This window comes from Hyaena hyaena, unplaced genomic scaffold (genome assembly GCF_003009895.1).
Source record: "Hyaena hyaena isolate Hyena2069 unplaced genomic scaffold, ASM300989v1 scaffold_169, whole genome shotgun sequence".
Taxonomy (NCBI): Eukaryota; Metazoa; Chordata; class Mammalia; order Carnivora; family Hyaenidae; genus Hyaena; species Hyaena hyaena.
Genome location: NW_024080801.1, coordinates 1,568,458 through 1,640,546, shown reverse-complemented (window position 1 = coordinate 1,640,546; position 72,089 = coordinate 1,568,458).

Here is a 72,089-nt window from a genome sequence, read left to right as displayed (position 1 = left end):
TGGGCCGATGTCGGACGCCCAACCAACTGAGCCACCCAGGCGCCCCAAGTATGTTTTAGAACTCAGTGGTCACTGAGGGGCACTTTCAATATGGGAGACAGTAGATTTAAGAGGAGCTCTAGAGAGGAGAACCTATCGACCACGCAGTGGCTGGCTGTCTTTCACTGACATTCTCAGCCTCAAAATGAAATCCTGGCTCTCAAGCAGCTTCTCTTAAAGACTTATAACAAAGGAAAAAAACATAATTACTTGCAGCAGAACTTCCTGAAACTCTCTCCCATCCCTTTTTTGCCTTCTTCTCCTTCCTCTGATCCAATCAGCCAACCCCCTTCTCAGGTAAAGGAGAAGTACACTGTACAATATATACCCTTCAAACTGCTGCCTCATAAGGTCTAGAGACCAGTGAGCACTTCTGATGGGGGATTTTCCCAAGATTCTGGAAAATGGACAGACGTCTGCTACAGAGGGGAGACGGCGTCAAGGTTGCCAGAGAGGAAAGACGTCGTGAGGATCTGCATGGCCCGGCTGTGCCTGATCACAAAACCAAACAAATAAAAGCCATCAGAAGGCACGAGATACATACAGGAAATCTTCTTCTCCCAGAAAGCTGTTTGGATGAAGATTCAAAATCATAAAGAAAATAAAAATGAATCAAGGGAAACTTTAAAAGTAGACCCTGTGACATTTTAAAACAATATTCTTTTCATTTAGTGTTTTATTTATTTTTGAGAGAGAGAGGGAGATACAGAATCTGAAACAGGCTCCAGGCTTTGAGCTAGCTGTCAGCACAGAGCCTGACGCAGGGCCTGAACCCACGAACTGTGAAATCATGAGCTGAGCCGAAGTCGGACGCTTAACCGACTGAGCCACCCAGGCGCCCCTTGAAACAATATTCTAAGTTGATCCAACAACCTAGCTCAAGAGAGCCTTGTCTCTCTGTAAATGGCCTCAGATGGGAGGTAGGAGATGTGGAGAGAAGCAGACACAGTTGACTCCAGAGCAGTGATTCACACTCCGCTCCAGTCACAGCACCTCTATGCCGCCTCCACCTGATCGGCCACCCGTCAGAGCAATCAGCCCCACGGTGGGCGGCCCTCGAGGTGAGACAGTGTTTCAGGACCTGGGAGAGTATAGGTGTGGCAGGTGCCCAGGGACAGAGCTGGGGATGCTGAGGCCAGAGACGGACGGTGTGCGGGCTGGTCGGATTGTGTTCCATCGTTGGCGCGCCTGCTCTGTTTGCATGTGCAGAGCCCCCATGCGGTGTACGTGGGTCAGTCATCCTAGACTCTGCAGAGCTCTGTGTATTTGAAGGGGAAACGAGAGGGAGGGAGGGAGGAGGGAAGGAAGGCCACACACGACTAAACCAAAGCAGGCTTGGTTCAAACAGCCTGAAAAGTTAAATCTACATTTGGAAGATTGAAATGTCAGTGGAAGAACAAGGTGACCTAGAAAAATGCCCTGAAAGAAAAGAAGAAAGCTCAAGTGAATTAAGCCCCTTCTTTGCAGATGGGTTTGTCTCTGCGAGGGTAGAAAGAGGCTTGGTTGGGGGAGGGGGTGCCGGACAGAGACTGCTGCCCCTTCTTCCTGTTGCGGACAGGTGTCTTCTGGTTGTTGGAGCCGCGGTGGTGCAATTCTGCACTGACAGCTCCTCTCAGGATGCGTCCTGAGCCATCTCCTGCCCTGAGACTTTGTGCCTTCAGAATCAGCCCTCCCCGCCCCGCCCCGCTATGCTCTGCCCTTGACCGCACTCACCCAGCTGGCATGGAGAACGGGAGCCAGCCACTTGCATCAGAAAGGAGAATTTCGCCCGCGAGACCTAATGAGGGGCCAGGTTGGGGCGGCAGCATATCTCCCTGTCCGAGGCCGCACCTGTCCTGCTGTGCAGGTAGCTCTTCCAGGGCCAGACCATGAAGGTCTCTCTGCGTAAGTGTCTCTTGGGGTGCTCCTGCCTGCCTGGGTGCTGTACCGTGGAGCCGCCCCCTTCGGCCAGGCAGTAGGCCCGGCACGGGGAGTTTAGGGATGGGTTTTCAGTTGCCAGGGTGGAATTCTAAAGCCAGTGTGTGCGACGTCTTGAAGCACATGCTTATTTTTTTTAGCAACTCATGGGAAGGCGACGTGTTCGAGGGGTTGAAAGCACGAGCTGTGGAGTCAGACGGTCTCATCGCCCAGTAGCTGCACGACTCAGGGCAGCTTAGCTCAGCTTTCAAGCCTCGTTGCCCCTTTTGTAAAATGGGAAGAGAGTAGTGTCCACGTGCAAGGCTGTTGGGGAGCCCGATGGGCCAATGCTGGTCATGTCCCTAGCACGGTGCCCGCACGTACAAAGCATGTGTATGCACAGGACTCCAGAGCTGTGGGTTCTACCTGTTAACTGTGGATGGTGAGCCGTCTCGCTCTATAGGAGCCGCTCACCGACAGCGCCGGGGCACCTTCTCACCTGACACAGCGAGGTCTATGCAGACGGCACTGCAGAGTCATGCAAGAGCTCACTGGTTCCTGTCTGCCCCCAGCCCCTCTGGGCCAGTTGGGTATGCCTTGGGGGGCACGCTTGGGAGTCCCGTGCTGTCCCCACAAGCAGCCGGGGGTTTGCAAATCTTCATCTTCAAGGTCTTAGCCCTGGCCCCATTCTCTGCCACCCCCTTGGCCATGTTTGCTCTGCTACCTATGCTGGACACTTAATTGGGAAGTAGCTGGGACTCAGCCTCTGGAATTGGGGGCCAAAGCAAAAAAAGGGAAAACGGTCAGTTAGAAGAACTCAATGAATATTAAGGAAAATCTTCTCTGATTCAGTGGCAAAAGTGGCATTTATGTGATACTGTGGTCCAACCAATTAAATGGCATATTGGAGCCCCTGAGTGTCAAAGCGGACGGTCCCCTTCGGTGTTGTGTTCCTTCTGGGGAATGCAGAGTCTTCTCTCTGAAGATGCTTTCTTGCAATGGCCTGTACACAAGCCACAGGCATGAAGTCGGAAGCCGCTTCACTGGCAGGACATCAGACACCGCGCTGGAGATTGTGTTGAGGATGGGATCATTAGGTAGTCATGTTTCCATCTGTTCTATCAGACCCGGAGAAACTGGGGTCTGGGGCTCCCAGGACGCTGGATTCCCTACAGAGGTCACTGTCTCTGTGCTGTGCTTTAGTCTGATGCCACCAACACATGAGGTTTGGGAGATGAGGACCAGACAGAGGTCGCTTGTCCTCGGTTCCACTAGAAGCGTGTGCTGAACATACTGGTGACCACCATGCTGGCACTCTGAGGATGGGGGGGGGGGGGCACACCTCTTCGTCTTAGTGCTATGTGTGACTGTGCTTCATCTGCTCTTACTTCATCACATGCTTTCTGGGGGGCAGTAATGGACCAGGAACAAGGTTAGGTCATGTGGGTACAGAAGTAAGAATGGACAGTCTTTGTCCTCCACGAATCTTCCGGTCGATGGGGACTACAGACTCTAACTGGTTAATTACAGATATCAGAGCAGCCAAAAAATATCACATTTTGATTTGGTTTCCAGAAGGCTCGGATCTAAATCTGTGGCAAGTGTGTAAGTCATTAGTGACTGCCTATTCAGCCATATTCACGGCTCCATTTCATATCCCACCCCATTTTTCCTTTCTCTTTCATTTTCATGTTTAAATTAAGCTATCTTGTAAGCTGTCTTAAATCTTGCCTGGAACAAAGAAAGCTATATATTTAAAAGTAAATACATAGAAACTCAGTGAAAGCCCCTCGATGAGAGTGGCTCTAATTTTGCCTGGCTTTTGTCCCGTTGGATGGATAAATGGGGATAGGATGCAATGTTTCCTCGGCTGAAAGACAGATGGTGTGATTCTTATGTTCCAGCCAGCGCTGTTGGGTAGTGGCTAGATACCAATCCGGGAGAGAGAACGTGGCTGTCCTGTTCATTACTGATTCCTCAGCACGGAGTACACGCCTGGTGTATAATAGCTGCTCCGTTGATAGCTGTTGCATATTTAGTGCAGCAAGTGTTGTTCGGGGCATTATAATTTATAAATCCCTTTGTCATCCTTCTCTCCTTTGATCCTCATAGTCACTCCTGTGAGGCCTGTATGAGGGTCGTGCTCGCTGCTGTAACATTGACCCCTGGAGCCTACAGTGGCTCAGGTAACAATGGAAGTTTGTTTCCTTTTCGTGCAAGGAGCGGTACAATGTGGATGCTCCTGCTTGGTGGTCGGTTTGACGTCGTGTGGTTGCTCTTCAGCCCCCAGCACCTCCCTGTCATCTGCGGCAAGCCCGCAGGAAGGGACACGGGTGGAGACATGGCCACTGCAAAGCTTTGGCCTGAGCATGATCACATTGCTTCTGCTCTCACTGCCCCGATGAGAATTAGTTTCATGGCTACATGTTAGCACAGGAGAGGCTGGACAAGGTGGGGCCAGAATGGGCAACCGTTTTCCAGTGAAGTCTTCGTATTTCAGAAGACGGGTGCATTTTAGGGTGGAGCCGGCCATCTCTGCCACAGGTTTCAGGGCCTGATGTTTACTAGAAAAATAACCGAATATGCTTGTAGATCTCTAAGGAGAAAGATGGGTTCCTGCACTTCAAAGCAGGATCGGCAAGGCTTTGACACCAAACAGGACAAATCAAGGCCAGGTTACATGGAATCGTCTTATATCTGGCCACGGGGAGATCGTGCCCTATTGCTTATACAAAAAAAAAAAAAAGAAAAAAAAATAGGTATCACTTGTGCTCTGTGAACACAGGTTTAAGTCATTTCTCTGTTAAGGGCAGGCTCCTCGATGCTTCCATCCTCTTTGCCTTGCTCTTGAAGCTGGAACTCCTGATTTACCTTCGAGCTGCTACGATCTAGCCCCAAACACCATTCAGGCTTTAACTCTCATTATGTTCATTCGCGCATCTGAACACATTGGGCACTGTTTTTGCTCTTCTACCTCATGGATCCCCTCTGCTCTCCTGGCATCTGCCTCCCCTTCTCCACCTGTTGAAATCCTGCTCATTTGTCACTGTGTACTGAAAATGCTACCATCTCCAAGGAGGCTTCTCTGATTTTCCAAGTCAGCATAAATGACGTCCACTCCTTCCTGTTACTCATCTGGTAGTTGGACTTCATGTTCTACTCCTCTGTTGCCCCTAATGGGCTGTAAACTTCATAGGGACAGGGCTGTCCAATTGAAAATATTTTTGGATGGCCTATCACATATGCCATCTGCTTCCCATTTGGGCAGATTGCATTGGGCATTGTTCCATTTGAGCTGGTCAGTTCTCCTCTTTCCTTGTCGGGGCATAAATTGATCAGGTGTGACTGAATGGATCAGCTGCCTGGCTAGAGGGACCCTTCCTCTCCATTCATTCGAGGCTTTGATGAGGTTGTGGACAAGTGCAGACTCCATGTCCTAGCTCAGCGCCCCTCAGACTAGTGTGCTTACAGATCACGTGGGGATCTTGTTAACATGCGGGCTCTGACTTCTCAGGCTCTGGGGTGGGGCTCAGCTGAGATTGTGCATTTCTAAAGAGTTCTCAGGTGATGCAGACCACACGTTGCATTGCAAGAACTTTTGTTTGGTGCAGGATTTGCTTCAAAATAATTTACAAGATAGTCTTTGAATGTGACCCAATGTTTTACTTTCCTGATGGGTTTTTAATCCCAGCTGCTTTTACTAGGGATGTGCAGGTCTGGTTAAAAAGGAAGATTCAGCCCAATTCGGTGTTGGCTTCAGCCTTCTGCAGGGCTCACACAATAGACTGGCAGTCGTAACAACTTTCCGACAGTGGACAAGATTTATTAATGACTTAGTCTGCAGCCCGCATATTACAAACAGTAACTCACTTTAACGCACACACTGCTGTCTGCACCACCCTGGTCCTACTCCCATTTTCCACATAAGGAAACCAAAACTTAACGAAAGTTGGGAGGAACACCAAGTGTCAGAGCCGGGAATTGAACACACTTGTGTTTGATTGTGGAGCCTTGAGTTCTTACAAGGACTCTCCTGCCTTTGCCATCTCATCCCCTTCTGCAGATGTTTGTTTGATTTATTCCATTGCGTTCTCTCTCTCATGTGCACGTGTGTGTGCGCGCGCACACACACACACACACACACACACACACACACACACACACCATCCCCACAACAAACAGCCTCAGACAGATGCTTGGATGCTCCGTCCAGATGCCTGGTGTCGAGGTGGAATAAATACCTGGATAAAGAATCCTTCTCCGCCAGATGCCCTGTGTCTCTCCCGCCCTCCCTGGATATTTTGATTACAAACTGCAATCCTCCTGGAGGGCTCCCTGCAGACTTTATGGACTATTCTCACCTTTGCTTCTCAAGGTTCAGAAACCAGTTGGTCACTTTATCCAGAGTTAATTGCCACACAGAGTGATTCTCTGCTACTTGAGCATCTTCAAGCACTAAATCACCCCTGGGGTTCCTGTTCCATCAGGGATGTTTCCTACCTGGGTTGGCGTCATTCAACATTAAATCACCCCTCTCCTTGGGAGTAGTTTTCTCACATTTAATGCAGAGACCCAAGTAGGAAAGAAAAAAGCATCGTGAGTGGTTTCATCATTTGTCCTGCTAATAATTCTTCAGCATCTTATGATTTAAATTTTTTTAATGTTTATTTTTAAGAGACAGAGAGAGAGAGAGCGCACACAAGCAGGGGATGGGCAGAGAGAGAGGGAGACACAGAATCTGAAGGAGGCTCTAGGCCCTGGACTGTCAGCACAGAGCCTGATGCAGGGCCCAAACCCACGAATCATGAGATCGTGACCTGAGCCAAAGCCGGACACTTAACCAATTGAGCCACCCAGGCGCCCCAGCCCAACATCTTATGATTTTAAATCAAGAAGATGGTGGCAACAATAAGGAAAATAATGGGAGCTCTAATAATCAAAGCAGCATCTTGTTATTTATAATCACCAACAGTGTACTTCCATGTTGTTGGATGTTGCTTATTATTATCTTGCAGTGAACCCAGAGAAGTTATGTGGGCAGGGGTCAGTTAGGCAGCCACCCTGATGCAGGTCCTGGGGAGCTCCAGCCTTTGGGTCATCCTGTCCCCATCTCATACCTATTAAAGCGCCACACTTGGCATGAAGAAGCCGGGTCTGAATTCCAGCTCTCCCACATACTGGTTGTGAGAGCTTAAGGTGCAACATCGAACCTCTCTACACTCAACTTCCTCATCTGGAAAATGGGGAAAGCACATACGATTATTTGCCTGGATGAAATAGATATAAGAAAGAGATGTAAAACGTATGGAACATAGTAGCAAAAAAAAAAAAAAAAAGGCAGCCAGCCTGACTAGCAGGTGGCCGTCTGTCAGGCACGCCATCCTCAGATGAAGTAGGGAGTCACACTTATTGCTGGAACTTGGACACCCACCCGTGAATGGAACTTCAGCCTCCCCATCTGTAGGCTCCATCCTGAAGATGATCTGTTTGGGTAGCAAAATGAATATCTGTCCTTCCAAACCACAGGCTTTTAAGTGAGATTTTTGACTCCCGCACACCTGTTGTCAGTGATCTTTGCAGGGTGGGGGAAGGGTGGACACCCTCATCTGACACCCTCATGTCCCTCCTTCAGTGACTTTTGTCTCCGTCCTGAGCCCCTTCCCCGGGTGGCACTTCCGCTCACACTCCCCACTCCCACCAGGCTGCTCGGCTCGCTCTCTCCTCCGTGCGCCTGGCCCCCCGGTGCCCTATGCTCTGCCCACGCATGACCTGCTATCCTCTCTTGCCGACCCTCTCTGCCATCTGAAAATCTCCTCAGCTCCTGACGCTCAGATCAGATGTCTTGTCCACCAGGGCCTCTTTGCATCTCTCTTCAGAAATGATCCTGTTTTGTTTTGTTTTTTTAATTTTTCCTTTTCATTTCCTTTGCTCTGGGAGGTGACAGCTTGGTTACCATCACAGGACCTGGATGTTATGCGTATGCTGGAATTAAGGCAGCACAAGCCGGATGGGCTCCCGAGGGACGCACAGCAGGAGGGGAGGGGACTTTCTGAGATTCGAGGGCATTGTTCTGTGATTCCGGACTTGATGTCCTGCCGAGGCCATCTTAGAGCTGGTCCTAATCTGCCGGGATGGCTCCCTGACTTGGAAATGATGATGGTGTAATGAGATGGAGGTGTCAGGGCGACCTTTGCAGAGAAATGAGGGGGAGGTCAGAGGGCTCGGAGAGATGGGGATAATAGACTGGATTTATTGTGAGAGACCGGGCGCTCTCTCCATGGCTGTGCTCCCTGGGAGCACAAAGGGCATGTTTTTCATGTAACAATGAAGAGTATTCTGCTGAGGGGGTCACAGAGCCTGAAAAGCTTAGGGTCATTTACGGGCTACGGTTGACAGTAATGAATGATGCCCTGGAACTTGGCTTGATAGGTTCTAGACTAGCAGGAGCCAGATGTCAACCCTGGACTATGAAATTCAGAGGGACATAATTACTCTAAGGGGACAGGCAGGTGAGAAGGGGAACCAGCGTGCAGGGTGCCTTGGACTTAAGGGGTAGCAGTGGCTACTCGACCGCGGTGATCTGAGGGGAGCAGGGATGAGCAGATAGCTTCCAACAGCGTAGCTTGACTTGTATAACTGGAAAAAGAAATCAAGAGCTGATGAAAAGAGGGCTGAAGCTAGCCATCACCACGGACAAACTGATGTGTCCCCCAGTTTCTAGATCTGAGGCAGGTCTCAGACCCAGAGTGCATCGTTGGAGGGGGAGATGGAGTCCCCTCACGAAGAGAAGACACCTGAAAACGGTAGCAAGCCAGTGCAGTACAGTCCCTCCAGTGGACCGCCAAGGGACTTGTGGCCATTTACTAGAGGAGGCAGATGCTGTAGGAAGGGATCGGCCGGTTCTCTTCACCTCTTACAGTCAGCGGCTGGCGGAGGACTAATGCCTGGGCCTGGTTACTAGACGGGTCAGCGTGAAAGATGGCGGTGTGAGCCACAGCGCGCTGCTGCCTTTCCCCAGCCCACTCACAGGGCCCCCACGTGACCACGAACGGGAGTCCCTCCATTAGGCAGGGCTGTGGCAGCCAGTGCACTTGGTCGTGTAAGTTGGGTGGAGGAGAGGACAGGTGACATAAGAAATATACCCACACTCCGGACCAGCGGCCAAGAGCTGGATGGGAACCTGGGGGAGAGAGGCTCAGCGAGAGATATTCTGAACACGAGGATCTCTGCACCTCTTTTTTCTTTTTTAATAGTTTGTTGTCCAGTTGGTTTCCATATAACACCCAGTGCTCGTTTCCACAAGTGCCCTCCTCCATGCCCACCACCCTCCTTCCCCTCCCCACCACACCCATCAGTCCTCAGTTCTCAATATTCAAGAGTCTCTCATGGTTTGCCTCCCTCCCTCTCCCCCACTGTTTCCCCCCTTCTTCTCCCCCATGGTCCTCCGTTAAGTTCCTCCTGATCCTCCTATATGTGCAAACATATGATATTTGTCCTTCTCTGCCTGACTTATTTCACTCAGCATAACACCCTCAAGGTCCATCCACGTTGCTACACATGGCCAGATTTCATTCTTTCTCATTGCCATGTAGGATTCCATGGTATAGATAAACCACGTCTTCTTGATCCATTTGTCCGTTGATGGACACTTAGGCTCTTCCCATGTTTTGGCTGTTGCTGAGAGTGCTGCTATGAACATTGGGGTTCATGTGCTCCTATGCATCGGCACTCCTGTATCCCTTGGGTAAGTTCCTAGCAGTGCTATTGCTGGGTCATAGGGGAGTCCTATGGTTAATTTTTTTGAGGAACCTCCACACTGTTTTCCAGAGGGGCTGCACCAGTTTACACCAACAGTGTAGGAGGGTGCCCATTTCTCCACATCCTCGCCGGCATCTAGAGTTCTCTGATTTGCTCATTTTAGCCACTCTGACTGGTGTGAGGTAGTATCTCAGTGTGGTTTTCATTTGTATTTCCCTGATGAGGAGGGACACTGAGCATTGTTTCATGTGTCTGTTGGCCATCTGGATGTCCTCTTTGGAGAAGTGTCTGTTCATATCTTCTGCCCATTTCTTCACTGGATTGTTTGTTTTTCGGGTGTGGAGTTTGGTGAGTTCCGTATAGATTTTGGATACTAAACCTTTATCTGATATGTCATTTGCAACTATCTTTTCCCATTCCATCAAGGGCATCCACATCAAGGGAGGAATTCTACAAATCGGAGGGCTTTCTAGGGATGCCAGTGGCTCTCATCAGCCGCTCCAGCACATTTTATTTATGGCTATCTAGGATGTAGGCTATAGAATGTCAAAGAGACTTCCGTCTGTTTTGTTCTACACTAAAATGCTTTTCAAACAAAATAGACCTGGGTACATAGTAGATAGTCAATTATTTCTTGTCCAATGGATGACTACAGTATGCGTGAATCACGTTCTTGCCACGTCTGAATTTTTCTCCTAGGATAGCTTCCTGGAAGAATGTTGTAGTTAAGGATCTATTTTAAAGTTTACCGTTTTATTTTAGTAAATTTGTTTCAAAATATTGATACATGTTTACCTGGCTATGGAGATGTTTCCAGAACTTGTTACATACTGTACAGCCGTGCCTGTGTGGCCTGGTACCGAGTTCCTAAGTCCTCGCTTTCCTCAGCAGCCCTGGTAAATATTTCCCAGCCGGATAGGTGGGAAAATGCCCCCTATGCTTTGTTATTTACTTAGAAAACTGAACATTCATTAGCTCTTTGATTTTCTTCTGCCTCTTAATATTATTTATTCATTTTCCAATTAAGGATTCATCCATTTTTAATGAACTCTAAACAAAAATATCAAACACTGGTGTGAAGAATTTATTAGAGACATTTGGTTCAGTTTTATTGCTGTTCTTTACATTTTGCTGGCATTTCTGTTCTGTAGATGCTTTTTTATATTGTAAGATAGCACAGCCTTCAGTGCTCTGATTTGTGTCTTCTGTTGCTTTTATGCTGAGAAAGTTCTACCCTCTTCTATAGAGCAATAAATACTCTTGTGTTTGCACCTAGTTTCTTCATACATACAAATCATTAAAAGGATTTATTTTGCTGTCTAATGGTGAGAATCTAAATGTGATGTATTTTTTTTTAGCAAAAGCCATTTTTTACGCTGTCTTCAATAATCTATTCCTCCCTATTTATTTGCTATTCTTTCTTTATCATATATTCTTATTTATATGAGGTTCTGCTTCTGATCTATGTGCTCTGTGTCACTGATATTGTTGTCTAAACCGGAGTCAGTTATATGCTAATCGACTTAAAAATAACGGCTTTATTGAGATGTAATTCACGTATCATAAAATCCATCCTTTAAAAATGCACAATAGTGTTTTTTGTTATTCATCTGTCACCGCTATCTAATTTTAGAACATGTTCATCATCTGTAAAAGAAACCCTGTACCCATTAACAGCTACCTCCTATTTTCCTCTCCCACCCGACTCTGGAAACACTAATGCACTTTCCATCCCCCTGGATTTGCTGTTCTAGACCTTTTCTATAAATTAAGTCATGTAAGAGGTAACTTTTTGTGTCTGGCTTCTTTCACTTAAATATAATGTTTCAAGGCCCATTCATACTGTCGCATATTATCAGCAATACATTCCTTGTTATTGCCAAATAAGAATCCATTGTGTTTGTTTATCCATTCACCGGTTAATGGAATTTGGTTCCTTTCCACCTTTTGACTATTATGAAGAATGCTGCTAGAACATTAGTGTACAAGTTTTTGCGTGTATATATTTATATGAGTTGTCACGCCTTTTTCCCAAGTGGCTGAACCATTGTAATTCCCAACAATGATGTATGTTTCCCGTGGGTGCCTGGCGGGCTCAGTCGTCAGAGCGTGTGACTTTTGACCTTGGGGTTGTGAATTTGAACCCCGCATTGGGTAGAGATTACAGAGCAATATAAACTCTTTAAAACAATAATTTAGAATATTTGCATATCTATTGAGCACCTTTTAAAAATCTTAAATTTTCTCTGAAGTTAATTTCTGAACTCTTTTATGTTCTAATTCTTTAAAGTATTTCGATATGTTCTTCTGCTCCTGCTATTTTTAACTGTGTTTACTTCGCTTATTATTGAAAATGATGTATTCAAACCTGTGGTTTTTCCTGCATGTGATTTTAGCCACACCTTTCTCATTTTTAAGATTTAAAAATTTGTAATTATCTTGCATTTTCTGTGTGTCTCAAATAATTTAGGAGAGCATTTTTCCTTTCAAGTGGGGGTGGCATATGAGGTTGTTTAAAAATACATTTTAAAAAAATGACCAAGTGGAAAAAAGTACTTAAAGCATTTAGCACAGTGCCAGGCACACAGCCGGGTCACCATTAGTAGCTGAGTCCCTCGTTGTCTCTTCCTTCCATAGCTCCATTCTTGGCAACCTTGTCTTCTCTTCTAGGCCAGCACAGTTGTCCACACAACAAACTATTTGGGCCATCCTGAAATTTGTGGGCTTTATTCATATAATTTGTAAACGTCAGGGATCCATTTCTCTGTGTTTCTATTTCTCTGTGTTGCTTGCATTCGTGTTCTCTACGGTTGTGGGCCTTACCGATCTGAAGACTTAGGAAGCTTTTCTTTCCTTCTCCTCCCTCCCCCCTCTCCTCCCCCCTCCCTGCCACTTTTTTAAAATTCTGTGGTTGTCTATTTTTTCTTTTGGATGTAACACTGCTCATGATCTAGGATTTTGTCATCCATCTCAAACGTTCACCGATTTCTCTCATTCATTTCTCTATCTATTCTGAGATTATATCTGTTGCCTATTGTTTATGCTACTTAATTTATTGCACTCTTATTTCTGGTGTACTATCTGCAGGATTCATTTTAATTGTTGTCGTATTTTTAGTCTCATTGCAGTTTTTCCTTGCTGGAGTCTGGTCTTTTCATCTTTTCTAAGTGTTTTTTGTTTCTTTGTTTTGGTTTTATGTCTCCTTGAATTTCTTTTCCAAATTTGTTGTCTTTTGAATATTATTGATGAAAACAAGTAAATATGTAAGAGTTAGCTATTGCTGGATTTAAAATAAAGAAAGAAAACAAGCACCACGAAACTTAGTGACTTGTAACAATGTGTTGATTGTTCCTTCCTCTCCTGTAGGCTAGTTGGCTGGTTCTTCTGCTCCTGGCTTGGCCGGGTGTGGATGGTCTGGGACGGCCTCACACTTTGTGTGCCGGGTGGGGAACGTGCCAATGGGCCTCGGACACATAATCTTCCAGCCCCCAGTTAAGCTAACCCAGCCTTCTGCATATGGCGGCCCCATGGTTTCACAGGGCAGCAAGAGAGGACAAGCACAGTTGCCCACAGAAACCTCGGCTTGCACCACATTGGCCATGGTCTCATTGGTCAAAGTTGAGTCCAAGGCCAGCCCAGAGTTTCATATGAAAAAGCACTACCAAAGGGCAATGTGGAAGGGTGTGGAATAAATATGGCCATGTCGGGGCACTTGGGTGGCTCAGTTGATTAAGCATCCAACTCTTGGTTTTGGCTCAGGTCATGATCTCATGGTTCATGGGATCAAGCCCCACATCAGGCTCTGTACTGACATTGCAGAGCCTGCTTGGGATTCATTCTCTCTCTCTCTCTCTCTCTCTCTCTCTCTCTTTCTCTCTTCCTCCCCCACTCATGCTCTCTCTCTTTCTGTCTCTAAATAAATAAACAAACATTAAACGTTTTAAAAAATACATGGCCATGTTTACAAACTCTTTGTGCTTAATATTTTATTTCTTATAACAAGTCACTTTGAGAGATATGCTCCTCTCCCAGTTTACTGGATTAATACTTCCATGATCATCTCTTTGAGTGTTCTTTTCATGGTGGTTTTAGGAGGTTTGATGATTTTTTTTTAAGGAAGAAAGTCTTTATAAGTGAAGTATTTATCCCATTATAACCTCCCCTATTTGCCTTACCTTCAGGCGATAGAGAACAGGCGTGTGGTCTTCTCTTCTTGCTCCCTAACTGCCAGTGGCTTCACTGCTTTGCTGCTTATAGAGACATGTGCTTTGCTGCCATTTGTGATATCAGCTGAGCTTTACTTGATGTTAGTAAAAGTCCTGTAAGTCCTCTTTATTTAAAACTTTTTAAAAATGTTTTATTTCTGAGAGAGAGAGAGAGACTGTGAACAGGGGAGGGTCAGAGAGAGAGGGAGACACAGAATCCAAAACAGGCTCCAGGCTCAGAGCTATCAGCACAGAGCCCGACACGGGGCTCAGACCCACAAACCTTGAGATCGTGATCCGAGCCAAAGTCGGACGCTTAACCAACTAAGCCACCCAGGTGCCCCAGTCCTCTTTATTTTTTTAAAAAAAATTATTATTATTATTTTAAATGTTTATTTATTTTTGAGGGGGGGAGGGGCAGAGGGAGAGGGAGACAGAATCCTAAGCAGGCTCCAGGCTCTGAGTCTTAGCACAGAGCCCGATGCGGGGCTCGAACCCATCAACAGTGAGATCATGACCTGAGCCAAAGTCAGATGCTTAACTGACGGAGCTATCCAGGCACGACCTGTAAATCTTCTTTAAATAGTTGTTTCTTTCTTTGGTTTTCAAAGGTGGTTTGGAATTTTGTCCTTTTCTTCGTCTTCAGGGGGCATTGCATGTTAACTGATACATTGTTAAACTGAGAGTCTAGGAAAGCAGTACCAGGTATGAAATCTACCGTAACTAACGAACACTTACAAACACTTCTTGCAGGTTATGTGGGGATTAAAGGGGTTGATGTACATAAAGCAGGAAGCGCAGCCCTTGGCTCACAGCTGTGTCACCCGTGCTCATTCTCATCAGATGTCTAGGTGACAAGATACCCAGGCGATGGATCATCACGGGCAAAGTGCAGACTTGGGGTGGAGTGGGAGCCCTGGCATGTGGCGGGCACCCCACTTCTGGCAGTGTTGCCGAAGAAGGAATGGCGAGGGCTCAAAGATCAGGGCGTTGGATAGACGGCTTTGCAGGTTTTGCTCACCTTACAACTTTCTTCTTCTAAAGGAAAACATTTGGCAGATGTCCAGTATTTTAGCAATGATCTATCAAAAAATAGATTAAAAAATCTATCTAGCAATGATTTTTTATTAACTTTTTCTGCTCCTGAGACATCATTCTTATTCAGTAAGGAAGGCCAAGGACATATTACAGATCTCCTGGATGAACCTGCTGCAAGCGGGCTTGTAGAGAGAGGTGTGAGAGATGCTAGTGCAGAGAAAAGGTCGGCCTCACTGGAATCAGGCGGCAGTGGTCTGATCTGGGCTTTACCACCTACGAGTTGTGTTAATCTTTTATCTAATAAACCTCTGACATCTAATATGTGCTCAAGAAATATTCATTGAGTCGACGAGCTTACCTGTTGCCTTACCTGTAATATTAAGATTTTGAAAAACACCTGCTATTGGTACCGCGAGTGTTAAATGGAGTAGGGAATAAATGCACCTTGACATGGGGGCGCCTGGGTGGCTTAGTCTGTTAAGCGTCCAACTTTCGCTTAGGTCATGATCTCGCGGTTCGTGGGTTTGAGCCCCGTTTCGGGCTCTGTGCTGACTGCCAGCTCAGAGCCTGGAGCCTGTTTCGGAGTCTGTGACTCCTTCTCTCTCTGACCCTCTCCTGCTCACGCTGTCTCTCTCTCTCTCTCTCCTAGAAATAAATAAAACTTTAAAAAAATTTTTTTAATAAAAATGCACCTTGACATGTATTTATGTGTGGCTCAAAAAAGCGTAACGCCTCTGTTTGCTGCAAGTTGATTTTGTAGGTGTGTTATTGATCAGAGCAGTAAATAAGAGAGGATTTCTGGCATTAATCAGAGTCAGATTAGCCCTTTGCCTCTTGAGACGGCCACAGATGATCTTTGTTTCACGGGCACATTGATAATGTTTATTATAGCCTTGATCCAAAGAGAGACATCCTCATTAGGCCCCAGATACCATAGTCCCAACAGCAAGTTGTTCAGTGTGAAGATGATTGCGGGTAGATTTGGGCGTAGGAATTACATCATTGCCCCCACTGTATTTACTGCTTTTAGGCCAAGGTTTTATTTCTCGGTAAAAATGTCATTTATTCAACAAATAGGATTTATAGAAGAACTGATTAGGCGATAAAACTACTTCCACTATTAACCGTAACACATCCTGGAAATGTGAGCAAGGGCCTGTTGGCTATGGTTTAAGATTAAGATAAAAATTTTTACAACTGGCAATTGGAAAATATACAAAAATATAAGTAAACTATATTACCTTGAGCTTCTCAGAGTGAGGAGAGTCTGCAAATGCGAAGTATAAATATTTGAAAATGTCGTTACTATACAAAAATCCTCTGGTGGAGGTTCTTGGGTGCCGTGGAAAGCTGATTGCTGTGCACAAAACTGCTCTCTTCGTGAATCTCCATTCCTCCTTTACTCGTGTTCCAGACATTTCTGTTTAGACGTAATCTGGCAGGAGATTTGGAAGGGAATTTACAGGTCATTCAACGCGATGGTGATAGTTGTCAAGTGTCAAATGCACACGCCTCTTTTCCCCAGTCTCTGCTCCTGGCCGGCATCACTGACCCAGCTCATGGCTCTTTCCAGTGGCGTCTGTCTGGTCACGGTGCTCTGGAACACGGGGCTCCTGGAAGTCATTAGGGAGGAGGTAAAGTTGGAAATGTTTGGCCCCTACGTGGGGTGTGGTAGGTCACACAGGGGTTAGTGGCGGAACTGGATTTCAGCTCTAGGTCTTCGCCTTCCCGATGTGGGCAGGTTTTCTAACATGTGGGCGTTGGGAGGCCCTGGGTAGTAGCCCGTCTTCTGCATCGTGGCGATGGCTCTTGATCCGCTCTGCGGCGTGGCTTCAAACAAATCACTTCACATTTCTGGGCCTATAAAGTTTCATGCCTATGAAGTTAGGGATAATTATCTATCTCCTAGGGCTCTTAAGAGCATCAAAGGAGAGAGGGGATGTGAATGTGTCACTCATATTTTGAATGTAGGTGAACTTATGCTGTTACAATAAAATGTAACTTCCTAGAATCTCTGGGCAGCCTTTTTTCCCAGGCAGCTGAGCCTTTTAAGGGCCGAATATTTTATGTTAAGCATTTTAGATGAAGTTTTTCTATAATAGGTTACACAATTTACTGATCTTTTAAGTAGTGTACAGTAAACAGAATTTGATCTTTTGGATGACTCACTGGTATTAAGAAAATTAACTTTCGTAAGACAGTTCCCAAGGACTTAACTGAGGCATGCCAGAACGCCGGGCCCCCACTGACTGGCTCTGAGTGCTGGTGCCTTCTGTGACTTCTCATGTCCCCTTCTTAATGAATTTGTTCAGCCTTCTCTTCTCAACCGGCGTTTTTCTTCCTTCCAATCCCTTGTCTCCTAGAAAGGAGCATCTCTCTCTCCTTAATTGCTTTTCTCCCTTGCTGTGATGAGCTAGAGAGATAATCAGGTCTTGTGATAAATCACATCATGACCATAATGCCAACATTGACGTTTTCTGGGCGCCCACACGCGCCAGGTCTCCTCCTGGAAATAGCCAGGTACACAAGGCGATCTAGAAGCCATCGTGACTCCACTCTCCCTTCCCCCACGTGACTGATCCTGTCGGGCCTCCTCTCAAAATGTAGCTGGAGTCCAGTCGCTTCTTACCACCCCCTCAGCCACTGCCTGGTCCAAGCCGTCGCTGCCACCCACCTGGCCGCCCACCTGGCCTCTCGGAGTCGGGACTCGCCTCCTTCCTCTGTTCTGAACACAGCAGCCAGAACAGCCATAGAAGACGTAAATCAGTTCCTGTTACTTCCTAGGTCCAACGTGGGTCACGTTCCCCACTGTGCACCCAGAGCGCAAGTTCAAGTCCTCCATGTTATTTCTGAGCTTGGACAGTTGGCCTTCATTACGTCTGTCTCCTCCTGTCCCATGACTCAATCAACAGCACCCACATTTGCTTCTCTTTCGTCCTTCAGACTCACCCACCTCATTCAGGTCTCAGGGCACACTCGCCATGTGCTCTGCTTGGGGCGCTGTCCCCCAGGCTTCCACATGGCTGCCTCACTCCCCTTCTTCAAGTCTCTGTTCAGAGGCCTCCCAGTTCTAATTTTAGTTCTCTCCCTCCCTTCCTTCCACACAGTGTCTTTCTCCATGGTGTCCACTATCTAACATGCCTTATGCATTTCTGTTGCTCATTGCCCTCTAGAATGATAAAGTGTTGCCTGTCTTTTCCCTGCTGTTTCCTTGTGCACCCAGAGTAGTGCTTGGCACACGTTAGGTACCCGAGAAGTGTTTGTTGAGTTCTCGAATGGATGAACGTTATGAATACCACACAGAAGAGGGATGTGAGGCTTTGGAAGTAAACTGAAGAGGCGGAGCCGGGATTTGGAGCTACGTTTAGGATGTTATCCAGAGGAATAATACACGGGCTGTGGCTCCAGTTCTCAGGAGTAAAATGAATGGGTGGTGAGGAGAGGATTTGGTTAGTTCCGCAGTTTTTGGTGCAAAGCCCAATTTTGTTTCTCTTCTGATTTTTAGCATTTCAGATAAGTCAGATACAATAATTTGTTCACCCATCAATCTATCTGACCAGTCATTTCTCAGTAAATAGTCACTGATGTGCCAGGCAATGCGATGTCCGTGGCCTCAGCAAGAGATTGTGAGGGTGCCTTGAGGGCATGTGCAGTGGCAGCCAGCCTGGCCTCGGAGGCTCGTGGGAGGCTCTGAGTGGGGGAAGCTTTGCTTGGTTCTGAAGAATTCCAGCAAAGCCTGACCCTGAAAGTTGCTTCTGGACAATGAGGCAGCATTGCTGGTGCTGGGGAGCCTCAGGTAGGTGAGCAGAACTGAGCGCTGGAGGCCAGGGGCTGTGGTGGAGCGAGGAGACAAGGAGACAGCCTCGGCCAGGTCCGGGAGCGGAGTGCCTTGCTTATGGTTATGATGATGATAATTATTTTAATTGCTGAATATCAGCAAGAACCTTTTGAAAAATATAAAGATAATTCTATTTTTTTTTTCAAGCCTTTGTTTTTGCTTTACAAAGGCCTCTGACATAGGAAGCATGGGGCTCAAGTCCTATGTGAGAGTCTCCAAGAAGCTCTGCCTTAGACTAAGGGACATTCCTGTCCTCCAGGCTCCTTGGTACCTTCTGCTCAGAACCCACAGAGAACTGTGCGTATCTGCTGTGTCGCAGGCCCTGGGGGCTGCTGGAGAGGCTTACACATTGTGAGGCTCCAATACAGTGTCCCAGTGACCTAACTCTGCTTTGAAAGAAATGGTCTAAGATCATGTAGCAAAGTTCCAGTTGCTTTGCATTTCATATGCGTTCTGATTTGACAGTCCGAGCAACGTGAGGGACACTCGTGTGTCCGATCAAACCAAGTGTGTCGGTGTGATCCCCATTTCAGATTAGCTGCCTAAGAGATGTGACAGGACTTCTTAAGGGGCCACATGTGCTGCCTAAGTACGTCTTCTCCGGCTGCTTCCCAGTGGGAGCCCAAATGCCAGGCATCTTCAAGGCGCCAATTTGTGCCACCGTGGGGCTCAGTGTTTTCTTTAAAGTCGCACTTCTCTCCCTGCAGGTGCTCGTTGGGATTCCCCAGGACTCCAGGCAATCGGATGCTGTTTGCAGCTGAGTGGAACAGCAAAAATGCTCCTCTCCACACTTTTTTGTGGGGAGGCAGGAATTTCAGTGTGGCATCTAAGATGGGAAGGGGGGTCTTGGGGGTAGGGAGACCATTGGCTGAAGATCTTCCCGTATGTTTGGGCTTTGAGTCCCATAGGACAATCTTTATTTTTTTAAAATTTATTTCTAAGAGAGAGAGAGAGAGACAGCGTGAGCAGGGAAGGGTCAGAGAGAGAGAGAGAGGGAGACACAGAATCTGAAGCAGGCTCCAGGCTCTGAGCTGTCAGCACAGAGCCTGACGCGGAGCTCAGACCCATGAACCATGAGATCATGACCTGAGCCGGTCAGACGCTTGATGACTGAGCCACCCAAGTGCCCCTAGGATAGTCTTTGTAGTTGGGATGAAGACTCAATGCCACACAAAGTATTTGTGTGCTGAGTTTCTGAGAGAAGGGACAGGCCACATCACCACTCCTGGAAATGGCAACCCCCTTGGGGCAACTTGTTCATTTGTTCATCCATGGGTTGATTGATTGATTGATTGGTTAATGCAACTAGTACTCATTAAATACTTGGTAAGTGCTGAATCTTTCCTAGCCAGCATTGTGGCTGTTGCAGTAAGTAGGGTACACTGTTCATGCTCCAAGGAGTTTGCTCCTTCCTTCCTTCCTTCCTTCCTTCCTTCCTTCCTTCCTTCCTTCCTTCCTTCCTTCCTTCATGCAGTGGCTAAGGGCATGGTCTTCAGAGCCAGACTGCCTACGCTTGAATCTCAGCTCGGTCACATTTTATGTGGATGACCTCGCCAAGTCATTTAACTTTGTGCATTTCACATGATCCCCATAAGCGGGGATCATGAGAGTACCCAGTTCTCATGAGGTCTGCCTGCCACAGAGTAAGTTCCGTTTCATTCAGAGTATTTAATAAAATCTGTCTTGTGCCAGTTCTGTACTCAACAGGGGACACAGTGACGAATGCTACTGTTTGGGGCCCTGTTCTCATGAAGCTTCTAGTCTGGTGAGGGAGACAGACATCATTCCAATGATCACAGATCGCATATGGAGATACCTGATCATGTGTGCTACAGGGATGATCAGTACGGGGCTCTGTGGGGGGAGAAGAAACATTCTTCCCCGGAGCATCATCGTCACAGCTGTCCATGGGGCGTAGAAGAGAACAGGCGTCAGTAGGCACTTGGGAAACCCCCTTGAATGCACACACAGTCCTGTAAGCTGAGGGCTCAAGAAGAGTCAGAATTAAGGACACATGGAGTAAGGAGAGGGCGAGACTTCTGGGGAAGAGCAGTGGCTTGTGCAGGCAGGGCATGTGGCGCCCTCCAGATTTGACAAAGGGCGCAGTGACTGGACTGTAGAGAAGGCAGAATAGGACCAAGTGATGCTGGAGAGGGAAGCTGGGCCAGGGCTTCGCCAGCCATGGCCAAGCCTTTGAGGCTTATTCTAGAAGCCAGGGGAAACCACTGGAAGCTTTCAAGCAGGAAAATAACAGAATCAGATCTTTAAAAGATCAGGGCACCTGAGTGGCTCAGTTGGTTAAGTGTCCTACTCTTGATTTCGGCTCAGGTCATGATCTCACAGTTTGTGAGATCGAACCCCATGTCAGGCTCTGCACCGACAAAATGGAGCCTGCTTGGAATCCTCTCTCTCCTTCTCTCTCCCCCTCTGTGCTCGCTCGCTCTGTCTCTTTGTCTCTCTCTCCCCCTCCCTCCCTCTCTCTCCTTCCCTCCGAAAAAATAAGTAAACTTAAAAAAAATAAATAAAAATAGAAGACCACCCAGTGGGAGAGTGGAGGGGCCCAAAATGTATGGGGTCGGACTGTTTAGAGGTATCAGTAGCTGTCTTCACTAGTTTATGCTGAAGAAACATTTACCTGAACGTCTCAGTGGCTTCCATCAACGAGAATTTATTTCTTGCTCGTGCTATGTATTAGTCATGGGTCGCTGTGGCTCTTTTCTAAGTGTCTTCTTTAGCCTGGGACCTTGAGTGATGGGGAAGATTATGGGTGGGGTATATGGTTCTCATGGCAGAGGGAGAACAAGAGCCACACCTGCCCGCAGGAAAGCTCTTTGAGCTTGTGCTCAGAAGCGACGTATTTGCTTGGTCAGTGAAAGTCACATGGCTGAGTCTAATGTCAAGGGAGTGGAGATTCCATACCTTCCATTGGAAGAACAGCAAGTCACAATTTTAAGCCTCTTCTGGGCAAAGGGAGTGGATGGTGATGGCAGGAGTCCATGCAAGTGGTGATGGGATGGAATAAAGGTCCAAGCAAGAGAGGTTCAGGAGACAAAGGTAACAGTGCTGGATATGGGGACCGGGGGCCGGGGGAGGAAGAAGTGTTAGAAATATGTCCCAGATGTTCTGGATAAATCATTTACCCCACACCCCTTGGGCCTGATTATTTCAGAATGCTCCAACCAGCTCCCCCAACAGTGTGTCCGTCCTGCACAGGAGGCTGCATTGGCCACGTGAGGATGGCAGACTGGAAGTCCTGGGGAATTTACCCCTCAAGGACCTGCCCTCAATGGCTTTTGGGAGTTGGTGCATAAATACTCACAATCCCTTGACCTGCGAGTGGGATAATTCTGAGGTTATGTGTTTGTGTTTTCCATGGGGTTAAACTCCACTCATTCACTGTCAGGGCTGACTTAATAACCTGTCCTTTTTGTAGTTGACTTTCTTTCCTATATAATTGTCCTACTCTCCTACTGGTGTTTCCCAAATCACTGGAATAAGCTGCTTGTACTTGAACCCCTGTCCTGGGGTTTGCTTCTGGGGATGCCCAAATGCAGATATCATGGACTGAGCCAGAGAACACCAGGGAAAACGAGGCTTGGGGGAAGGGTCACGAGTTCCCTGGAAATGTAGAGAACTTCAAGTAGCTGTGCAACATTTTTGTGGTGACATCAAGTAGGTTGATATAAACACATGTCTGGAGTGAAGGGGATGCTTCTCTGTAGGAGACTGGATTATGGGGCTCATTGGCATTTAGAATGTAATTAGTTCACTGCCTAATGGAGGAGAGATATCGTTACAGTTGCAAAGAAGTGGGAAATGTGGCTTTGAAGGTAAGGACCAAGGACAGCGGGAACACAGAGGAGATATATAGACTCAGGCAAGGCTGGGTGGAGGATGGGATCAGGGATGGCTCCCTAGTGGAGGTGCTGGAAGGTGTGCTGATGCTTTGACGCCCTGTGAGGTGGGCTGTGCAGCTCATACATGGACACATACATGGCTGGCTTGTTCTGCCGGTGAAGATTTGGTACAGGAGGCCAGAGATGACAACGGACACATATGCTAAAGGCTTTGTGTGGGCCAGTCTCTCTTTTAGGGGCTTTATGTACATGGCCTCATTCTCACTACAGTCTGATGGGGTCACTATTGTTATTGTTCCCATTTTACAGCTAGGGAAACGGAGACACAGACTAAAGGAACGTGGCCAAGGTCACACAGCTTGCTGGTGGTAGGGGAAGCTGCTGCCCGATTCTTAATCCCAGTTGCTAAATACACTGATTGGCTCCTCTGAGGCCGCCTGTTGCAGTAGAAGGAGCATAGACCCTCGTGGTAGACCCACCAGGGGCTGAATCATGTTCCTGCCATCTCCTAACACCATAAAATTTTCAAAGGAATTTAACCTTGTTGACCCCATTTCCCCATTTCTAAGGGATATTAATGCCTACCCAGTAGGGTGCTGAGTGAGGCAAAATGGGGCAATATGCACAGAGCCTCACGCCCAGGAAGGTGTTAAGCAAATATTAGCTGAAGCAAAATGAGAGGTCATAGCTTATTGCTTTTCCTTCGACTCCACTTAAAAAAAAATATGAACTGTGAGAATTTTTATTTTTTAAAATAGGACTGTTAAGCCCATTAATGGCCCATGAAATGATATTTTCTTATGGCAACTACCATATATAAGTGGCATTAAGTGGAAGCTTCTTGGGTGATTATAGGAAGGACCCTAATTATCAAGAGCTATGTTAAAGAAACAGTCCAAAGTAATAGGGCACCGGAATGAGTCATGGTGCGTCCGTGCAAAGGAAACAAATGCACTAAGTGGGTCGCAGTGCTAACCACTCTTCTTCCTGGGAAGAATAATAGCAGGTGGTATTTATTCCAATTTTTCTCTCTAAAAACACACAAATGCACTACTTTTATCACAGCGAGAAGATCTTAAAACGTGATCTTTTTAAGTTGGAAAACTCCTTTGTGGATGACATAGAAAATCACACCACAATGATGTCTTTGTTTTGCCTAATTGATGACTGGACAAATATCGATAACTTGGATGTTGAGGGTCAAGACTCTTAGCTGCTCTGGGGAGAGTTTCACTAGCAAGTCCTACTAGGATTACGAGATTATGTCAGTGAGGAGGGGAGGGAGCCTTAATAGGGAATAAATGGGCTTCTAGAATCCTGGGGTGTGGTGTGTGCTCTCCCGCCTCAGCACCTCAGGTTCCAACCCAAAGGGATGTGGCGACATCTGCATCTAGGAGGGTTGGGTCTGATGGTCAGAGCAAGGGGGTGATGGTCAAGGTCGACCTGCTATGGTGAAGGTCAACAAGGAAGAGAGACCATGGCAAAGTGAGAGAAGGGAAAATCCTTCAGTAAGATCCAGAGTTTGGAGAGCAGGGTAGGATCTCATAGGGGAGGAAGGTGGCTGGGCCTCTATGGTATAATTCAAAATTATATATTTGGCGTGTGTCCTGGGTTCAAGGCACAGAGCTCCTAAAACTCTTAGGATTTCCTGAATGATAGGAATGTCTTTTATTATTTGTAATGAACCTCTTTTGACCACAGCTGAGCTTATGCTAATGAGATGACTCTTGGGGGTCCCTAGATTAAGCTTCAAGGTGAAGGGCCTTGTTGTTGGAAAAACGAACTCTGTGATTAGAGGGCTAGAAGAACTTTTCTTTTCTCTTCTTTTCTTTTTTCTTTTCTTTCTTTTTAAAAGAGAGAGAGTGCACATGAGTGTGCAAGTGGGCGGTGGGGGGAAGGTAGGGGGAGAGAGAGAATCTTCAGCAAGCTCCACACTCCATGCAGAGCCCTGTGTGGGCTTGATCCCACAACCTGGCATCATGACCTGAGCTGAAATCAGGAGTTGGAAGCTCAACTGACTGAGCCACTCAGTCTCAGTTAGAACCTTCAACTCCACCCCCCGACTTCTGGGGAGGAGAGAAGGGCTAGAAATGGTGTTCAATCACTAATAGCCAATGATTCAATCTGCTATGGCTGCATAATGAAACCTTGACAAAAATCTCGAAACTGGTTTTTGGGGACCTTCTGGGTTGGTGAACTCATTGATGAGCTGGAGAGTAGTGTGGCCACAGTGAGCATGGAAACTTTGCACTCCCCTCCACCCTATTCCTTGTTCTACGTGTCTCTTCCATTTGGATGTTGCTGACTTGTATTCTTCGTAGTAAACCAATAAAAACAAATGAAGTACTTTCCTGAGTTCTGTAAGTCCTACTGAATTATCAAACCCAAGGAGAGGATGGTAGGAAGCCCCCAAATTTGTAGTCACCCAGGCATAAGTGTACATAGTCCAGGGTCCCCTTTGTGGCTATGGTCTGAGGTGGGTGCAGTCTTATGGGACCAAGCCCTTCATCTGTGGGGTCTGTGCTAATTCTGTGTAGTGAGTGTCAGAGTTGAGTTGAGTTGTTGGACACACCGTTGATGTCAGAGAATTAGAGACATGGTTGCTGGACAAACAACCATGTTTGGTGTCAGTAGAAAAAGCACCCAGTCTGCACTGAGCGGGTCAACTGGTAGACCCAGCTGGGAACTTACTTGTGCAGCAGGAATTGAACGGAGGCCCAGGTGCAGAGCAGGGCAAACGGACTCTCCAGGGTATGTGGTGTTAAAATAAATGAAGGCCCAGTCTCGAGAAACCAGACTTCAGCTCTACTGCTGATGCAGGGGTGGGATGGAAACCCAGCGTTAAGGGACATGTGCTCTGCGCATGACCCCCCGATAGCCTGATTTCACATTTGCATTTGGTTCCCTTCCAGCTCCAGAGAGAGTGGGTATATATCTTACGCCTCTATGTTGTCTAGACTCCTGTTGATTCTTACTTCATGTTTCATGAATTTGAACGTCTCATAGTTTCCAGAACTTGTCAAGAACCTTCATATCTCCTGGCCTGTTGTGTGTGTGCATGTGCATGCATGTGCACGTATGAAGTGTGGGACAGGGAAAACAGGATGTTTTTATATCTCTGGTCTCTCCCCTGTGGGCCTTTCTCTCCTAGATCACTTAGGCTTTGGTTATTTAATTATACAAGTGTAATAGGATATTATAAAGGAATCCTTGTGCCTGTTTTGGCTGAGAAATCAAAGGCTAATGCAGTCGGTGCCAAGAACATTCACAACCTGGAGGGGGGCACTGTGTCAGTTATGCAGGGCTCGCTAAGAGGCTGGAATCTGCTCCGTTACACTTGGAAACCATGCACTCGAGCCTCTAAAGAGGAAGGGATTCAGGGTTGAGAGAGGGTTTCTCTGGAGAGAGGGTTAGAAAATGCATGAGATTTCCCGCGTGTCAGCGGGGTTACATGTGGGACCCCTCCTGGAGGGTCAGGACGAGGTCAGTAGAGATCGTGGGGGGGACCGGAATACATGGGCCCAGCCTGGAAGCAGCCAAAGGAGTTGCAGTCCAAGGTCATTGTTGTGGCACCCCCAGAAGTGTGCGGGAGAGATATGTCCTCCGGTGTGCATCTCGCAATCCAGGGAGAACTCCTTCCATCTGGACCCCCCGTGCCGCACTGAGCCCTTTGCCCCTCGTGTCCTCCCTCCTGGCCTTTCCTTCTGAGTCTGAAAGAGCTACTAGGGAATCGGAGAGTGGCGAGCAAGGGACCGAAGAATATCCCGCTGAGCCTGCCCTCCTATCCCAGGCCGTTTGTGGTGAGGGGAGAGTGTGCTGCAGGACTTGGCGGGGGCCGTGACCATGACCCTGGATGGGCTGCGATCATTAGAAACGGGACTGTTGTTCTGATAAAGCAGTCGAAGGGCATTTGACAGTTCCACAGCGACCACCGTGACTGGTAACCCTCCGGAAGCTGCCCGCTGCTATCTGGAGGCGCGGAGGCTAGGACTCGAAAACATATGGTGGAGAACTGAGTCCTTGTTTGTCAGAAGCCTGTCAACCCACTCTGTTCAGTAAAATGGTCACCTAGGGAACATGTGTTTCTGTAAGAAATTGTAACTTTGAGAGAAAGCCGGAGTCTCCCGGACCAGCCTGCAGACTTGGCTTCCCCCTGCCCTGGCCGCTTCACGGGAGTTCTTCTAGAAGATGTCTCCGAGAGGGTGTGGTTTGACATATATAAATCTCCCTCTCCTCCATGCCCGTGGGCATGGGGGAGGGCACTCGTGGGGATGAGCACTGGGTGTTATATGGAAACCAACTTGACAATAAACTATTAAAAAAGGAAAAAAAAATAAATCTCCCTCTCACGCCTGGAAGCCTCAGTGGGTTAAGCATCCAACTTTGGCTCAGGTCATGATATCGCTGTTCATGAGTTCGAACCCTATGTCAGGCTCAGTGCTGACAGCTCAGAGCTTGGAACCTGCTTCAAATTCTGTCTCCCTCTCTCTCTGCCCCTCCTCTGCTCATGCTCTTTCTTTCTTTCTCTCTTTCTCTCTCTCTCAAAAATAAACATTAAAAATTTTAAATAAATCTCCCTCTTTTTTTTCTCACTTTCTTCTCTATATCTTTATCCACACAGAGTATATACATATAATATACAATTATTTAAAACACCCATATTATTATATAACTATAGTAACATATAGTACATTCTTATATATTATAATATATATCATATTATAGTTATAAATCCTTGCCAGGCTCTGAACTATACTCCTGTATAGTTCTCAACTCCGGTGGCTTCTCTCTGCCCCTCATCATGATTATCCAGACCACGAGCACCTCTAGTATTTTGACTCTGATTCTGGTTCTGCAGTCCAATCTCACCTCTTGGCCGTGCAGCCAGCCGGTGAGCCAGGCTCCATCTCCCAAGTGGAAGCTCTGTGTCTTGAGGAGGGTGTGCAAATTAGTAACTTTCCGCCCACTTCTAAGCTGTGGTGCTCCAATGGTTTTAGCAACAATAATGACATTTTTAAAATCTCTATTTGGGGCACCCAGGTGACTCAGTGTGTTAAATGCCCAACTGTCTGTGAGTTCGAGCCCTGCATCAGGCTGGCTGCTGTCAGCACAGGGTGTGCTTTGTATCCTCTGTCTGCCTCCCTCTCTGTTCCTCCGCTGCTTGCTCTCTCTCTCAAAAATAAACATTAAAAATATTTCAATCTGTTTGACTCCTCTCTCTCTCTCTCTCTCTCTCTCTGTAATAGGGAAAGCATTCCTATTAAAGCGTTCCTACAACTCCAGCATTGTATAGCTGGGAAAACAGGGAACCAGGATTCAGCAGGAGGGAAGCTTATGCCCGCATCAGGCAGCTGGTTCTGGCCCAGATCGATGCTGTTAGCCACTCTTAGCCAGAGGTACAGCCCCCTCTGCTGTGACCCCCCCACCTCTCACCCTCCTCGGCCAGCTGGAGCCCCATGGCTACCGGCCGAGACTGTGGGAAGTCTTCCTGTGGCCTCCGATGCCTTCTCCTTGCCCATCTCTGTGGGCCTGAGGAGAGCATTACACTCGCCATGATTTCTCCGGGGGTGAAGCTGGTGGAAAATGCATGGGCGGCTTCACAGCAGTGAGATCCTACACTGAGCTCCCTGCTGCTAATGATGACCAGAAAATGAAGCTGTGACAGCCTGTCTGTGGCCATGGGAAGTGCTTCCCTGCATCAGAGCACTGAGCCCGTCATTATCCAGTTGCTAAAGTTCAAATGACTGATTCTCACCCACCCCCTCCTTTTTCCTTCTGGGCTTAGAGCTTATGTTTAGATTTTACAAGTCAGTTAATTTAACTATCTCTGCAGCGCTTCGCATAAACAAGAGACCTAGGGAGTTATACTTGGGAATGTCAGGGGGACTCAGAAAGAGCTAGCCCTCACCTGTCGGTGACTTGCCAGGTCTGATACGGGGGCTTTGCACCTGTGAACTATTTCATTCCCACACCACCCTGTAAATTAGGTTTTGTCATTCTGCCCATTGCACTGATGGTGGGGACGTGCCATCGTTTGCCCCGGCTCCAGCAGCTGGGTCATGGCCTATTTGCTCTGGCTCCAGAGTCCATGCTTCAACGCCTGCACCATTCACCACGTCCAAGAGGGAGCTGGAGCTCCCAGGGGACCCGAGCCAAGAGCCTGGGGTCCAAGCATTGAACGTCAAAGTTGTAGTCACATCATTAACTGGCTGGGCGACCTCGGACAGCTTTGAGCCCTAGCCTCCTCGTGTGTAACATGCACATTCATTCAATTCACACACCTGTCCTGAGCCCCTGGGGTGTGGCAGGCTTCCTTCTGGGCTCTGATTTGGTGGCGAACCAGACAGACAGGGTCCCGTCTTCAGGAAATAGCAGAATGAGAGTGGGAGCCGAAGGGCAAACAGAAGAAATAAGCAGGATCATTTCAGGCTAGAGATGAAACAGAGTAGATGGTAAAAGGCGTCCTGTGGGAGGAGGCATGTCCTTGGTTGTCAGTTACTGAGGATCTGTCTGGAAGGAACCATCTGAACCGAGACGTGAGTAAGAGAAGGAGGGGGAAGCCTCGCGGAAGCCAGTGAAGGAGATGTGTGTTAGTTTCCTGGGGCTGCTGTAAATATTACAACCCAGTGGTTTAAAATAGCATAGATTTACTTTCTTAGCGGTTCTAGGTGCCAGAAGTCTGCAGTCAGTTTCGCTGGGCTCATGTCCAGGTTTTGGGCAGGGCTGTGCTCCCTCCTGAATACTACAGGGTCTGTTTCCTTGGCTTTCTTAGCGGTTGAGCCTCATTCCTCAGCTCACGGCCCCTTCCGCCATCTTGAGAGCATCCTCAGATCTTTCTCTGCTTCTGTCACGTTGCCTTCCTCTCCCTGCGTGTTGTCTTCCTCTGCTTCCTTCTTACATTTAGGAACACGTGTAGTGCCCGCTTGGATGATTCAGCATAATCTCCCCACTGCAAAATCTTGACCATATTTATGAAGTTCCTTTTTGTCATGTTAACATCCAGAGGTTCCAGAGATTCGTGCTTGGATATCTTTGGGGTCGCTATCAGCCCACTTCAGAGGCTCCGACAGTAATCTTGCTCCACAGTGGGCATGGTAAGGAGGCCACAAGATAGTTTTGGAAAGAACTAGAAGGTTGTTTGTTATATAGTGAGTCCCCCAAAATGTTAGACCTCATAGTGTTTGCCGGGAGGGGACTCCGAGGGCAGAAGGGGCTGCATCAGCTGCTGAGGTCGGGTGGGAAGGCCGGGGGTTGGAAGAAAGGAGTGTCTGGGGGTCCTGAGCGGTGATGCTGTGTTTGTGGGGTGCTCAAGGAGCCCCGGCAAGACTCAAAGATGTTTGCATCTATTCCCCAGCCTTTATCAGGTGACCACACTGCAGGAGAATGGCCCGCCCAGCAGCTTCCCAGGGACCGGGCGGTACAGCAAAGGGAAAGGGAGAAAAGGGAAGACAGCAGCTCCTACCCACCCAGCAAGCTTCTCCCTCGGCCTGCGGAGGCCCAGACTACAGGCTGCTCTCCACTCGGCCCTGGTGTGCTAACAGGCTCCTAGTGGGGCCAGGGATGTGGAGAACACGCATGGGAGGCTTGACCCGGTCAGTGGTTCTGACTGTGGCTTTGGGAAGCACGAGGAACATTCCTGGAGTTTCTGTGCTCTGCATCTAGCTCACAGGCTGGCCACGCAGATGGGAACAGGGCAAAACTCCTGGCCAGAAACAGAGAGGGTGCGTTTTACCTGACTTTGCCCCGGCTGCTTGGTCATGGAAGTGAACATCCATGTAGCAGATGATGTGCCAGGTTGGAGCCTAGTTAAGGTGAAAGGATCTTGGTGTGTGTGTGTGTGTGTGTGTGTGTGTGTGTGTGTGTGTGTCCATGTTTTACAGCGGGGGACCAGGGCGGCCCAGACCAGGAGAGACTGAGACGGGGCTCCAAATCCAGGTCTGTGGAGTCAAATCTCGGGAACTCTCCGTTTCACTTTGGGATCTTCCCTCGAGCCCGCTCAGGCAGGACCTGAAAAGTGTGACGTAAGGAGAGGTCACTCAGGGCCCGTGGACCAGGGACCTGCCATTTGAGAAGTCAGAGAAGTCAGAGAAGTCAGAGGCATTGTGAATTCAAATGCCTGACTAACTGGGAGGCAGATCGCGGGAGAGGTGAGCTCAGGCAGTGTTTCCGCTCAAACAGAATTGAGAACACAAGAGGTTCTATGAAAATTCCACCCTGCACTTTGAGGGGTGAACAGAAGCAGCAAGGCTTTAACTGAAATCCTGATTTTTCAAGCACTGGGGGCGGGGGAAGGGAAAACCAGAGAACGCAGTGCCTTCTGGGGGAGACAGCCTGGGGCTTGGGATTAGGGGCACAGCAGTAGAATCATGGACTTAAATTTGAATCCTGGCTCTATCCCTGTTAGCTGTGGGAGAGTCATGTAACTCCCTTGAGCCTCAATTGGATTATATGTGCAGTGGGGATAATATCGCTTCACGGAGGGTTGTAGGGACTAAATGAGCTAATGCAGGGGCGCCTGGGTGGCCCAGTCAGTTAAGTGTCTGACTTCAGCTCAGGTCATGACTTTAGCTTAGCACATGATCTCACAGTTTGTGAGTTCAAGCCCCACATCAGGCTCTGTGCTGACAGCCTGCTTTGGATCCTCCGTCCCCCTCTCTCTCTGTCCCACCCCTACTAGTGCGTGCACTCTCGCTCTCTCTCTCTCTCTCTCCTTCTCTCAAAAATAAACAAACCTTTTTTTTTTTTTTTAAATGAGCTAATTCATCCACTGTGCTTGAGATATAGTAAGTATACTCATTCTCTAGGACTGCTGTGTGAATTACCATAAACTGGGTGGCTTGAAAGGGAAGAAATTTATTCTGTCAGAGTTCTCGAGGCTGGAAGTCCAAAGTCAAGGTGTTGGCAGTCACATGGCTTCAGAAGGCTCTGAGGAAGAAGCTTTTCTTGTTCCTTCCTCATTTCTAAGGCCTCCTGGTGCCAGGTTTTCATATTTCTTGCCTTGTTGCTACATCTCTCTGGTCTCTGATCCATCCACATTTGTCCTTTTTCTCTGTGTGGTCCAGATCTCTCTTTCCTTATAAGGATGTCACCCTCATCAAGCATGACCTCAACTTGATTACATCCACAAAGAGCCTGTTTCCAAATAAGGTCACCTTCACAAGGACTGGGGAGGGGTGGAGGATGTCAGCATACTTTTGGGGGGATACCATTCAACCCACAAGAGTATGTGCTCTGCAAAGTGTTATTTCTATTATAATGGTATTTTCTGCCTGAGCTCAATAGAAAGTGTCAACTTTTATAGAGGAAAACACTATAATCCCATATTAAAGTCATAGGAAAAGAGCCCATTTGTTCCTTTTATGTCGATTGCACATTTCAGGCTGAATTCAACTGAAAAGGTCACCACCAGTCACGCATAATACAGAGCATTTGTGGAGTGGTGGCGAGATGCTGTGAATTCTTTGAAAGCAGTGGGCTTGGTCAGGGTGTGGGCAGCTCCTCGTTGACAAGCCAGGTCCACACAAATATATGTGTCAGCTGCCGACTCAACTCCATTCTCCATTCCGAAGTGTGTAGACCTTTAACTACCTCAATGCAGTAAATATCCCGAGTGCCTGCTAACACAACAACAGAAGCAAATGTCTCTTAGGCCAAGGTTTCTCGATCTCGGCACTACTGACATGTTGGACTGGATAATTCCTTGTGGAGACTGTCCTGTGCATTGTAGCAGGTTTTTACAGCACCCTTGGGCTCTACCCACTGGATGCCACCAGTACGCCCCAATGGTGACAACCAAAACTGTCCTCAGACGTTGCCGAATAGTCCCGGGATTGCAGAATCACTGTTGGCAGAGAACCACTGGGTTAGAGGAAGCAAAGACAGAAATGGATGATGATAAAAATATCTTGGACACTGTTGAGTAAGGGGTAAGCCATAAGGTACTATCGATGTCATCTGGCGGTTCTCCAAATTTATGGTTACACTTCCAAGGAAAGACACATTTGACCCACTAAGTCCTATATAGCATTTGTTGTGGAAAACTTTAATTCATGACATGTTTTAGCGCTCATTTTATCCATTCTCCCACCCTGAATCCAATAAACATTCATTGGGAATCATCGATGTGCCAGGAACTCTACCCTATGCCTGCGGGTACCTAGAGGTATCACAGCTACAGGTTTTGTTTATATGGATGTGCTGAGTTATACAGCACAAGGTTCTGATATCCAGGAACCGTCTGGTGGAAGAAACCAAAGAATGCCCCGCAAAAGCTCTATGGTGTGTAGAAATACTGTAAAGGAGGCATTACTCTAATTGATGGGGCAGGAGGAACGGGCATTTTCATAAGTAGCACATCATTAAGAAGGGTTTAAGAAGAGATAAGCCAGTTTGAAGGCGAGAGGAGAAATTCTAAGCTAAGGGAACAGTCAGTGGAAAGACGAGGAAGCCTGAAGCATCATGGCCCGTTAACAGAACCATATTCAAATGAAGTCCATGGTTATTAGCAGCTTACAAACCTATGAATGCAGACTTCATTCAAGATGTAGGTGTGTTCTTTTTGGCCTGAAGAGTGTATTCATTCATTATTAATTCATTTAATTAATTTTACTTGTCAACGTTTAAAAATCTGGAGACTTGGTGTAAAAATTAATTTTTAATTTCTTTTAAACATGAAATATCTGGTTAGTGAGGGGTGGTATTAATCAGAGAGAGAACTCTTTGTGGGAATTCATATGTAGATGGAGGGAAAGATATTAATGATAGTTATTATAGCAAGTTCTTAGGCAAGAGAAGGAGAAAACATAGAAAATGGGAACAGTGTGGCTTCTTTTGAGGACAGTGAGAGGGCATACACAGAGTGGGAAACTGATTAGGTGGAGTCTTGATTTCAGTCAAAGTTTGAAACTACCCAACTTTCATTCCTAGTTCTCGCAGTGCTGCGCACCTGCATTATGAGGTTATCATAAGCGATCCATGTACAAATGAAGTAAACAGCGATTAGACACAGACTCCACCTTGTCAGCTCTACTGTGAAGGGACAGCTGGGCAGGGGTTTCAGCAAGGTTGGGTCACAGTTGAAGAATGAGGTCAAGAAGGACATACTTGGAATTGTGAATAAGAAGGTTAACTCGAGCCTCCCCTCTTGAGATAGAAATTTGGATTGTCTGTATCCTTGTTCCCCCCACCGACTTATTACAGTGTAGATAATAAGGAGTTTAGTTGCATTTCTATCTTGCCGTTGCTAGCCTGCTCGCTGGCAGCACTTTCTGGAAGCAGTGTGGGCTGGTAAATGCTGGAAGCTTGCTCCTCTGGTTGGAGCCATGGTAATTGCCTGTTACTTAACATGATCTCTGTGGCCTCCCCATCGGCTAGTGCATGGAGTAGAGAATAGTGTCAGCTACTTGGCCCAGTGAGTTGGGTATGTGAGATGATTACTGTAGGGACCTCAGTTACTAGTAGGGACCCCAGGAGCTCAACTGACCCAGCCTGGAGGGCATGTGGCTGAATAGGGCAGATCCAGCAAAGACTCTTCACACAGGATTGAGTGTCTTAAACAGTGCCGCTTTAAGGCCAGTACTATTCCATTTATTATAGGGTCAGATTTGCAAGTTGGTATGACCTTTCCGTGTCCCTGGAGGAAAGCTGGATGTGAGCTTCAGCTGGTGGAGCAGGAGGTATAATCCGGGGGGATGGGAAAAATATTGGTTTCTGTTGGGTTCCCTTTGACGCAGACCCTCAAGTGAGGTTTCAACTGCAAGTGATTTATTTGGGAGGTAATCCCAGTTCCAGTAGGAAGAAGAGAAGTGACAGGTGGCAGGGAAGGAAGCCAATACAGGGTGCAGTAATGAACAGGTGACTGATGTGCACAGCTGGGGCGCAGTCCCTCTGCGGGCCTCTGGGAGGTAGTGAGTGTCCTGTTCAAGAAACAAGGAAGCTATTATATCCCCACTTCCATTCGTTACAACCTGAGCTCCCAACTGCCTTCGACTCCCCAGCATTTCTGGACTATGATGCATGCCGATTGAGGGCACCCCAGGTAGAGTCACAGGTGCTTAGAACGGTGAGTGGTGGAGGGACAAGGGAGGGCTTGCCAGTGTCTGCTATTGTGTTGTAAGTGTCCCAGAGCAAGGATGCTGGTAAATGCCTGCCCAGTCCATTCTGACAAACCATGGAGGGGCACCAATGAACCCAGTTAACGTCAGAGCTGTGGCAAGTCTGCAGAGGCATCTGGGAAGAAGGAGACCAAAAGAGACTCCCTTGCCTGGAAGAGCAGCAGGCATCCTTACCAGGGAGGCAATTTATGCTTGACAGTTCAGAATCCGTGACAGGTGTCTTTGTCGTGACGCTGGAGCTCCAGGCTGCCGTTCCCCCAAGGAGAGACTCTGAAGGTGCACAGAAGGTAGAAAGGAAAAAGGAGAAGCTGACCAGATGGCAAAGGAAGAGACAGCTTTGCAAACTATGCAAACTACTAATTCTACGGGAACGAAAACTGGTAAAGAGAATGTTGCTAATGGTCAAGAGGGGACCACCAGAACATCATAAATGAAGACAGTAATGACAGTCACTTGGAAAAATTCAGCCTGTGAAAAGAGCCATAATGGGTCCAAGATGAGAGGGAGCAGCGTGCTAAGACGTGGTCGAGATAACCCTTGTGTTTCCAAGTTCGTACAGTCTTTGGGAGCCATGCAATGCAGTTTGGGCCAATATTCAGTCTATAAAATACAGAGGCAGATTCCCCCCTCCAGATTTATTGAGGTATAAGTGACAAATAAAAGTTGCCTATATTTGAGGTGGACAACATAGTGATTTGATACACAGATTTTTTTGTTTGTTTGTTTTTAGTAAAGAGATGAACATTTATAAATGTAGCTAGTGTTTTGGCAACTGCCACATTCTTTGTAACTTCCGTTGTGGTTGCTCAGTCAACACAAGGGCAGAGGCCCCATCTGGGAGAGAGGTTAGCCATTCCGCAGGATGTCCAGTCCGTCTTGTATTGGCTCATGTGAAGCTGACTACAATTTGAACTGGAATCCAGTTGGTGAACCTGCACATGAGCCACTCGGTAGTTTGGAAACATGAGAGGACAGGGCAGTACTTGGGACAGTGAGACAAAGTGGCAGACCGGAGCCACTCACAGTGGGACACATGTTGGCGTCTGGGTTCATTATCCCACACGGCCACTGGTAACCGGTACCTGTAGTAAGTCATTCGTTCCCTGGTTCTTCACAGCCCATGGCATCCAACTTCACTCATTTTTGTGCTTGGTCTTGTCTTTATGAGCGTTTGGGTTTGTGACCCAGATTGTGTGTGTGTGTGTGTGTGTGTGTGTGTGTGTGTGTGCGCGCGTACATGTGTCCATGCTTACGTATACATATTTCTATGTATTTTAGATCTTTCAGTAACAAAAATATATAATACTTATATGGATTAACTCGTTCTAAGAGCTGATCTATAGAAATGAGATTTGATTCCGCCTTCCATAAGAATCAGTGGGGTCAAAGAGCATGGTTGAATAACCATGCATTACCAGCTTTTCACTATATGCCTGAGGTAGACGAGGTGGTAATCAGAATGGCTCATACGATTGATTCTGGGATGTCATTCCAGATGGGACAGCTAGCGGCTTGGCTAAGCCAGACTGTGGGGGAGATGCCTCACGTCCCAGATAACTTGGAAGCTCCCCGATGTGCTACGAGTTTCCCTTAAAGAAAATTGCTGATCCTATCACTTTCTCTCGGGTCTTTTGCTTCTTTACATGAACTAGCAGGTTCTGTGCAGTGTGTTTTAGGAAGCCCGATTGGGTGTCGGAGTGAGTTTATCTCATCCTAATGGGGAGTGGAAAAATGTGGTGGCTTAACTTAGGCGTTGGTCTCCGTGATGGCAAGCAACGGAACATGAATCCTTTCTTTCTCTTTTAAACTTTTGACTGAGTCGATCATTTGTACGACTTTTCCAGACAGAAGTGTTTGCAGCGGCCAAGGACAGAGATGGCAGCCTGAGGGAAATCTTAGTTTCTGTGTCACTGGGATCCAGTGAGAGTAAAGAGTGGGTTTGTGGGTCAAGATGGACATGGATTTGAACCTAGTTGCGCCTTATACAAGGTATTTGTATCCTCTAGGCCCCGACTTCTTTGTTTTCCCAATGAAAGTGTCAGCTCCACCACAGAGTTTGTCGAGAGCGGCATGTAAGGTATTTTGGGGGGCAAAGCACCAGGTGTGCAAGCAGACAGAAAATTCTAGTCCTAAAATCACATCACCAGAGCTCGCACCTGAATTTCTGAATTCTTCATTTGCCTCGTTCTCGTTTGTCTGTTTTTTCATTCAGCAAATGTCACGTTAGATCTTGCCACCTGTTCAGCTCTTTCTCATAGGGACTGGAAATTCGAAGGTGAGCCGTCATGATCTTTCTGGAGCCTCCCTGAAGGTACAGAGTGAGCGCAACCACACGGGACACATTAGGGTAAGAGCAAATGCTCTGAGCCTGGCTCAGGGAGCGGCAAATTCTGCTTGAGAGGAGCAAGGAGGGGCACCTGGGTGACTCAGTCGGTTGAGCGTCCAACTTCGGCTCAGGTCATGATCTCATGGTTTGTGGGTTCGAGCCCCGCATCAGGCTCTGTGCTGACAGCTCAGAGCCTGAGGCCTGTTTCGGATTCTGTGTCTCCCTCTCCCTCTGACCACCCCTGCTCATGCTATCTCTTTCTCTCAGAAGTAAATAAAAACATTTAAAAAAAAGGAGAGGAGTGAGGAGTAGGAGTTTTGCAGAAAGAGAGTCTGTATTGAGCCCCAGAGGAGGACCGTGCCGAGTGGACAGGGTGAGCGAGGCCCCTCCAGGAGGGGCTGGTTTATGCACCTGCGCCTGAAGGTGAAGGAGCCTCAGCGTTGCTGCACGTGGATGTCACCCCCACTTGGCCTTGCTTTTCAGTTCAGTTGCCAGGGAGGGAGCCGTGGGGCAGGGGGTGCTGGTTGCCTCCTTGTTTGAGCAGGGATTGTTCTGTGTTTCTGTCCTGCCTCCTGACCCCAGAAACCCGGGCAGGAGTCGGCATTTGTCACCAAGACTCTCTGATGTCTGGTCCAGCAGAATGACCACCCCCAGGTCATCTGTGATCAGGTGATAAGCAGAACCTCCGCGGGGACGTACATACTCTGACCTGAGTTACAAATGTCCTTATATCGCCTGAAACCAGTGCACAAACTGGTCTTGAGTTGTTGTTGTTTTTAAGGTGCTCACTCGTCTTACTGTTTTTATATTTTGTCTATAACCTCGAAGGTATAGCAGATTGTACAGATTCCCAGATGGAGCATGCAACAGTGAGTCAGGACCCCAGGATACCCAAGAGGTCCTGGAAGAGGCTGCCATCTGGGGCAGTTCAGGAATCTGTCACTGGGTTTGGATATTTGTCTATTTAGATGAAGCTGTATTGACATGTAATACTGTAGTAGTTGAAACCTACTTAATTAATTTCAACATGTGCATCTGTTATGAACTGATCCACACAATACGTTTAGCTGACAGGATCATATGTTTGAAAGTTGCCCAGAGAATAGATCTTAAAAGTTCTCATTACAAGAAAAAAAAATCTGTAAAGGGGAGCTAGGTTTTTAGCTAGCTGTGATCTTCCCCCCACTTACCTCTGTGTTCTTGATTTTTTTAATTAAAAAAAAAAAAGTTTATTTTAAGAGAGAGAGACAGACAGACAGACAGACAGCATGAGCCAGGGAGGGACAGAGGGCGAGGGAGACACAGAATCTGAAGCAGGCTCCAGGCTCTGAGCTGTCAGCACAGAGCCCCATGTGGGCCTCAAACCAATAAACCACAAGATCTTGACCTGAGCCAAAGTCAGATGCTTAACCGACTGAGCCACCTAGGTGCCCTGTGTTCTGGTTTTTAATGGTCTCCTTCTTATACTCTTGGGGCCAGTCTGACAAAAGTACAGAAACTGCCAGTCTCTCTGTCGCCATTGCCTGTGCTGGGGAGAGACGGCCTCTCCCTCATGTCTAGCCAGCTCATGCCCATTCTTTGGGCCTCAGTTTTACTTCCCCAGATCACTTGAGACTCAAGTGGATGCCTTCCTACATGTGTTAACAGCACCATACCCCTCCTGTCCTCCAGCCTCCATCCTGGACAGTAATGGGCTTCCCAAATGCCTCTCCCCTTGACTCAGCTTGAAGCTTCTGATTTATAGGCAGGCACTCAACAAAGCTGGCCTTTCACTGCTTCCGGAAGAGCTGCCCCCTGCAACAATCAGATCCTTATTCCAGAAAGCTCTATTGGGGCGGAACAGGGGGCAAAGGCTGAGAGATGTTGGGTCTTCAGTTCACAGAGCTTCTTTAGAAACGTTGAGAGCTTATTGTTACTCATTTCTACTAAGAAAATAATCAAGATCTTACGATGTGAGAATTGTCATAAAAGCACTGCACTCTGGTCTAAGAGCTCTGGGCGGGGGGGAGGGGTGTTGGTGCAATCAAATGAGTGGTTCCCTCCCCACCCCCCTAGCCTGGCCCGCCCTCCTTCCCTACCTTTGCATTTCCAGGTGGAGCAGACACTGCTCTTGATTCTCCCAGGTTGTTTTTTTTTTTTATAGAAACAATAAGCCGTGTCTTTTAAATTTACTTGCTCCCACAGAAGCTAATTTAATATTTGGAGGGAACAAACAGCCAAGGCCAGCCTCGGATGGTTGTTATTTATACGATCATAAAAAAGACAGATCCAGTGCCTGATGTTACTAAATTGTCTTTGTGAAAGGAGCTAAGAGGTACTGAAATGTGCCTCTCGGCTATGGTAAGGATAAAAATGAACTTGCTGTAGGGCTGGGGGACTGCTGTCTTCTCCGGACCAGGAGGGTCCCCTTTGCCTTCCCAGAGCACTTCCATGTGACTTAGCTGCCTCTGCTGGTGTGCAAATCGCTTTCTCCTTTGAGGCTGTCTCTCTGCAGACACTGTGGGCTAGGAATAGATTCTTTTTATTGTTATGATCGAGCTGTGTAATAATCCCGAAGAGGCAAAGACAGTAATTGTGTTATGGCTGGTGTGCTGTGTCTCTTTGTCCAGGAGGGACAGGGAAGTTCAAGTCTGCTTTTCTTAATTGTTACCTGCAGAGTATCCTTTCTCGCCTGAAATGGCATCTTCCTCTCCTGGCTGCCAGAAGGTGGGGGGTTATGAATTCCTAAAGGCTGCTGCCCTTCAAGTAAGAGGAAGCCTAGAGCCAGAGGAGCACACAGTAGCCAGAAGATGTGCCACAGAAGTTTCTGTCCAGCATAGAGCCTGTTCCAGCCAGTGAGGTACAGACAGTTCTCATTATTTACGATGGTCGCATTTTATAAAATCACTGTGATCACATAGCCAGCGAATCCTGAGACATTGCTCCTTGGGGACGTACAGGGTGAACTTCCTGCAAGCCTTGGGGCCCAGCATTTTTGTCAGTTAGTACACAACCTTGTTTTCACTGTGTCTGTTTAAAGACACCTTATTTGATAGAGATTTCTGATTCATTAGCACTGAACTCCCAGCCAACAGCACCGGAGCTCAGGTCTCAGTGAAGCTTCCTTCACACGTAAGGCACATCACAGCTGTCTTGCACTTGGGAACACCAGACAGCACTTGAGCATGACGGTTGGGGCCATTTGGAGCTAAAAAATTCCCAACAAAAAACCCCAAAGTGCAAAAAGCATGGCATGAAACTAGGCTTCAAAAAGGTCCCTTTGTGCAGCGAGAGAGCTGAAACAGGAAAGTAGAGTGTCACCCTGCTCCGCCTTAGCTGGGACGTGCTCACTGAGTGACTCGAACTTGTCGCAGCTTTGTGCATGTCTAAAAATAACCACAGGAGCCCTGTGAGCATTAGTTTTGCAGTCACAAAGTTTTAGCCAATAGGTGAATGTGCAAGTTCAGAGTGCGCAAGCGATGAGGGTGTGCTGTAATCGGAAGCTCATCTCCCAAGTGCACTGGCATCCGCCCTTGAAGAGTGCCACGCGTCCCCCCATGTCCTCTTGGCCTTGGGCTGACCCGTGCACTGGCTCTCTGCCAGGGCTCTGCTCTGCTCCCAAGAGCCCGCTAGGTCCTCTGTCTTGGGAACCTGATTCTCTGATTTCATGAGCCCAACTCCCTGTCTAGGCCAGCTTCCTAGAATGTGTCCATTCAGGGAAGACCTTGACTTTGTCTTGGCTGGTCTTCCCCAGGCTCTGGCATGGTGGCCTGAGACTGGGGACAGCATATGAGACCCAGGAGCTCATCACAGGCTTCGCTTCTGATGCCCCACAACCGTGGAATGAGTGAGTGAGTGAGTGAGTGAGTGAGTGAGTGAGTGAGTGCGCGCACGTGCATGCACCATGGTGGGAAGGCGTGGCCCCTGCCCTGAAGGTGTCCACAGCCCAGAGGGGCTAACAGATGATGAAAATGAAGCCCATGGTGCCGCCATCCAGGTCACCCCAACATGCTTCCTTTTCCCCCAGGGACCTTTTCCCCAGACTCTCACGGGTACAAATCAAACCTGTTACTTTCTTCTTAAAACATGTTCCTTCTCTTCATTCTTCTGGCTTCCTGGCACTCCTGTAGCCACCTAAACTCCACCCATCTCCCAATAATTATAGCTTCCTGTGTACGTGACATTCAGTTTTCTTGTCTATATACCCACTGCCACCCTCCCTGTGTGCCTAGCTGTGTTACGGCCACAGCGTCCACCCTGCTTGCTGTAGGCCAGCTGGAGAAAGACATTTAAAATGCAAATGTGTCCATACCCATAATCAATAGAACTTTTTATGGGATACTCTAAAGGCTAACATCTCAATGAACAAAGACACCATTGATGTTTTACTCTCCCAGTCAAATACTTAGACCTTTTAATGGATCCTAAATGTTTCACATGACAGTACTGTGACCTCTTTGAAATGGATGCCAGCCTTTTCAATATGGACATGTCAATAGGTGACTCTCCTTCTGTGAATCCTTTTATAATATTGCTAAGTTCAAAGGGAATTAACAATTCTCTCAAACCAGAATGCATTAATATTTCTCCTATGGAACTATTCATGCCTTATATTTTATTTAATTTGCATTTTTATAAGATTGCTAAAATCCTTTTAAGGTCTACCTGTATCTACTCTATAAAGAACGCCATACTTTTTAGGAATTACACACATTCTCTCACTGAATTCTTAGAACCCCAACAGGCATAGAGAGTCAATAGATGATCAGAGAGGTTACGTAGCCAGCACATAATCACATAGTGGCTGCTCGAGGTTAGAATCCCAGCCATAGATGCATAGCTCTCAGAAGAAAAAGATGTCAGGATTCCTTTGGGAATGACAACGTGAATATTGAGGACTTAAGTCTTATAGAGCCACCCCTCATTGAGTGGGAGCAAGGGTCAACCTCAAAGTTTTATGTGATTTGTTAACACTATAGCCTTCAGGTTCAACTGGAGAAGTGGAAAGATATGAACACGTACATACATATATACATGTGCATGTAGTATATATATACACATTCTATATGTATAGCATATATACATATATGTGTTGTGTATGTGTGTTTATGTATATGTATATTACTGTATATATGTGTATGTGTAATATATACATATGTATATATACATATGGGAACAGCATATGAGACCCAGAAGCCCATCACAAGCTTGACTTCTGATGCCCACAGCCATAGAGTGTGTGTGTGTGTATGTGTGTGTGTGCGCACACGCACGCGCGCCATGGTGGGAAGGAATGGCCCCTGCCCTGAAGGTGTCCACATGTGGTATATGTACATTGGATAGAAACAGATACGTACACTGTGCCCCTGCATTTTCTGACCCAGAAAGTACATGCGTGCATCGTGCACCTCTGTGTGTACCAGAGCGTGGTCTCAAGAATCAGAGAGATGTCAGCTTTGAATTCTGGCTTTTCTAGGCACTGCTGGGTGACTTTGGACGAGTTACCTAACCCCTTGAAGCCTTGCTTTCTTCATGTGAGAAACCAGGCTGATAATAGACCTAGTATCGTTATGGCGGTTGTGCGGATTAAATATGTCAATGTGAGTGAGGTGGTCAGGATTGTGGCTAGTGACAGAATTTGTCATTATTCTTGTTATTATCATCACTACCGTTTCTGTTTGAGGACGCTACCCTGCTTTGTGTTGCTTATTCATTCAGGGGCCACTTTGGGGGTTGTTTTGTTTTACACCCTCTGAGCTCTCCTTGCTACAAATCGGTGCTTGGGATACAGGTAAATAGCAACCGATCTGTCTTCCCTCGAGTCACTCTGTGGACACTTAAACTCTGTGGCAGCCCCTCTGTACGAGGAATTAGTTTCTCAATTTTCCAAAATAGAGCACTGAGGCCAGGAACATTGACACCTTCTAAGTAATTGAAAACGGAACTGTGATTCCAACCCAAGACTTCTTCTGACTGTGGATTGTTTCTTCAATGCATTGCAATGGTAATGTGTTTTATAGTTTACAAAAGATTTTCATATCTATGCTCTTAGTTTTGAGTCTTGCCAGAATCTTGGTAAAATAGAGTATGTATGACTGAGGCTTCCTGCAGATGAAGGTACCGAGGGCATAATGGATACAAGTTCTCCAGATTGTGTCTCTAGGGGACAGCAGAGCCAGGAGGCAGCCCAGGACTCTGCCGTGCTCTCTTGTGCTGCCTCCACATGGGATGAGTGGTCCAATGGTCTCCTCTTGGAATTTGGAGCCCCTTCTAAGTTAGACCCAAATCCGCTTGTTGATACTTAGCTCTGAGCTCTCCGGTAGCTCTGCTGTTGGGCTGGGGAGAAGAGTGGGAGAAAAAGCTCCTTTTCTCCTTCTACAGACTCTAGTTTGGCCATGCTGACTCATTCCTGATGGCCTACTTCCCCTTGTTCAGAGTGGAGAGTCAAAAGAAGTTGATTCCACCAGCAGCTGTGTATGGAGGGGCCCATTCGGCACCAGTGGACCCCAGGGTACTCCCTCCATCACAGATCTGCCAAAGAGATTGACACCAAATTGGTTGGCATGGCCTCTCCAAGCTCTCTGGGGGAGGATGGGGAAAGAGCCTCAGGGCTGTGAAAAGTCAGTAGTGGCTGTTCTCTCCTACGGAGCCGGGCTCTGTGGGGCAGCCGATGGGAGGAACAGATAACATAATGGGGAGGAAATGGCCGCTGGACTCAGGATCTCTTTGGCTTTGGACCCAATCAGCTGGTGGTGCTGCTGCTTTATTGGGTGGCATGCTGTGGAATCTACTAGAAAAGCACTGGAAGAATCAACACTAATGGACTCTCTTTGATGAGTCAGCAGCTGGATTTGGCAAGAACATGTTAGCATATGAAATCAGGCAGAAAAAAAGTGGTTGTTGTTTTTTTAAAAAAGCTCTATTTTGTTGTGAACATTTGTGAAGCTGCTACTGCTGTGAAGTAAGGGTGTCACATTCATATATGATACAGTCTGACAGGGAGGTAGCGATTTCAAGCACCTGTTAAGTGGTAGGATGTATCATCATTTTATTTTATGAAGGAATTTTATTTTCAAAGTCATACATGGTCATGGTTGATGAAACATTAAGGTCAGATCAGCCCATTAGCAAGTACCCTAGATCAGCAAAAGCACTGACTGAGGGTCAGAAAAATCTAGAATGGAGGGAGCTCTGGATGGCTCAGTTTAAGCATCTGACTCTTGATTTTGGCTCACAGTTTTGTGAGTTCGAGTTCCATGTTGGGCTCTGCACTGATCTGCAGGGCCTTCTTGGCCTCTCCTCCCTCGTCTCTCTCTCTCTCTCTCTCTCTCTCTCTCTCTCTGTCTCTCTCTCTCCCCCTCCCCGGCTTTGTATCTCTCAAAATGAATAAATAAACTTTAAAAAACAATTTAAAACCCCCCACAATGGAGGGTCAAGGAGGGAGATAATGAATATCAACTATTATCTTGGGTTCAGCTACAACAGTAGTGCCTCTGGCTTGTCCAACATCCCACTAATTCTTCTTTTAAGAAGCATTGACATTGAATCAACTGAATATGAGGCATGGCTGGATCTGAGTGGTGTAGGGGATGGGCTGTCACAGACCTCGTCCGTGCTCACTCCCACTCCCTCCGATCCTTATCCTTACTCCACAAAGGCCAGCCTGACTTCTGGTGCCCAGTATCTATGTGTCAGAGGTGAAAAATCCCATTCTGAGAATGGGCTGGAATTTCCTAGGAATTATCTCCATCCAGGGGAAGTCCTTATACCATGATTAATGTGTGTGGGGGTGGGGGGAATAAATACCTCCACTCCCTCACCTGTTGACCAAGGTGATTCTGAGTTTTCCTTCTATTTTTCCAGGGTTTCTCCAATGGAATTAAGCTCTAATAGCTCACTTTAGTAACTGGCTTGAACACACCACCCATATCGGCCCCTCCTTCCCTGTGTCATGCCCCTTCTCTCTTCTGGGTTCCTTGCAGTAGTGATAACTGTTTGCTCTTGGATCCATGGCTTAAAACAGGGCTCGTCAAACCACGGTTCATGGGCCACATCCAGTCTGTTGCTTGTTTTTGTAAATAACATTTTATTGGATCACAGCCACATCAATTCCTTTATGTATCGTCTAGGGTCCCTTTCACCCTGCAAGGACTGCCTAAGTTGAATGGTTGTGACAGAGACAATCTGGCCTGAAGAGGTGAATATGTTTACTATGTTGTCTTTTATAGACATTTGCTGACTCCTGGCTTGAATTGTGCTTCTGGGGGCACCAGAACTACAATAGCATCTGTTAGCCATGTTGGGCAAAGAAAGGTGAGTGGTTGCTGGAAGGTGGAAGGGGCAGAGCTGTCCAGGGAAGATTACCTTGAGAAGAGCAGACACGTATAGTGGAGAGGCATTTGAGGTCACCCTTGAAAGACACACTGTGGGGATATACTTATCCCAACCTCACTTCCTGTTTCTCCTTAGTGAAATCATACCTGTCCTCTGGGGTCCTGTTAAAATCCCACCTGCTCCTGCCGCCTCCTACTGAGGTCCTTTCTGCCCCGTCTTCCTTGTTATAGCATCTGTTTCTTCCCTTATTCTAGCTCTCGTGGGAATTGCTCATATTCCTCATTGATTCAACCACCGGATTGAGCTTCTTGAGGGCAGAGATCAGGCCCTGCTGTCTTTGCTAACTCTACTTAGTGGGAGGGCAGAGACCTGTTCAAGTAGTTGCTCAGCCAGAGCCTTCTGAATTGAGTGTATAAGCTCCCGGCCCCCCCCTTGCTATTTGTCTTCTTGGTAACCAGTGCTGTACGCACACAAAGCCAGAGGGGCTGGAGGAGGTCCAGCAGCCATGGACTCATGGTTCCCTTCCACCCTTCCTGAGCTACTTGGCTCAGATGTGCATGAACCTGACCCTCTGACCTTGGATTCATTATCTCCATGTGCCAGCACTCTGAGCCAATCAGTTCAAGACAGATGGCACTTCAAAGCCAGTGACTGTGGGATTTGGAGCAGCCATTGCCCAGATTGTAAACTTCCTTCCAGCTGCTTCTTACTATCCTTAGCCTAGCCTATCAGTGAGTGTGAAACAGTCCTGGCCATTCTCTAGAAGAGGCTTCCCCATCTTCAGTAGGTCCTACAGCCAGGCTTTCCACAACCCTAGATGATAATGCAAAGATCTAAGTCCATACTTTCCAAAAGGACAACTTTTCAAATTCATCATGAGTTCTTCGGAAATGTGTTAAGTAACGCATTCGGTTCCTGCTGATGGATGAAACGCTGATGCTATTATCATAATGTAGTGCCTTATTTTTTTGGCTGAAAATTATATTGGTTTTCTGACATGAGGAACCAAGTGGCAAATTGCAATAAACTGCAAGACAAATCAGTTATAATTCAATAGCCACGGAGGCCACTTGAGGGAATAATAACAATAACAGTAATAAACACAACCCCCCACGAAGTTTCTTATCAGGTTCTGAGTCACAGAGTGGGTAATGTTTTGATTACACTGCTGGGCCAGCAGATCAAACCTGGACTCCACTGATGGGCAAACATCAATCACGTTGCCATCGCAGATGGAGCCAAATAGCATGTCGATTTGATAATTTCTCTGTAGTATCTATCATCCCTCCAAGCATGGTCACACATTCTAAACTCTGCTGCCCTGAGGACTGACGCAAAAGGCTGTGGATGGGTTTTAAACCCAGGGTTTCCTCATTTGTGTGATGAACTCTGAATTGGTCACTTGCTTGAGGGAGAGCTTGACGGTGGTGATTTGGAAATAAGTCTCAGAGTTGCTTGAGTGCCCAGGTGTATGAATCTCGGCCATACTGGGGGTAGTTTCAGAGCTATTTTGCTGATTGGACTTCTTTCAAATACAGATATGTGTCTCATCTCATTTAGCCCAAGTGGGAAGGGAAAGGAGACTAGAATCCACTGCATGGTCTAGTCTCCCAACCTTGAGCTTATGGTGGGAGAGGAAAGAAATGTGTAGAGAATGAGGACGAGGGTCTAGAGATATTACACCCTCACACAGACACACACACACACACACACACACACATACCACACATGCATGAATATACACACATTAACATGTAATCCAGTATACATTATACACACATATTAACATATGTGTTTATAATCACACAAATGAGATGTTTTCTTGGAGGGGGGGGAAGAGTATCATTTTAAACACTAGGCAGGTCAGATTCCACCAGATAGGTTGCAGAAAAGACACATAATTTCCCCATACGACTCCTTTCTCCACCTATGCACATTCGGGTATGCTTATTTTCTTGAGATTTTTTGAATCCTGTTTTCTGCTGTACAAGATATTCTTCCAAACCCTCAGATAATCTGGTTTCTTCTGATGTTATAAAGCCCTGCATGAAGATGTTCTCTGTTTCTCAGTGGTTTTGCTTTCTGTTTTTCCTTGGTTCAGAGGGATTTACCTGTGCCCAAGACCCCTGTGGCGCCCAGTCTCCCTTCTGTCTCCATTTTAGCAGAGCCCAGCTTGCCACGAGCTTCTACATCATTAGCAGCCACACTAAATGTGCATGAACCATTCCTGAGGCTGCCCTTTGGAAACATGTCAGCTACGCTGAAGGGAGAAAGGAGTCAAAAGCACTGACTATCCTTTTTTATATTTTCAGCTGCATTTGATGCCAGCTCTCTCAGATGGTCTATTAACATTTCCAAGCTTGTCAGAGCATTTCTAGTTCAATAAAAGGGGAAGAACATGATTTTTTTTAAATAAAGAAAAACTGAGCCCAAGAATGCCAGTGAATCTCCCCCAAAGAAATGAGCACCAGGTTGTCTAATGGCTCTGTGTTTGCCTCTTCTTCTAATTAGCTTGCTGCTCCAACCAAGGTGTCCTTCTCCCCTGGGCCTCAGTTTCCCCATCTGTAGAAATTGGGAGGTTGATCTCTAATGCTTCTCTGAGCTGTATAAAATTAAAAAAAATAATAATACATTGAACCTCCAGTGATTCAGATTTGAATTCAGATTAGCCTTTTTTGGTAGCAGTTTTGACTCATGGTGAGTTTGCCATTGACCAAGACCCTTGAGCAGCCACAGAGGGCTCTGCAGCGCTCCCTTTCCTCAAAGGAGGCAGGGGGTATAAATTCATACCAGGTAGGCACACTGGAGCATTTCCATTAGGCTCCTTATCTCTTTACTATGGATTGGGGCTGATGTGTGGAGTCCATCCAGTGGCTCACGGAGGTCAGTGCTGATGATGGCAAGACTGCCCACCAGATGCCAAAGGTTAGGCTTTCCAAACACTAGCAACAGGCCGACAACCTCTCTCTCTCTCACGGGAAAATTGTGATGTCACATGGGAGCTGGGGAAAGAGTCTAGGTTTTGATGCAGAATCTTGGCTCTTATTCTGTAGCTGTGAGATCCTAGGCAAGTTAACTAGTCTCTCTGAGCCTGCAGAGAAAACTAGTAATGTTTCCTCAATGTCAGAGCAGTGGCAATGCTGTGAAGTTCATAGCAGCTCACATCAAAGCAGGACGTGCCAGCCCTAGTCCGGCAGACATCCGCATTAGAGGGGAACAATGTACGCACCCCATCCGGCCATATCAACGAGTGTTAGTTACCTTTCTGACTTGCCTTAGTGATGTACCGTAAGCCAGGCATCTTCATATTTGTATACAATTAAAAAAAATTAATGTTTTATTTATTTCTGAGAGAGAGAGAGCGTGAGCAGGGGAGGGTCAGAGAGAGGGAGACACAGGATCTGAAACAGGCTCCAGAGCTAGCTGTCAGCACAGAGCCCGACGCGGGGCTCGAACCTGCGAACCGTGAGATCGTGACCTGAGCCGAAGTCGGACGCTTAACCAACTGAGCCACCCAGGTGTCCCTATTTGTCTACAATTTGAGAAATATTTGACATGTTTTTAGTTCTACCTCCTCCAACATTATATATGTTTCTTACCTGCCAGCAAGCTCATTAGGTACATTTTTTAAAAGTCGGCTGCAGACCCTCTCCTTTTCAGTACGTGTACTTTCCCTTCTAATTTCCACTACATTGATCACATGCATTTTGTTGTGTCAGCACTCTTTGGGAACTTTTTAAGAGATTCTTAAAGGATTAGAAAACTTTCAAGAATGAAACACTGAGCACCTAGATGGTCTTCAACTATATCAGCAATTGCTAAGGTTTTGTCACGTTTCTTTTAAATCTCTCATATTCTGCTCATTTGCTGAGCTATTTTCGGATGAGCGGCGGCTGTCACTCTCTCTGACCCATGGGTGCTTCAGCATTCTGTTCCTAAGATCGAGGACATGCTTTTATGTCACCACAGTACAAGTCAGGAAACTTAACACTGATACAATACTATGACCTTATCTGCAGCCCACCCTCAAATTTGGCTCATTCTCCCCTCTGATGCTGGGCTGCACGGTAAGTCCACACAGGAATCTGTCGCTCCTCTGGACCTCCTCACTCACCTTTTCACCGGAGTGGTCTCTCCTCAGTCTTTGGTTCTGTCTTCAGGGTTGTGTTGGATTGGGTTGTCCCAGAAGTAGAGGGTGAAACAGAGATTCAAATGCAGGTAGATATTTGGGAGCCAATACTGAGCACAATGACTCAGAGGTAGGGGTGCAACAAGGAAGGGAAGGAAGCTGCCATGACTGTGATCTCAAGCAAGTAACCAGCCTGGGCGACTGAGGTTTACGTTCCAATGTGGCACCCTGGGGGACAGTGCAGAAAGGTGCCCCCAAGTCATCCCATCCAGGAGATAAGAAAGTGGGAGTCTTTGACCTGCTGGACTCCTCTCTGCACATCTTATCAGAAGGCAGAGAATGCAGCGTGTCCTGTAACTGGTGATGTTAACTTTGATCGCTTGCTTAAGTGATGCTTGTCAGCTTTCTCCACTGTAGAGGCATCTGTTTTCCTTAATGAATAGTCTCTAAGAAATACTTTGAGGGACACCTGGGTGGCTCAGTTGGTTGAGCGTCTAACTTTTGATTTCAGCTCAGGTCATGAGCTTGTGATTTGTGAGTTCGAGCCCCATGTTGGGCTCTGTGCTGGCAGTGCAGAACTTGCTTGGGATTCTCTCTCCCTCTCTCTCTGCCCCTCCTCTACTTTCTCTTTCTCTCTCAAGTACATAAACTTTATATTCAAAAAAGAAATTCTTTGAGACTGTGTATGTATCCTTTCTCCAACAAACTCCTACTCTGTGCTATTAACATATGTGGTAGTTCATAAAATATGGCCCCAAACTCTTTGAGAGAATTTTTGCATTTAGAGATGGGGGTCTACATTCTTTCCTCTTGACCTGGAACGAAGCCGTGATCAGCCTTCAAGGTCATACTGCTTATTCCTTGGCCTCTTAGGCTGTTGGCCTCAGAAAAGGGGAGGCGCCCCGTGGCAAGCCTGGCCCGAGCTGGCCACGCTGCAGAGGCTGTGAGGAGGTGTTCAGGTCAACAGCCGAACCAACAGCCAGCCCCGGTCACCAGCATGGGAGTGACCACCTTGGACGCGGCAGCCCAATGGAGCCCTGAAAATGGCTGAGGCCCCATCGGGCACCTGACTACAACCATAAGAGTGCCTGTGCGCAAGGACTGCAGACAAGCACCCCTTGACTTCCCGAGCCACAAAATCACGAGCAAAATTAGATAAGCCCCTGAGGTTTGGGACAATGGCTCTGTAGCAGTAGCTGGAGCAACGTCCATTTTGGGATTGTTGCCCGAGTCAGTTAGTGCCTCTGTGGTGCTGAAACGCAACTCCAGTGCCCTCGTTCCAATTTTATGACTTTTGCCGGTACATCCTTCTTCCCGCTGGCTTCCTCAAATCCTTTCAGGAATCGCTTCTGCTTATCCTATTATTTCTCCAGGAAAAAAAAGGCCTGCCCACCCCTGAGCTGAGACCAAACTAAAAAATGTGACTCTATTTCCTATTAATCACTAACAAATAGTCTAGGGGCTACTGTCAGTTTCTTACAATGAAATGACGTTTTCGTTCTTCCCTTTGCGAAGAATTAATTGTAGATCTGCGTCAGAAAACACAAAAGATCCTAGAAGGGCATTTTTTTTTCCTCAGCACACTCTACGTTCTTTGTCATATCAAATTTATGTCATTTTTCTCCACTGAAAAGGAGTTCTTTTTAAAATAGCAGTCTCGAAGCTTCGGGACCATAGAGAGAGAGCTGGAGAGCCCTGTCTCTCCCCCTCCACCATTGCTGCTGTGTGTCTGCTGCCCCGGGACCCGGGACACAGAGGCTGCCACCACGGCCTGACCGTATCCTGTCCCGGATGGGTGGCTGGCTGTCTTTAGATGGGGCTGGCATGTGACAGTGACCCCAAGTTAGGCTCCTTCAGTGACTTTGGTGGGAGGATGTGTGAAGATAATAGAGAAGGATGGGATGTCCAGCATCTTTCAGGAATGCAAGCAAAAATAATAAATCTGGGTCTTAAAATAGCTGATGGGCTAAAATCACTGGACAACCTCGAGGGGCGGGGATACTTATCAGCTGGAGGAAGAGCATGTGTGTTATTTGGAGCGAACTAAGCATGGTCTTCAGGCTCTTCGCATGCAGAAGCCAGGCTTCTGCAGGGCGGATGCTTCTGGGCCTGACCTCCAGTAAGCAGATTTAAGGACCTACTCCTACATTTGGGGAGAGAAAACACACAAATGTGCTGCCCTTTCCTCCTTCCTCTTGCTCTGCCCCTCTCTCCTCCCCTGTCTGCCTTGAGGCAACCACTTACCCCTCCTACACCTCAGTTTCTCCATCAGTAAAGTGGCTATGCTGGTAGTGCGTCCCTCCGGACATTGATTTGAGGACAGAGGAGACCCCTAATCCTGCACTCTGTGCCTGGGGCCTGACCGCCACATAGTATGCACTGCATAGAGGCCAGCGCTTTGTTTTTGGCTTCTCCCTGTTTCCCTGGCTTCTCCCTCTCTGCCCAAGGATTAGGCACACACCTCTAGGATCCAGAGAGCCTGAGTTCAAATCCTGCCTCTGGCAATGCTAGTGCTGCCGCCCAGGGCAAGTTGCCCAAATCTCTGTGCCTCCATCATCTTGTCCAGACAATGGGGTGATAACAGCAGTGACCTCAGAGGGGTCGTAAGGGTTACATGAGTTTACACCTGTAAAACACCCCTGGGCTGCCCCATAGCCTTGACTCAAGGTGTGGGTTATATTATTCCTCTCTATCATCATCATCATCATCATCATCATCATCATCATCATCATCTGTTTTGTAAAATGTAGGCTCCTGGGGAGCCAAAAGGGTAACCTCATCTACTCTTCCTAAGTCCCAGGGAGAGTTTAGGGGCTTTTACTGAGGAGGGGAGCGGTATGGCGCGGTACCCCGGAGCCCGCATCCTGACACTTCCTGTCAATTTTGGCTCGGATGTCAGCAGAGAGGCCCTCCTAAGGATTTGGGGGGCAGGGCAGGCTGCTGAAGACATTCCGTAGAGCATCAGAGCTCTGGTTACACCCTAGATCCTCACATGCCCACTGTCGTCCTCGCTTCTCCCGCAGGAGGGGGAATGCCCGGCAGTGCGATGTGGGAGAGAGAAGAGAGAGCACCGGCTCAGGGAGGCTGCCCAAGAGAAGCACAGGGCGAGCCACAGATGCAAGCCACGTGTACGTTTCTCATTTCCTAGAAGCCACGTTACAAATAGGAAAAAGCAACAGGTGAAATTAATGTTAATAATACATTTTATTTAACCCAATATATCATCAGCATCTTATCAAGACAGCTTCTAGTAATATGAAAATTATTAATGAGATATTTTACCTTCTTTCTTCTCGGATTTTGTTTGGAATCCAGTGTCTATTGTACTTGCTGTAAATCTCAATTGGAACCAGGCATCACCCATGTGCTCAGGCACTGCCTGTGGCCCGGGGGCCACTCACCCACGGCCCAGCTTTATACTGCATGGTGCTAGGCCCACATTCCGGTTCTCTCCCTGCCTGCTGGGTGACCCCAGGCAAGTTTGAGCTTCAGTTTCTTCTTTTGTGTATCGGGAATCATCTTTGGGAATCCAACTGGGAAACCTAGAATAGTGAAAACCAGGAGCTCCTGGGTGGCTCAGTCAGTTAAGTGTCCAACTTAATTTTGGCTCAGGTCATGATCCCAGGGTCATGGGATAGAGCCACCCTCCCCCCCAGGCCCCCGTCAGGTTCTGCACGGAGTGTGGAGCCTGCTTAAGATTGTGTGTCTCCCTCTGCCCCTCTCTCCACCTCGCTCTTTCTCCCAAATGATAGAGAGAAGAGGGTGTGTGCCTGGGTGGCTCACAGTTGAGTCAGGTCATGGTCTCACAGTTTGTGGGATCAGGCTTCATATTTGCTCTTCATTCACAGCGCGGAGCCTGCTTGGGATTCTCTCTCCCTCTCTCTCTGCCCCTGTCCTGCTCACATATGCACACACACTCTCAAAATAAATAAACGTTGAAAAGTAAAATAAAATAAATAGTAAAAAGCCAAGTACCGAAGCTGGCCCATGGTAAGGGCTTAATAACTGTTCATTCCCTCCCTCCCTTTATGTGCAAAACCTCACTGTGGGCGGCTTGGGACTTGCAGCAGCTCCTAAGGATTTCCTGGGACACAGAGACTACGGAAGATGACATTTTTGCAGAAATCACACATTGCCGTGTTCTCATCCGAGCCGTCCTCCCTTTTTGCTGGTGAGCGAGGTCCTCAGCTTCAGGGTGTCCCCCACCGCCTCGAGTTCTCAGTACGGCGGCACCAGATTCCTCCTTCTGCCCTGAGGCCCTTCGCTTGCTGTCCCCAGGGCTCCTGGACCTGTGCTCCGCTGCCTCCTTTCTGCCATTTCCTTCTCAGTGAAGATGTCACCTCCTCCAAGATGCCTTCCTGCTCACATGGCACTTTCTGTCGTTTGATATTTCCCCCGTTTATTTGTTTGATCCTGTGCACGTTTCTCTCTCCCTCCTAGAATTCGGCTCCCTGAGAACAGCCCCTCTGTCTGCCGCGTTCTTGGCACATGCAGCGGGTCCCCAGAGGTGACATGTGATCATTTAATGACTAGAGACATGAATAAATGAAAACTAGAAGCCCACTTCTTTTTTTGTTTGTTTGTTTTCTTTATCTAAGTTACCTCTACATGCCATGTAGGGCCCAAACTCACAACTCTGAGATCAAGAGTCACATGTTCCTCCAACTGAGCCAGCAGGCACCCGCAAAGGACACTTCTTCTTCTTCTTCTTTTTTTTTTTTTAACGTTTATCCACTTGAGAGAGAGAGAGAGAGAGAGCACATGAGCGGGTGGGGGAGGGGCAAAGAGAGAGAGGGAGACACAGAATCTGAAGCAGGCAGGCTCCAGGCTCTGAGCGGTTAGCACAGAGCCTGATGCAGGGGCTCGAACTCATGAACTGTGAGATTATGACCTGAGTCAAAGTCTACCCTTAACCAACTGAGCCACCCAGGCGCCCCAGAGGTAGGTCTCTTACAATCCCATTTTAAAGATGGGAAAATAGAAGCAAAGAAGGGCAAAGGTGGTTCCCTGAGCTGCCAAACCTGGTGACCAGCAGAGCTGGGATTTGAACTATGGCAGCCCGCTTCCAGAACCTCAGCTCTTAGCTGCTGCAGGAAACTTCCTTACGAAAGAGCCCCCGAGGGAAAGACTTAACCAGATGTCGCAACCACAAGGCAAGTTTTACCGTCAAACCTGCCCGCAATTGCTCTTTTTATTCTTTTGATTGTTTGTCTGATCCGCAGCTGTGGGAACCGCAAGGCTTTCTGTACCTTCTCTCTCATTGCTCAGATCTCCTCGGCTCCCTTTCTGATTTCAGCAGGCTCCTCGGACATCCCAACAAGCCAGAGATGTCCTTCTCTGGCTTCCCACTGTGCTCATAGCGCACATTTTCCCGTGGGTCTGTGTCTAGATAATTACTTCTTTGCCCAGCACACGGCCACATCTGGGCAACAGGCATCGCCCACCCCTGGCAAGTGCGTGTCCCTTATGTTCAAGGTCTCGGATTTTCTGTGTTGTTTCTTCAGTGCCATGCATAGTGCCTGATGCCTATAAAAATGCTCTGAGGGTGAGCACTGAATGGGCTTGTTGATAACCAGAACGCTTTTCTTAAAGGTTTTTAAATTAATTAATTAGTTACTGTTAAGTAGGCTTCATGACCAGCATCGAACCTGGCACAGGGCTTGAACTCACAACCCTGAGGTCAAGACCTGAGCTGAGATCTAGAGTCAGATGCGTAACCGACGGAACCCTCCCCCCCCCCCGCGCCATGTGCCACCAGCATTGTTCTCAAGAGCAGATGCAAGCTGGCTAATCTCTTCTGGTTTCTGGAGCGTTGGACAGATTATTTTGTCCTTGAGACTTCTCTGCCTGGCCATGCTTGAAATACTGTCATTATTGAGGCATCCTTGTGAAATGAAGCTTTCTTCCTGCAGGTATCTTTGGTGAAACAAAATATATTTGTGGGAAGAGTAGTGTCCTAAATCTCTCAAACGTCTGTGTGACTTGGAGGCATGCATGCCTCCTGTGCCCGGAGCTCTGGGGACACAGGGAGAGAGGACAGGAAGCCGGGAAGGGACGTGGGTGTTGCTAAAGCGTGTGTCCCTTCGTTTCCAATTTCGCCAGGAGTCAGCCTCCACATATATCTCTTTTAGCACTTCTAAGTAGCGACACAAGTCTTCCAGATGGCTGTGGAATTACTTGTAAGGCAGCCCGCAGATTCTTCTTGAAAAAAGAAAATTCTCATTAAAAGTGAATGAAAGCGTGAATTTTCAACATGTCCATTTGAAACTCTAAGAATTTCTAGGCGAATTAGACTTCTGTGAAATGAGGCACACTCGAAGCCCTTTAAAGCTCTGAAAGTCAATCTCAGTTGGCAAACCACATGCTGACAGTGCGTTCCGCTCTGTGTGGGCCCTGCCAGGGGTGCTGGGGAGGCAGTAATGAAGGAGATGGGGTCCCCGAGCCCCAGGAATTTGCAGTGGTCTCCACAGACCTTTCGTATGTCTTTGTAGGCAGCGATAGGATCCATCGGCCATTTCCAGGATTTCAAAGGCTGAATCAATGTCATCTTATGTTTAGCCACAGTCATGTGCAGAAGAGAAAAACCATCTCTTTGCTGTTGCCAGGGGTCAGATGATCTCTCTGTTTTACCGCTACATATCTCACTGGAAGACACTTCATTATTCTGGAAGACGTAAGGATGGCAGCAGAAGCAGACAGAGAGAACTGCATCTTGCCCAACTTGAGGTTCACAAGGAGAGAATAGTAGATATTCTTGGTGGTGATGGTGTTGTAGAGCTCAGATACAAGATGCCACGCACTGCTTATGTAAGAGATATTCTGGCAGAAGGTCCTGTAGGATGGCTGTCCCCAGTATCCCCCAGGTGCCCCAGGGGTCCCCTGAAGATGGTCTCCTTCCACACTGATGGCATCATAAGTCTGTGGCTCCAGAAAGGTGCTCTGTCTACGCACAGGGCAGGGCAGAGCCAGAGCTTAAAGCCCAGGAACAGCCCTCAAGCAGGGAAGGAGTATGTCTGGTAGGTGCAGACTGGGCTTGCTCCCCTTTGGGGAGCCCGCTTCCCAGCTGTCCTTTACAGTCTCCCAGAGGGTCCTCTGTAAGACTGAGCCCCCGTCACTCACAGGAGTGACTTGCTCATTAACACTAGCTTCGCTGGCTTGCCTCTGGTTGCTGTTTCCCTTCTTCGCTCTTCGAGGAATCATCTTCCATACTTCGAGGAATCGTCTTCCCAAATAAGGGACCGGTACCAAATTCACATCTCAGGGTCGGCTTCTGGGGGAGTGCAAAGTGAAGACTGCTTCAGAGTACTGAGGAGTTCTAAAAAAGCCCGTGGCCAGTGGGGGCGGCTTTGAAGGTGATGCTTCATTAGAACAAGGGATCGAGGTTTCCATAACAAACCTCATACCTGACACAGGGATGACCCTGTGAGGGCCCCTTGGTAGTGTTAGCTTGTGTAAACTGCTGCAGAGTCTCCACTTACAGCTTCCTTCTGGATCACGTGTGGGCACTCCGCAGGCAGCACGGCCGTTTCTCCTGACCCTCAAAATGATCTGCCCCCCACCTCGCTGTCTCTCTGTCTCCTCCCCTTCTCATGTGTGGCATGACGTTTAAGACTGTAGGCACTAAGGAATCGAAGTTCGGGGCATCTGGGTGGCTCAGTCGGTTAAGCGTCCAAATTTGACTCATGTAATGATCTCGTGGTTCATGAGTTGGAGCCCCACCTCTGGCTCTGCACTGACAGCTCAGAGCCTGGAGCCTGCTTTCGATTCTGTGTCTGCCTCTCTCTCTGCCCCTCCCTAGCTCATTCTCTCTCTCTCTCTCTCTCTCTCTCTCTCTCTCTCTCTCTCTCTCTCTCTCTCTCTCTCTCTCTCTCTCTCTCTCTCTCTCTCTCTCTCTCACACACACACAAATAAATAAACATTAAAAAAAAAAAAAGAACCAAGGGCCAACTCTGGTTTTACTCACTAGTGTATCCTCAGAAAATAGACAGTGCCTGGCATATAGTAAGTGCTTTCCAATTACTTGTTGCTCATTTCTGGAGCATTGGATGCCCTGTGGACAGTATCTCACATGCCTCTCTCTGACTTCCTTTAGCACATCGCATTGGCCAGGGGTGCAGTGAGCCATTATACCAGTTAGACCCGTTTCCTCCAGCCCCGAGCTTCTCAAAATTTTGCAGTATTTAAGATTCAGCCAGAGAGCCTGTTACAACCTAAATCTCTGGGCCCTGGCCAAGCGATTCCGATTCGGGGGTGTGCCCTGAGAGCTTGCATTGCTAGTAAGCTCCCATGGGGTGCTGGGGGCCGCACTTTGAGTCCTGCACCTCCAGTTTCCTGCCCTGACCTCAACTGTCCATCACGTATTGGAGGCTGAATGGTTACGAGTGTGAAATTCACTGCTTAGAACCATGAGGGTGTGGGACCAGCCACCTGTTTCCACCAGCTGGGCCTGGGCCTTTCTGCACCCCAGTGCCCATGTGGGATCCCAGTGGGACGCACTGGACTTCGATGGGCAGAGGTGCACTTGCACTGGTGTTAGAGCCCAGTTGCTGTGTGCTTGTTATTAGGTTGCGGGGGCTGCCGTAACCAAATACTGCAGACTGTTACATTCTGGTCTTTCTGAGGCTCAGTGCTGATACCGTGCTCACATCAGCTGACATGTGATTCATGTTTTCCTTTCCAAGGTCCTTACCTCATTTCAGCCTCATATTAATTTTGGAGGGCAGCCAGGTGGTGGCTTTGGCGGAGTGAGGAAGAAGTGGTAGTTACGAGGCAGTACACCCAGTGAGTGGCTAAGGCCGTGAGCCCATCTTCTCAGCTGTGCCTTTCTTGGAACTGGGGTCATCGGTCCATCCTTGCCTCAGAAACCTGTCTTTTACTTACCTCTGGTTCTCTCCAGAGAGAACTGCTTCCTTCAGGGGGCATTTGGATGTGGCGTCTGATACCAAGAGCACCTCCCTGGGCTGAACTTCTAAGAGGCTGAATCCTGCTATGGCCTCCACAGTGTCCAGTTCCCTTTAGGTAAGCCTTTTAGAATTTGGTACCCAAAGGGCCTAGGGAATCTCCTTGTCCCATCTAGACACTCGGCAGTTCCTCTGCCAACTGCAGTGGGTCCCCGAGACTCATGTGGCATTGGGCCGGGCTGGTGCCATTGAATGGCTGCTGAGAGCTCCAAGGCCCATGCTCTGGGTGAGGCCAGTGGAATGATCCTTGTGTGCAAACCCAGTGTCCCCTCCTTGCTCCATACCTGCATCAGGTGGGACCCAGTGTCCTGCTGAATCTGCCCCTGACACCTCCTCTGCAACTTCCTCTGTGGCCTCTGCCACTGCCACAGTATGGGTCACCATCAGGTCTCACTGTGCAGTGACCTCTCAGCTGATCTCTCCTCCCTCTCCTCTAATCCATTCTCTGCCCTGTTGGCAAAAGTGACTTTATAAATGGCAGACCTGTCCTTGATCATTCCTGTGTTTAAACCCATCACAGGCTCTATATTCGTTATCTATTGCTATGCAACAAATGATTACAAACATAGTGGCTTAAGTCAACATGCATGTATTACCTTATGGTTTATGTGGCTTAGGAATCTGGGCACAGCTTAGCTGGAGACCCATCTGCTTCGTGGTCTCTCCTAAATCAGGGCTTGGGTCTCAGTGAAAGCTTGACCAGAGAAAGATCCACTCTAATTTTACTGCCAAATTGTTGGCAGCATTCAGTTCTTGCAGGGCTGTTTGACTGAGGGCCTCTGTTCCTTACTGATTCTTGGCCAGCATCAGTTCTCAGTTCTTTACCAGATGGACCTTTCCCCCATGGCCTCTTATTTCATCAAAGTCAGCAAGGAACAGAGTCTTCTAGCAAGAAGAGAGTCACAATTTTAAATACATCTGGATCATGAAAGTGATATCCATCACCTTTGCTGTATTCTGTTGGTTAGAAAAAAGTTGTTAGGCCACTACCCTCAAGAGAGGATGGGCGCCTGGGTAGCTCAGGTGGTTAGGAACCTGACTTCAACTCAGGTCACAATCTCACACTTTGTGAGTTTGAGCCCTGCGTTGGGCTGTGTGCTGATGGCTCAGAGCCTGGAGCCCGTTTTGGATTCTGTGCCTCCCTCTCCACCCCTCCCCTGCTCACACTGTCTCTGTCTCTCTCTCAAAAATAAATAAACTTTAAAAAAAAATAGAGGTGATCACACAAGGTTATGAATACCAAGAAGTGGGAGTCATGTGATCCATCCTATGGTGTGTCCAACATAAGCTCAGGTGTAGCAATGCCAAAACTCTCAGCTGGGGCAGGAGAGCTCTGTGATTCAGAGCAGTAACTATGACATCAGATGGAATTAAGTTAGGGTCCTGGACTGACCACTGGCTGTGGGACTTAGGGAAGGTTTTCAACTTTCTGGGCATCTGTTCTCTCACCTGTAAAATGGGGATAGTAATACTACTTACCTTATAATGCAGTAATGATAAAGGGACCTATTAAAATTCATAGGTGACCCAATCAAGGGTAAGAGCCAAATGATGTGCAGGATTATTTTTATCCACATAAGACTCTCAATAATCTATGTTACTATTCCCTGTCAGACTTCTATGCTTCCTCCTTCTCCCGTGTTCTCTTAGGCTCTGGCCCTGATGAGTTCTAGGACATTTCCCTGATGTGCTGAGCTCTTTGATTGGGAGCATCCTTCTATACTTTTCTCACAGACCAGACTGTCATTCCCACTCCCTTCTCTCTCCTCCAGGAATCACGTGAGACGTCATCTGTCTTGTGAAGTCCTTCTATGACCTCAGGATAGCTCCACCCCCATACCAACTGTGGTCCCTCAGCACCCTCTATTTTGACTGTCTGGTTGCATGCCCGTTTTCTCCATTGGATTCTGGACAGCAGGCTCTATGTCTTTCCTTTTGGAGTTCTAGCTGAGAGTCTGCAACCTGTATGTGCTCCCTTTGTGTTGGAGGAAACACTTTTTTTATGGTAAAAAGCATTTTATAGACATGATATTGGTGAGGTCAGCAGGGGAATTGGCATGATTGGAACTCTGCGAAATTAAGTGATTTGCCCAAGATCACGTAGCAAACAAATGCCAGAGCTAGAGGCAAACCCGATCTGTTGATTCCATAGAGAGTGCCCTTTTAGGAACAAGAAGGTGGAGCAAAGGGGAATGACATGTAACACTTCTCTAAACCTGTATTGTGGGAATAACACATTTCGTAAAACAAGAGAACTCTCAGAAAGCTCAAGGCCTGCTTCGTAATTGGTCAGTGCATTGCCTGGCTCTTTGGAATAACAAGTAGATGACCTTGTGCCCAGACCATCTGTGCTGTTCTGGGAAGTTCTAAGGGAGTCTGTCTGTTGAGGCAGACACAGCTGATGAAAATGGTCAGATTTCCTCTGAATGGCTCAATTATTTCAGTTCTCTGTTGACTAGGAATCCCTAATAAACCTGGAGAGCCAGGGAAAGGAAAGCAGCTAGGCAGCTTGCTGAACAGCCCGCAAGCAGAATAGCTCAAGTTCATGAGAGATTTTTAAAAAATGTTATTAATAAAACTCTTTAATAAGTTAAAATAGTTACCCCGTGGATGTTTCAGTTGATGAAAGCAATTTCACATGGTTTGGAGCTTGACGTTTTTCTTTCCTGCCAAATACCACTGATTTTTAAATGTTGGTTCATTGAAATTTTTCTTTGTTCGGTTTTTCTTATTTCCTGAGTAACACTGGGGGTACCTTAATGGAACTTCATAGGAAACAAACAAAAGGGAAAACCACATCTCACAGTCCCCAGTAAATCAGACTGTCTTTATTTGTCTTTGCTCCTGTTTGGTGTCCATCTGTCAACTCTTACGTTTTTGTGATTCCCGCCTTGGTATAAATAATTTCATACAAAAAAATCTTCAAGAGTTTAGGCCTTTGAGAAGAGGTTTGGTGGTCAGCAGTGGTCACACCAACTTACTCAATGACTCGGTCTATTATACCGTGGGACTTCATATCCTTAACCGGCATATGTGGTTCTTTCTTGGCCGAGAACTGGTGGCCGCAGAAGCCAACAAGAGGTGTAAACATAAATGCAGTCAGCACTGCCGGTAATCACAGTCATCCCAATCGCTGCCATTTGTGGAGTTGTAAAATGAGCTGTGCACCCTGTGCAAATTATCTCATCCAGTCCTCACAACAGCTTATTACAACAGTTCTAGCGTCATCACCATTTTTATAGGTGAGGAAACTGAGGCTCACCAATGTTAAGTAACGTTTCCAAGGCTATTTACAGCTTGCTAAATAGCCAGAGCAGGACTTAGAGAAGCTCGGTGTGACCCAAAGCCTCAGTGCATGTCTAACAATCTGCCTCCCTCTGTCACCACTGTTGCCATTCTCACATCAATTTCCCGATCCAGTGAAATCATTCAGTATCGAGCTATTGATGTCCTGCTACATGCCAGGCAGTCCTCAAGGTAGTTATGGCCCCTTGTGTCTGGAGCTGTCACTTCTTGTCACCCCCTTAGGAAATTAGTCACTGGAACTTTTATATGACAGCTCCTTTTTCCTGTGAACTATCATCACCTATCCTCACCACAGGTGGACATGCTTTGGAGGGGCGATGGGATCACTCTGAATATTGAGGAGTTGATGGGTCAGTTGAGGGTCTCTGAAGGGCTAGAGATTCTGACAAGATTTAAAGAGATTCCCCATTTACTGGGAAACAAACAAACAATAACAACCCCAGCACGGGCAACTGGAGATCTTCTTCGTCCCAGGGCTGCAGATACATGGTTAACAGCTGTGCATCCTTGGGACTCTGTCTCTCTATCTTCCTCTGAGGCCTCCATGTGCTTGTCTTTAAAGTGGAGGCAATGCTGATACTTACAAAGTGAGGATCAAAGTATATATTTAACATATAGTGGTGAAAACATCAAGTTTTACGTCAAGCACTTCTTGTCTATCTTAGAGGCCAGAAAACTACAGCCCGAGAGACAAATCCATCATCCCTGTTTTAGCAAATAAGTTTTATTGGAACAGTGCTACACCCACCCCTTGGGGATTGTTGACGGCTGGTTTCTCCCTACAATGGAAGAGTTCACTGGTTGTCCACAAAGCCGGAAATACTTGCCATCTGACTCTTTATGGAAAAAGTTGCCAACATTTGCTGTGTGCATTCAAGTTTTGTCAGCTAATTTACAGAGAGCTTATTTCTTATGGAAGCAATAACACGAACAGAGTAACGCATTTTGAGATAAGTGATTCTGATTCATCTCAACGCTGGTCAATTAGTTTAACAGAGCTGTGATTGAAGACCTAATCCCGTACTTAGCACTGAGGCTTTGTTTGCCAGACACTTTGGGGACGGTGTGTCTCAGGGTGAAGTAGGAGGGTCCTTGAGACAGATCTGAGTTTAGAAACCAAGGCTGTGTCCAATTTTCTTTGTGACTTGGGGCAGATCACTCTCCTCTCTTGGGTTGTTCTGTTACCTGGAAACATAGGAAATGATGCCTCAGGGGTTTTTGCAAGTTTAGGGGTTTATGTAAGAACCTAGAACACAGCATGGCATGGCTGGCATCTGGTAAGTGGTGGTGGTAATTCTGATGACGATCCTCCCCACCTTGGACTGAGTGAAGGTTTTGGGAAGTCCTAGGAAAGCATTCAGCCCTTCCAGAAAGCTCATAGGGGAGTGAGAAACACCTGATCATAGGCAGAGGGGGAGAGAGCAGGAATATCCCAAAGAATGAAGTTGGAGAGACCTTTACTTTGAACACTGAGGCCCAAGGTTGAATCTTGCAGCACAGAAGTCTTCAGTGGGCTCACCTGTCTGCACAAGGCTCACAGTGGAGCCTTGTTCCACAAAGCGCTCCTGTTCAGGCCCAGGTGGGGACAAGAGGAAAGGGTAAATACATCTCTGCCTTGGTAATTCACATAGCTGTAAGAGTTGTTTACTCCTGCGAGCTGGAGTGGTGCGCAGTGAGATCCCAATCAGTGTGCATGCATTCATTCCACATGTACCTAGTGAGTGCCTTCCGTGTGATAGGCACTTTGGTGGGCACCTTACAAACAGCAGTAGACAAGGTCCCCACCATCTGTACATTCATGGAATGAACGTTCTGTGGACGGGACACACACAAAGGGGCCCTTACAAGTGAGAAGTGCGCTGAAGGAAAAGTGCCCCGGTGGCGAAAGCCTTTGACACGGGGCCCTGGTCTCATTCAGGGCTTCGAGGAAGGCCTTCCACCTCGAGGAAGGAAGTGCTAAGGAAGATGAAAAGCCCAGCAGGAGTCGCTTAGGTGAGTCAGTGGACATGAGCATCCTTTACAGACTAGGGACATCTGCAGCATCGAAGAGAAGCTCTCAAGAGGTTGAGGTGAAAGAAACCCTCCCCAAGAGGAACATATGTGTGTGAGCCTTTCCGTATCCATTTATTTGCAAGATTTGGAAAGAGGGATGTATTTTCACATTGAAAGACATCATTTTTTCCACCCAAAGTGTTCCATTTTGTCCAATCTACATGACAAGGAAGGCATGTTCTCCAATACATTGCAAAACATATATTAATCGCAAAGGTTAATGTTGAAAAGGATTAATTTCTTCTTCCTCAGCAACACCGACCTAATTAAATCTTTCCAGAAGCAGATGGACAATTCTGCCCTCCAAATCGGGATATTTATGTAAATATCACTGAGCTAATTGATACTCAGCTGAATCAAAGGAAGGTAAACAGTGCGCTTTCATGTTGTCAACAGTTGTGAGTGTGATTTACGGCATTAATGACTTCCTAGAATGAGCTATTATCTAGAGTACAAGAGATTCTGGGATCTAATTTATTTTCTTGATTATTAGAAGTCACATTGAGAATGAGCCCTGTTTACAGGAAGTATCCGAGTTAGAAAACGGGAACTTTGCCCAGGTCCCCTTGTCCCAGAGGCGAAAGCCTCTACGGAGGGGCCGTGGCTCAACGTATTAAACACAGGGGTTACATGAGGAGACCTTCTGTCATTAAATAGTGACCCCAGTGGGTCAAGGCCACATGGGCTGGGGAAGAGCTTGGACTCAGATTTTGGAGTTCTAAGCCCGTACCATTAGCTATGTTTTTGGTGGGTCGCAACCTCTTAGCTCTCACTTGTCTCCCATAAGTGGATGGGCCAGCACCTGCTGGCTCATGCTCAGGACTGTGTACATGGAAGCTGTTATTACAGAGATATTAATATTAGTATTTTGTTACATCTCTTTCTTCTCCAGGCCATGCTAGCCTGCAGGCAAAATGGTCACTGCATCCTCCTAGCCGTAAGGACCACCCTTCAATCCTGAAATCTGTCCCTTCTTCAGGCCTTCTGGAATTCTCTTCCTCCTGCTCCATGCAAGACTGGCTCCTTTTCACTAATTCAGGGCTCAGCTTCAATGTCTCCTCTCAGAAAATTCCTCTTAATCCAGACTAAGTGGATGTTCTCCCCTATTTTTTTTCCATTTCCACAGCTTGGGTTACTTTCACGTAACGTGGCATCGTTTGTGATAAAGTTACTTATTGCTTTGCTTTCTTGGTTAATGCCTATCTCTCCAATAGGAGAGATACATTTGTCTGTACATTTATTTTTAGATTTCCCTGCTCACTCCCTTCTCCCCTGATCACAGCTCAGCAGGGATTTCATCCTCTGAGGGGGAAGTCTCCGTACTCTGAGCATCCTTTGGGGGGCTGGCTACATCTTGTTCCCCTCTTTGTTCCTTCCTCTGTGCTGGACTAAGCAGTTGTGTAGGATCGGGGTTTCAGGCATGCAGTTTTGGGTTCAGATATCTCTCCGTCTCCGTTTCCTCATGGATAGAATAGACACAAACGTAACACCTTCTTTATGGGGGTACATGCACCCTTAGAATTGGGCCAGGCACATAATACTCAATCAGTAAATGTTGCCCATTATTGCTACTGTTGCTAGGATTGTTTTCTCTGATTAGGGAGAGTGCTTGAGATACCTGGCTTCACATCGGGCCTCCTCTTCATTCCCGCAGAGCTGTCCATGCTGTGCCCCGTTCCCTTCCCCCACAGTCCAGCCAGCCTGCCTTCCGCTTCATTAAAACTGGTAGACCTAGACGGGATTCGCTACACCCATTTGGGGCATGAGTGTCAAGTGGACCCGACGATCTCCTCAGGCAGCCAGGTGCATTTGTTAAACAGACAGGAGCTGTCGAGTCTCAAATGGAGATAAAATCGCTGTGTTCCTATGAACTCTGTTTGCTGCATCTGTTCTTCTTTGCCTTGGAACACCCGTCCCTCAACTTTTCTGTCATCTTTTTTTGTGTTTCTACCTGTAGACTGACTCTCAGAATATACCCACCCCCCTTAATTGGTCTTCTCTGCCTCTGATCTGCCCGAAGATGCTGCAGAAAGACAAGGAAGCTGTTTGTTCCTCTCATTGTTGATGTTCAGAGGGAACTGCGCAGAATTCTAAGTACTGTTCTTGGCTTGGTGTCACTGCGACCCTGCTGGCATTGAGGAGGCCCACTTGAGGCCGCCGGGCTGGAGTCCAGGGAGGGGAAGTGTGATTCATGCTGAGTGTTGGCTCTGGGTGCTCCCTGCTTGGGCCGCAGATGGGAAAACTGAGTCCCTGGGAGGGTGTACCTCTCCGAGGTCAGGCAGCTAGCAAGGGCCAGACCCAAGACATGGACAATATAGAGGGGAGAAGCAGTCGACTTGTGGGGCTGAGGCTGACCTACGTTCCCATCTGTAGGCTCTGACCCTGTGCAACCAGGGGCAAGTGGCTTAGCCTCTCAAAGCTTCATTGTCCCTGTCTGTCAACTCACGTCCACATCCAATCCTTAAAGTACCACTGTGAGGATTCCACTAGATGTGTGTTATTTAAATTCAAGTTAAATTAACACACAGTGTAGTCTTGACTTCAGGAGTAGAACCCAGTGATTCATCATTAACATGTAACACCCAGTGCTCTTCCCAGCAAGTGCCCTCCTTAATGCCCATCACCCATTTAACCCATCCCCCCACCCATCTCCCCTCCATCAACCCTCGGTTTGTTCTCTGTATTTAAGAGTCTCGTACAGTTTGCCTCCATCTCTGTTTTTATCTTATTTTTCCTTCCCTTCCCCTATGTTCATCTGCTGAGTTTCTCCAATTCCACATATGAGTGAAATCATATATTTGTCTTTCTCTGGCTTATTTTGCTTAGCATAACACACTGTAGTTCCATCCACGTTGTTGCAAATGGCAAGATTTCATTCTTGTTGATGGCTGAGTCATATACCATTGTGTGTGTGTGTGTGTGTGTACATGTACATATATATATATACACACACACACCACATCTTCTTTATTCATTTATCAGTCAGTGGACATTTGGACTCTTTCCATAATTTGCCTGTTGTCGATAGCACTGCTAGAAACATTGGGGTGCACGGCCCCTTCGAATCAGCATTTTTGTATCCTTTGGATACGTACCTAGTAGTGTAATTGCTGGGTCATAGGGTCTTAGGCTGCTGGTGGGAATGCAAACCAGTGCCACCCTTCTGGAAAACAGTGTGGGGGTGCCTCAAAAAATTAAAAACAGATGCTGTGTGTGTTATGCACACTGACAGGCAGCTCGTCTGAAGGATCCACCCTACATGACTCCCAAAACAGTGCTCTCTTCCTTCAGGAATGCTGGCCACCCCCTACTGCTCCCCGTGTTGTTCACATCTAGCCCATCCTTGACATGCCTGTCACATTGTTGACCCCTGCCCTTCAGGGGCCAGAGGGAGGGAGCATAGTGCTGTGCTGTGAGTTCAGGGGAGTCACCTTCTTCCCGTGTGACCTTCAGCGAGCAAGTCCACCTCCGTGGAACTTCCCTGATCGCAGCTTCTGTACGAAAATACCACAGAGTGGGTGGCTTAGAGCAGCAGGAATTTACCCTCTCCCAGCTCTGGAGGCCAGATGGCTGAAATCAAGGTGTAGGCAGGGCTGGTTCTTTCTGGAAGCTCCGAGGGAGAGTCTTCACCATGGCTCTCAGCTGCTGCCGGTCGCTACCAGTGGTGGTTGCCCCGCTGACTGCGGCTGCACCCCTCCATCTCTGATCTCTGCGTCTACCTTCAAGTGACCTTCTTCCTAAGCGTGTCCCTGTGTCCAAATTCTCCTCCTCTTCTAAAGGCCCCCATCATTGGATTTATGCCCACCTTTACCCCATATGACCTCATGTTAGTGTGATTACATCTGCAAAGATCCTGTTTCCAAATAAGCTCAAGTCATGAGGACTGGGAGGTAGGAGTGGGACAGATATTTTTAGGGGACAGTGTTCAGCCCATGACATAATAGTAATAGTGATCACTGTGATGCCCATCCCTTACTAAATGCATACGTGTGTGTTGCGCTGTGATATTTACAGGCATTGCCTGTTTTGTTTCTCATAGATGTTATGTTGTCATTTCCAGTTTGCAGATGAGGAAACAGACCTAGAGAGGCTAAGTGCTCAAGGTCACTCAGACAGAAAAGATCAGAGCCGGGGCATCGATGCCAGCCCACTGCAGCACTCACACTTTTTAAGTTCTGCATCCCTCGGGAAATAACATCTCCTAACGTTTCCCTTGTAGTGTGGGTGAAATGGGATGGTGCACATGGGATTTGAAATCTAATGCCTGATGTGTAGCAGATGGTTTGCAGTACAAGCTCCGTTTCAATCTGTAGTGTTCCTAACTCCCCTGCGCACCCCACCCCCACTCCACTGGCTGCTGCCTCCTTCCCATCGCCCTTGAGCCCTAATCCCACCTTGACATTTCCCTTTGGAGGTCTGATTGGCATCTCAAACCTGACGTGTCCATAATGGACCTATTAATTTTCGTCTCCAGATCTACTCCCCGCTCCCTGGCTCCTCCTTCCTTAATAAATGGCACCACCGTCCACAAAGTTGCTCTTGCCACAGACCTCAGAAGCTTGCTCCCTTTTCTGCACATCACCTATTCCCGTCCTTAGGAAGTCTTGTTCATTTTACTGCAAAATATAATAGACAGCAATCTCTATTGAGCCATGTCATTTTTCATGTTGACAAAAGCAATAGTTCTTTTTTTAATTTTTTTAAATGTTTATTTATTTTTGAGAGAGAGAGAGTGCACAAGCAGGGGAGGGGCAAAGAGAGAGGGAGACACAGAACCCAAAGCAGTCTCCAGGCTCTGAGCTGTCAGCACAGAGCCCAACGCAAGGCTCGAACCCACAAACTGTGAAATTATGAGCTGAGCTGAACTCGTACACTCAACTGACTGAGCCACCCAGGCGCCCCAGACTAAAGCATTAGTTCTAAGTGGCCCATTCTCACTGGCCTCCCTTCCTCCGGCCCCACTTCTGCACACATTCTCCAGACAGAGGCCAACCAGCTGGTCTCCTTAAAGATGATTCGGATAATGCCAACATTTCTCTAAAATACTTCAAGTGTCTTCTCATCACCTAAGAGAATCGAAGAGAATAGGATCCGAGAGCCATACAGTGGCCGCTGCCCACTCTTAGACCTCACCTCCCACAGCCCCCAGTGCTCACTTTTGTCACACCACCTTTATCCTGTCCCTTGAACATGTCAAGTGCATTTCCATCCCAGAGGCTTTCCAAGAGTATCTGCTTGGAAACTTCTTTCTTTCGATCTGATCACCACTCAACCTTCAGCTCGAACACAGCCTCAGACTTCGAGGGTATGGGCTTGGTCTGAATCGGTGCTTCACCCGTAGGACTTAGTATAGTGCTTGGTATACAGCAGGTACTCAAGAGATATTTGTTGACCTAATGGAATAGAAGAGATGTGAATTCAGGGACTCTTTTGCATCTTTAACGCTCTGCGACTGGCATGTAATAGCTCCATGGTAGCTATTTATTAAATGAATGAAAACATGAATGTTTGTTACATGTGGGTTTCAGACTGAGGGAGAAGCCAACACTTCTTTTCTGTTCCCTACTCAGCTTTCATGGGGTAGCCTCTGATTTAGAGAAGGCCGATGCCCCTAATTTTCTAACATTCTCCCAAAGGATGCTCTTTCTAACCCCCTGCTCCGTGTTTGCCAGGCTGTGTTTCAACAGTAAGCCAGGGCAGGAAAACTGGATATGGGGCTGCCTTTGTCTCCGGGGAGAAGTTACCATTCAGCCTGGCTTCTGCCTCCACTCCTGGCCACAGCCTGGTAATTCAGCCTTCAGCCAAACAGATGGACAATGGAACTGGCGAAATGAAGATATTCATGTAAATATCACTGAGCAGAGCGATGCTCAGCTGAGCTAAAAGAGGGGGAAACAAGATGGGAACACGATATTAACAGCTGTGAAGATAATTTACTGCATTAACGACTTTTCCTGGCAAGCTGCTCATGGGAGGACACAGATCCAGGATCGAATTCATTTTCTCCATCAGTGAATCTGAATGCAGAGGTGATCCCGGTACACTCAGGCTGATAAATCATATAGCTCATAAATCACCTGGCTCTGAACGGAGGATCCCAGGTGCTCACATCAGATGCTTTTCCTCTGGGGCCCAGGCTTTCAGCATAACTTAAATAGTTGTGTGGTTCTCATTCATCACTTTTTTTTTTTCTGAGAGCCAACTCTTTACCATTCTTCTGGGTATGGACCTAAAAAGATCAAAGGAATGCAGTCGTAATTCTTCTACAACCATAGTCTTCCCAGAAGGACAGAGCTAGCCGCCCCACACACAGCACAGGATTGTGGAGACGTTGCTAGAAACATCCACAGTGGGAGTTCAGAGGAGAAGGTGGCCAGTTTCCGCGCTGGGTTGGGAATCATGTGGGCTTCCTAGAGGAGGCGGCACTTAATGAATGAGTTCAACACAGATGAACAGGTCAATCTGGGCAGAGGGAACAGAGCAAGAACAGCAGAATGAGGCTCGAGCAACTGAGCGATAGGATAAAAATGAGACCTAAGGATGCAAGGGGTGCACTCGGAGAGACTGGACGGGAGCATCCAGGGTGTGGAGGTGGGAGAGCGTGTCAGCCAAAGAGGGCTGGCCCCCCTCCCGCGGTACTGGAGAGCCTCTTCACCATCAGGTTCGCATAGAAGAAACTTCTAGGCTGCAAGTGGAGAGTGGACTTGGGCTGAAGAAAATCAAAACCAACACCAAACTCAAAGCCCCAAACTGGAGGTGGGGCATGCAATCAAGAGTCTAATTAGGCGCAGAGAATGGGAACAGGGCGGTAGAAACAGAGCCAGGGTGGAGGGGACCCCTTCCTACAAGGAGGGAGGGGAGTCTCCCTTTGTGGCCGGGAGAAAGGAGGCAGAGCCTGGCCATGGATGGATGTTACGAGAGCAGAGAGCCTTGGTAGAACAGGCCTGTTAGAGCCGCGGATGCAGCACTCAGTCAAGTAACATGTATTTGTCAAACCTTAAGGAAAACACATTAGTTCTCCTGCTGAAGGAGAGGAGGGGGTCACATCTGTTTCCTGAGCTACACAACAAACAGTACAGGGGAGCGTGGGCTCCTGTCTCGAGTCGCTCATCAGGCAGTCTGCACTGCTCCCCGTGGTCCCCCTCTCCTGGGTCTAGGGACCCTCCAGCGTGTCCCTCCTGGCTGACCTTCCCAGTGTGAGCACCTTCCCACCAGCTGCCTTCTGCTGGGAGGTTCTCACGTATTCATGTTCACTGTGTCCAACATTGAGGCAAGTGTGAGGCGTTGCGTCTGCCATGTTTCCTACACCCCATTTCCGATCTTCCCTAAATCCTGAAGTTTCTATTTCCTAACTAAGTATGTCCTTCTCCTCTGTTCAATCTTAATTACCATTTTTTATTAGTTTGTTTCCTAGGGCTTTCATAACAAAGTACCAGAAACTGGTGGTGTAAGACAACAGAAATTCTGTCAACGGCTCTGGAGGCCCGAGGTCTGAAATCAACATGTGGGCTGGTTCATCCTCTGTCCCTTGTCCATTGTTCCTGGGAGTTACCAGCCATCCTTGGCGTCCTTCATCCTGTAGACCCGTCACCTGAACTATGTTATTACATGGCCTTCTCCTTGGGTGCGTCTCTGTTCCAGATTCCCCTCTTCTCCTAAGGAAACCATCAGTCATTGGATTAAGGCCCCCCATATCCAGTATAACCTCATTTTAATTTGATAACATCTGCAAAGACCTTCCTTTAAAACAAGGTCATCTTCAGATATAAGGGGGATTAGGACTTGAACTTCTCTTTCTGGGGGACATAATTTAACCCTCACTGCCTCCCGACAGTCAAATATAATGGCTCGCCAACTGCTCTCCTTGTCTACGGAAGCTTTTTGCCTCCAAGTTCCCTTTCACTCTGTCACCATGGGCAACTTTCTAAAATACGAACACTGTCTTGCTGTTCTCAAGTCTGAAGACCCTACCAAGGTAATGCATTTGCGTGTCTGGCCCTTACTGACCTTCCCAGGCCCATTTCTCAAATCCTGTGTTCCAGAGAATACAAAGTACTCGCCACCATTGACACCAGCCTCTTTATGTCTCTGGACCTTTGTCTATCCTGTCTTCTCTGCCAGAAATCCTTATCCTGCCCCATCTTCCCAAGCAGTATCTAATCGTCTTATACACGTTAGCGTAGGCATCAAGCCCATTACACACGATGTAGTACTTACGCTGCAGGTAGAAGTGATCCTTCAATTTCTGTGCTTCCATTA